Below are 72,089 nucleotides of genomic sequence, written 5' to 3' on the forward strand. Positions count from 1 at the left end.
AGCACCCATGTGCTTTACTTTTTCAGTTTCATTTTTTTTATTTTAGCTGAATAGGAGATACTAACAACGTTTCCCATTCAAATGAAGAGAAAGAGACATGTTCAAAATGCAAGGGAGAGAGAGAGAACAACATAAAATAATATTAGTCTTTATGGAGCAAGTCAAGTGAGGCAGGTCATAATTAATGCTTTTAATACGAATGACTAGATAGCACCCATATGCTTTCCTTCTATACTTTCATTTTTTTAGCTAAACAGGAGATGCTAACAATGTTTTCCATTCAAATGAAGAGAAAGAGACATGCTCAGAATGCAAGGGAGAGAGAGTGACCTAAAATAATATTACTCTTTATGGATCAAGTCAAGTGAGGCAGATCACAATTAATGCTTTTAACACGGATGACTGGATAGCACCCATATGCTTTACTTTTTCACTTTCATTTTTTTTATTTTAGCTGAATAGGAGATACTAACAACGTTTCCCATTCAAATGAAGAGAAAGAAACATGCTCAAAATGCAAGGGAGAGAGAGAGAGAACAACATAAAATAATATTAGTCTTTATGGACCAAGTCAAGTGAGGCAGGTCACAGTTAATGCTTTTAATACGAATGACTAGATAGCACCCATATGCTTTCCTTCTATACTTTCATTTTTTTAGCTAAACAGGAGATGCTAACAATGTTTTCCATGCAAATGAAGAGAAAGAGACGTGCTCAGAATGCAAGGGAGAGAGAGTCACATAAAATAATATTACTCTTTATGGACCAAGTCAAGTGAGGCAGATCACAATTAATGCTTTTCACACGGATGACTGGATAGCACCCATGTGCTTTACTTTTTCACTTTCATTTTTTTTATTTTAGCTGAATAGGAGATACTAACAACGTTTCCCATTCAAATGAAGAGAAAGAGACATGCTCAAAATGCAAGGGAGAGAGGGAGAGAGAGAGAGAGAGAATAACATAAAATAGCATTAGTCTTTATGGACCAAGTCCAAGTGAGGCGGGTCACAATTATTGCTTTTAACACGGATGACTGGATAGCACGGATGTGCTTTACTTTTTCACTTTCATTTTTTTATTTTAGCTAAACAGAAGATGAAAATAATGTTTTTCATTCAAATGATTATACAAAAGAGACAAGCTCAAAATGAGAGGGAGAGAGAGGGAGTGACTGAGAATAACATTAGTCTTTATGGACAATGTCAAGCGAGGCGGCTTACAATTAATTCTTTTAACACGGATGACTGTATAACATCCATGTGCCTTCATTCTTCACTTTCAATTTTTTTTTTGGATAAACAGAAGATTCTAACAACGTTTCTCATTCATATGAAGAGAGAAAGAGACAAGCTTAAAATGAGAGAGAGACAATAGCATTAATCTTTATGAACAAAGATAAGGTGGCCCGGTTCTCAGAGAGAGTTCGTCGTCAATAAAAAAAATGATTGATGAAAAAAAAACCTTGCTTCAAAGCTTAGGTCCAATAGGGCTACTCGGAATTCACATAAAGATAAGCCCACCTGGGTTTCGACTTGTTGGGGGTGGGTCCATTAAGTGGCCTAGTTCTCGGCAAGGGTTCCTCATCATAAAAGAAATAAATGAAAATAAAAATAAAAAAGGACTAATAGTTGTTAAAACTTGGCTAAAAAACTTAAGCTTTTGAGGTAATAACATCACACTTTTCACAGGTTAAAGTTGGTTTGACCTAATAAATAATCGTAATGCACAAATTGGAACCCCAAAGGAAAACCCTGCTTGACTGACCAATAATGGCAAGCTTCTGGTTGGTAAAACTCTTGGCAGGAGCTCTTGGTGCATGTTTCCTTGTGGTAGGACATTGCAGGTTCAAAACCCAGTGATACCTGCTGGGTGTGCCTAACCCCAGCTTGCCTTAAAAAAAACATAAAAACACTCTTGGTGTCCTTTCTATATCCACTTGAGAGGCTCTATACCGGTAGAGCCACTTTAAGGCCCAAGTGAAAAGATCAGGTTTCATATGATTGCACAAATATTTGTGCATTAAGCACTCCATCTTGGGGATAGGGCTGTCAGTTGTGGAGCCCAAGGCCTGATGGAGGATGATCTGTGCGCATAATGCACAAATTTTGTGCTATGTGATTGCACGGGATTCAGACTCTTAAAGTGGTCTCTCTCTATCATAATAGAGGAACGCGACGGTTTACCTACAAATAACACACAAAAAATAACACGGGATTCAGACTCTTAAAGTGGTAAAAAACTCACTCTCACTGATCTCTCTAGCCTACTCGGCTTAGTCAGGCCATGTCAGATATCCAGCAAAAATCATAGCTCAAACCTGACGGAGATGCTAACATTCAAGTTGGTATTCTTTACACCGATACCCGAACATCCATGTTCAAACACGGGTCAATTAGTCGGGACAAACCCAACCGATTAACCCTACAAGGGTTCACAAAAACACAAAAAAAAAAAAAAAATTCCTGTGGTTGACAGAGCATCATAGAAAATGGTTGGATCCAGGTTGGTTCCAAAACCATATTGGCTCAGGCACAAGGAGTGACCAGATTTCACCAGCCTTTTGGATCATGTTATATTGGATCATTTATTTGTTGACATAAGGATTCAAGTTCAAAACACACATGGGTGGTGCCCCTTGCCACAAGGTTGAAGCTGAGTGTACTCTCCGTGAGCAGGGATAACCTCAAGGGTTTTTACCAACTGGAGGCCAGCGGTCGGTGATGAGAGTTTTTGCCTTAGATAATCCAAAAAAAAAAAAAAGATCAAGTTATAAAACCAGCTTGCCTTAAAAAAAAAACTCTTGGTGTCCTTTCTGTATCTACTTGAGAGGCCCTGTACTGGTAGAACCGTTTTAGAGCCCAAGTGAAAAGATCAGGTTCCATATGATTGCACAAATATTTATGCATTAAGCACTCCATTTTGGGGATAGGGCTGTCAGTTGTGGAGCTCAAGGCCTGATGGAGGGGTGATCAGGGTGCTTCCTGTACAAATTTTGTGCCATGTGATTGCACGGGATCTGGACTCTTAGACGGTCTCTCTCTCTCAAATGAGAGAAACACCGACAGTTTACCCCACACACAGAAGTTTTAATACAAAAAAAAAATTCTCTTCTAACCTGTTTACCGCATAAGGAAAAGGTTTACTGACGTAAAAAAAACTCCCCCCCTCTCTCTCTCTCTCTCTCTCTCTCTCTCTTAGGCTCTTAGCTAGGGATGGCAGTGGGGCGGGGCGGGGGACAAGGTCTCCACCCCCGCCCCGCCTCAAGATTTTATCCTCCACCCCTGCCTCCATCCCCGGCGGGGAATGGATTTTATCCTCCATCCCCGCCTTCATCCCCGTTTCATGTCCTCCATCCCCGGTTCAAACGGGGATGAGGTGGAGTGGGGCGGGGATATTGCATGGAAAAGTGGTCGTGGCGGGGACGGGGCTGGGCGGGGAAAAGTGCACGTCCATCCCCGCCTCCACCCCCGGACGGGGATGGATTTTAACCTTCCCCGCCTCCATCCCCGTTTCATACCCTTCATCCCCGGTCCAAACGGGGTGAGGCGGGGCAGCCCCCCGCTTTCCCCCGGTCCACTGCCATCCCTACTCTTAGCTACTAAAGGCACTCTCTTTTTGTTGCCTTTTCTATTTTGTTTGCTTTTATTAAGGTGATTTCTTTCCAAATATATGTTCTTAGTATTATTTTTTTTCAAAATCATTATTTTGATATAACATCATGCTGCATGAATAAAATGACGTTGCAAGAAGTGGCATAGGGATTCAAGAGACTTTTGGAAATTGGAATAAGGGTCCAACTGAATAGAGTTTGGTCGGACATTTGTTCACAATTAATCTGATATTTTATTTGAACTATGTTTCTTCCTACAAGATTTTATTTGAATGTGCATTCAAGGATTATATTTGGTCTAAGTTGGTGTTTTGCATACGCTTTGGCACAAACTTTACCTCACGAGTTTGAAAGAGCCTAGCCATGAGTGGCTTGTCTCTTACCACTACAGGAAAATGATATCTTATTTTATTTTATGCATGATTTATTCACCCCTCCTACGTTCTCAATGACGAAGGCTTGATAAGTAGATAAGGTCTAACGGCCCCACTTGCTTAATTTTTTGATCTCTATCTGTTTTGATAGAGATATATTTAGATTTCTTCAATAAAAAATTTGGCAGAAATCCAACACATTCACAGCCATACTTTTCTGTCTCCGTTGGCCGTGTAATAATTTGAGGCTCACACGGTTTGTGACCAGCAAAGGAAGACAGTGCCAAAGTTGACCATTCATATCAACATTTATCAACAGTAGTAGTAGTAGGTGGCAAGCTTTAATGACCCTGTCTAGCAATGTTTGCACTTTTTACTGGTAATCAATTGATATTAAGGGCTCAACCTACCACCCATGAATCTATAGTAACAAGAGGCAATACTAACCTTTTATTTTTATTTTTTTACATTGAAAATTTATGGATCCTAATTGGAACCCAGATCTGGTATGAAATTTAAAAAACCATATCTGGCTCCATATACTAATTGGACTATTTGGGTTAGACCCAAATTTCAGTTAGGCTTCCTTTATCACCAAAACCTGTCCCCATAGAGTTTAGTATGGGAACGATCTGAAACCCAACCCATTGATATAGCCCTAAACTTTTTTTAGGCAAACAATGAGAGAAAGAGACAGGCTGAAAATGAAAGGGAGAGAGAGAGAGTGACATATAATAAGCGGCTCACAATTAATACTTTTAACACATATGACTGGATAGCATCCATGTGCTTTTCTTCGTCACTTTCATTTTTCCTTTTTTTGATAAAGATTCCTCACTTTATTTCTCAAGTTCAGAAATACTAATGCTATTCTCTGTCATCTCTTGCAGAAGATTTAAAAGAGTTTGAGGCATGTCATCTCCATTCAATACTTCTTCTTCCTCACTTGCGTGTCAAGTCTTCTTGAGCTTCAGAGGTGCAGACACCAGCAATGGGTTCACTAGACACCTATTTTCTTGGTCAACGCTACTCCGCATTGGAAAGCTTTTAAAATTTATGTAAAATTTAAAAATAAAAAAAAATGAAAGGCTTGTCATGATACACTTGTGGTATACTTTGTCCGCATGAAACCTTTTGTAAAACATCCTTTTTTTTGGTATTTTATCACTTCTTAAATTGTTGCAATAAAATTCATGATATTGTGAAAATATCACTAATATTATGCCAAGAAGGTTGGTGGCAATGTGTGTGGCATTAAGTATGAGTTCACAGGCACACATTACTAAGTGGCACGACATACATGTGGAAGCACCCACATCATGACATTTTATTCATTATTGTGATGTTATTTAAAAGTTTTGAATAGTATTTTTTTACTAACAAGAAATATGTTCTTATATATTATGATATCAAAAGACATTTTTATCATTAAAAATAAAAACCTTTGTCACCATGTCCTAATTTTCAAAATATTTAATAATTCATGTCTCTTATCGATATTGAGTCCACATATATATATATATATGTGTGTGTGTGTGTGTTCATCAAATATGACCCCATAGATGTATTTAGCATGATGATCAAAATTATAGGAAATGAGTCTTGAGTCATATTCTTTGACATAAATTATGTTTCTTTTAAGGATGAAAGTTTGACACCTTGTGTTGATAAATATTTTGAGTGTAAGAAAGATGAGACTTATTTGGATTCGCGTAATCTGCTTTAAAATCATAGGGGATGTTGTTGCAAGCTCTGATCATCCTTCGCCTGACAAAAAAGGTAAAGACGGAACATGTTTTTAAAACTTCATAGTTGTATGCAAATCAAAGTGAAATATATGTATAAATACTTAATCAAAAGGATAATATTGATTTGAAATATAAATATATTGATTAGTCGATCTTGATAATACTTACATCTGATAAGCATTTGCATCTATGTTTATGTCTCGTTGAGATCAGATCCACCCTTTGCATTTGGATCATTGTCATATGGCCCTCACAATAACCTCTCTCTCTCTCTCTCTCTCTCTCTCTCTCTCTCTCTCTCTCTATCTATATATATATATATATATATATATATATATATATATATATATATATATATATATATATATATATATATATATATATATATATATATATATGAGTAAAGGGAGGTGCTTAATGAAATATGTTTAATGATACATGCTTAATGGGATTTTCAGTTTTTTTCATTTTTTTTTAAATGTTGACCATACATATGTGATCTATGTACTTGATTTTATAGGGATAAACTCTTGAAGTGTTCTATTTTCATACATGGGTGGGTTTTTTAAGATTCAAAAAATCAATGGTCCAAATCTTTGTAAAATTTAGAGGATCCAAATATCATTTTTTTAATAAAAAACACATGATCCAGATGTGGATTCCTTGTAAAATGACTATACCCAACACATTTATGGGATCAAAACTGCGAAAAAAACATCAAACATATTTCATTAAGCACCTTTACTATATATATATATATATATATATATATATATATATATATATATATATATATATATATATATATATATATATATATATATTAATGAGTCCAATATGTAAACTAGTATGAACTGAGATTTTTATAGGTTTTCTTTATTTTATTCTAAACTTTCAGCATGCGGAAGCAATCTACATGCATTGTTTTATAGAAAAGGACTCTTGATTATCCGATTATGATGTATAAGAAGGATCTTTTAAGGCTTGAAAATCAATGACTCAAAATTTTCATAAATATGCAAACATAAAAAATCATATTTTGTATCCGATTATAATGATCCAATAGTCATTTCCAAGCAAATGGACCATGTCGAATGCATCTGCAGTGTTAGATTCTCACAAACTCAAATCACCAACTTGCCATTAAACTCAATCAAACTAACACATACGATTTCTGGCCTAAATTCTAGATGAATGTGTAGAGATTCAGAGGAGTAAGCACATTGTGGATAACATATTTGATACAGGTTATCGTCACATACATGTCCCTGCCATTGCGATGATGCGAGAGACGGACGATCTCCTCAGCCGAACTGCACCTGTTGATGAGTACAGGCCTTTAAGCAGTGGGTGAGCAGGGACCGATCTCTGTAAGCCTTCAATTTCACACACACCACTGCCCATTAAAGTGGTGTATATATAGGTATCCAAAGGATACCTCTCATGAAGGGTCACCATGCATCATACCAAAAGGTATGATACATGAGAAGAGGTACATACGAAGGGGCACCTTGTTTCCCAACATTCTCCCACTTGATCCGAGTATGTGAAAGTTCATGTGAATAGGTCTTAAGTCCACTTTATTTGTCCAAATTTTGTTGTTATGCTAAACTCTTAAACTTTATGAGCAAACTTGATGCATAACCAACAAAAGAAAGAAAAAGAGAATCATATCTTTACTACTAAAATGTGATAACATAAAAGTCAGTATATATGATTGCAGGATTTCAAACAATCTCATCTTCTTAACATGTTCGGCATATAATCCTGGGGCCAAACGCTTAGTAAGAGGATCAGCTATCATTTCCTTAGTCCCAATGTTATCAATATATAGCAAAAGATTCTCTGTCCTCTCCTTTACAACAAAATACTTTAACTCCATATGCTTACAAGATGTAGTACTTTTGTTGTTATTGGAGAAAGATACAACGACTTCATTATCACAGAATACTTTCAGTGGTCTCCCAATGTATTTAACCACCTGAAGTCCTGAGATGAAGTTTTGCAACCAAATAGCCTGTGAAGTTGTCTCAAATAGAGCTATGAATTCAACCTTCATGGTGTGGGGAGCAGTAGTGGACTGCTTCCCACTCCTCCAAGAAATTGCACCATCGGCTAGCAGAAAAATGTATCTTGCGGTAGACTTTCTACTGTCAGGACAACCTCCGAGATCTACATTTGAATAGCCAATAACCTCAAGGTGGTTCGTCTTTCTGTAAGTTAACATATAATCTTTTGTCCCTTGTAGATAGCGCATGACTTTCTTAGCAGCCTTTCAGTGAGCAAGACCAGGATTCGACTGAAATTTGCCAAGGACCTCAACTGTAAATGATATGTTAGGGTGAGTCCCTGTCTGAGTGTAATGCAAGCTGCCGACCACTGATGCATATGGTATCATGGTCATCTGTCCTTTTTCTTCTTGAGTCTGTGGGTAGTCCTTAAGGCTCAATTTATCCCCTTTTAATATGGGTGTCGTAGTAGAAGCACAATGTTCCATCCCATATCTTTTGAGAATTTTATTAATATAAGCTTTCTAAGAGATACTTAGTATACCTTTAGACCTATCTTGACAGATCTCAATGCCGAGAACATAAGCAACCTCTCCTAGGACTTTCATTTCAAAATGGAAGGATAGAAATTGCTTGGTTTCTGTCAGTATATCCTTATCGTTAGTTACAAGTAAGATATCATCCACATAAAGTACCAGAATTATGAACTTACTCCCACTTGTCTTGAGGTATACACATCGATCAAGGATGTTTTTATTGAATCCAAAGGTCAAGATGACTTTGGTAAACTTCATATACCATGGGCGGGAGGCCTGTTTAAGTCCATATATTGACTTTTTCAACTTGCAAAACAAACAGCCTGACTTATCTTTGTAGAAACCTAAAGGTTGTTTCATGTATACCTCTTCACTTAATTCACCATTTAGAAAAGTTGTTTTTATATCCATTTGGTGTAACTCTATATCAAAATGAGCTACTAGGGCAAAAATAATCCTCATTGACTCTTTACTCGAGAGGAGAAAATGTCTCATTGTAGTCAATGCCCTCTATTTGAGTAAAACCTTTAGCAACCAGCCTTGCCTTATACTTTTCGATATTGCCTTTAGAGTCTATTTTGGCCTTGAAGACCCACTTGCACCCTACGCACTTGACTCCTCTAGGCAATTCGACAAGGTCCCATACTTAGTTTTTGGCCATAGAGTCTAGCTCTTCTTTCATGGCCTCTATCCAAGATGAAGATTGCTCACACTCAACAACTTCCTTAAAAGAAGATGAATCTTCAATATCTATGAAAACATTGGGCTCCTGTAGATACACCACATAATCTTGATGAATAACAGATCTTTTAATTCTTGTAGATCTTCTGACAGGTGAACTAACTTGATCAACCTGTTGATGCTCTTTAGCATGATCCACAAATGGTTCTTCTTGAGTTGGTGCATCACAAACAGAATCAACTTCTGTTTCATCATTCAAATGAATAATGAAAAGAAGTTTTAAATTTTCAGGTAGAGTAACTTTATCCTAAATTTCCTCAAAATAGAGGTTTTGCAATGCATTTATACCAACAAAACCATATTCTAAAAATCTAGCTTTATCTGTTTCTACTATTTGTGGTGTATGAGAGGGGCAATAAAACCTGAAACCTTTTAACCTTTCTGGATAACCAATGAAGAAACCACTGATTGTCCTAAGGTCAAAAGCCTTAATGTGGAGATTATATAATTTTTCTTCTGTAGGATAACCCCATATATGCATGTAACTTGGACATAGTTTCCTCCTTGTCCACAACTCATAAGGTGTTGTTGAGACAGCCTTAGTAGAGACCTTGTTTAAGACATGTACAACTGTTCGCAGAGCTTCACCCCACAGGGTGATGAGAAGGATTGAATAATTCAACATTGCACGTACCATTTCTTTAAGCGTACGATTTTTTTTTTCAGCTACATCATTCTGGTATGCACTTTCCGGCATGGTGTATTGAGAGATTATTTCTTCTTTCCTAAGAAATCATGCTAATGGTCCTTTCCATTGTCCCATCTCAGTGAAATGCTTATAGTACTCACCACCTCGATCTGATCTGACTATTTTTATTATGTCTCCTGTTTGTTTCTCTACTTCTTTCTTGAAGTCTTTGAAAATTTTATAGACTTCAGATTTTTCAAATAATAGGTACAGATACATGTATCAGGAGTAATCGTCAATGAAGGTGACAAAGTACATTTTCCCTGTACGACAAGAAGAGAAGGGTCCACATACATCCGTATGAGCAATTTTTAACTTATGGTTGCTCCTTTTGGCACCTTTCTTGTATGTATTGGTTTGCTTGGCCTTTATGCAATCCAAGCACGGTTCCTTAACTGTGAAATCAATGGATTTAAGAATCCCTTCTTTCACAAGTCGTTGGATCATATCTTAAGAGATATGACTGAGACGATGATGTCAGAGCATATAGGATTGCTCATCTAATAAGCTACGTTTATTGTCAATCAACACATTTTCTGAGGAAAGGGTTTCATAAAATTGGACATTAGTTTCCAGACGATACAATCTATCACATATATTGAACTGAATTCTTATAGTCATTTTTAATTTTTTAAATTTAAAACAATATCCAATGGAATCCAATTTTGACACAAAAACGAGGTTCCTGTTGTATGTAGGTACATAAAATGTATCAAATAAGTTAAAAAAAAATCATTTCCCAAAATCACTCTGCAGGTTCTAATGGCCTTAACATGTGAGCGTATCTTATTTTCTGAGAAGATGCTCCTTTCAAGATCCATTGGATCCCTTTTGTACAGGCAGACCTGCAAGGTATTGGCAATATGGACAGTGGCACCCGAATCAATCCACTATCCATTAGTTGAAATGTTGATCAAATTACCTTTCTTTGCCAACCATTCTTGTGCCTTATGCAGTCTGTCTTTAAATGTTCATTCTTCTTGCCAAAGAAGCACTTGATAGAAGATTCTTCATGGGACTTGGTGCCTGAATCATTGGACAGAGATGCATCTGAGTTCCTCTTTGCCTTTTTCTTAATGGCATTCTTTTTTGGTCCATGCCTTTTGTGACCTTTATGAGAAGATACGTGAGTACTATGTATCTTCTCGCCTTTCAATCTCTCTTCTTCCTCAGCACACTTGGACATCAAGTCATTGAATGCTCATCCATCATTATGAGTGTTGTAGGAGATCTTGAAAGGTCCATATTTACTAGGCAGAGAAGTCATTATTAAGTGGACTAGAAAGGAATCAAATATGCTGACCTTCATGCAATTCAATTGAGTTGCCATATTTCTTATTTCTAGAATGTGTTGTCTGATGTTCCCCCCATCAGTATATTTCATAGATATTAACCTTGTCATCAAGGTGCTAGCCCTTGCTTTATGTGAACTGACAAACTGTGCTTCTATAGCTTTCATAAATTCTTTTATTGTTTTGCATGTGGGTATGGCGCTCCTGATACTCTTAGCCACACGTGACTGTAGAAACAATAAGCTAAGTCTATTTGAGCGCTCCCACTTATCAAAATCAATTTTTTGTTCGTCTGTGCTATTGTCAATTAAAGGTGCAGGATCAGGCTTGTGCAGGGCTAAATCTAGATCCATATAACCTAATGTGAATTGTACATTTTTCTTCCAATCATTAAAATTTGAGCCGTCTAGAAAAGGAATATGACTTGAACCATCAGAAATCATAGAATTGGATACTGTAATGACAAAAGAACATTTATAAATATTTAAGCACATTCAAGATTTGAAAAAGTAAATGCAATAATAAGACCACTTTATCATTTACACTTTTCTAGGCAAGTGCTAAGGGTCATTATGGCCCCACTTTTGTGAGTACCCATAACACGCAAATGCACTTCACCTCCCACTGTTTGATAAAATTGAAAAGACATGCAGTCAGAGACAAGTCGACATGGCACCTTTGGGTGCTACATGTTTTATGTGTTGGGATACATTCTTTTCATTTTATCCTACTAGACTTTGAACATGACATCACTGCCTTTGGGCAGTCCATCATTTCATCAAATCTAACACATTTCTAATATTGACTCATTTCATTATTGGTATAGAATCACTTAATTAAGCATGCATTTGACCACTTTGGTGATTACAAATGCATCTTAATCATAATTCAAATATCATTCTTTATGTCAATATTGTTCATATGATGCACAAAAATACATATTTCTAAAATATTAATGAAAACATCATGCATCATAACATAATGTGTGAAATAAACTAAGTTTTATACATATAAAGTGCTTAAAACTCCTTAATTGATTCTAAACTGAATGAATTAATCACAATGATACTCCAAAAATGGTCCAAGAGAGCCCCAAAAATATTGAACGGACACCAAAACCATTTAAACCAATCATTTTATACATAAAAATATTCAAAAAATGATGAACCGATGAAAATGGCCTCTGAACCGGTCATAAAAGCAGTGAACTGGTCCAAAAAACCTCTGAATCGGTCTGAAAAGGATTTGAATCGGTCCAAAAATAATGAATCAGACCAAAACGGACAAAACCAGTCTCAGAAAATACTAAACCAGCCCTTAAAAGCCCCGAACCGGTTATGTACTGCCCAGAACCAGTTACAGAACTCAAAGAACCGGTCTGAAACAGGTAGAACCGGTCCCATAACTTGCCAGAACCGGATGAATCGGTTTTGGAACCGAAATGTCCAGTTTCAAACAAATTTCTTATGAACTGATTTGTCTGGAACAAGAATCGGATCGGGTCAGGTTGGGTTCAATGATAAACAGTACCCGAGATCCGAAAACCAAATGGATCCGGGTACCGGGTCTAAAAAACAGGCATCACTCAGGTCCCATGATCCGATACCTAATGGATCTGAGTAACAGACCCAAATCCAAAAATTTGAGGAACTAGGATCCGAAAACCAAATGGATCTGGGTCTTAGATTTGGATCTTGAAGCACTCTGTCGACCCGAGGTCCGAAAACTTAATGGATCTGGGTCATTATGCCGGTTCGGTGAGAATGGCAGACCTAGATCTAGAAAACTTAATGGATCCGGGTTGCGGGTTTGGGTTTGGGTGCGGGTCTCGAAACCTGAAGGAGACCCGAACCCCGCCGCGGACCGGGTCATGATTCCCCCGGATCGGGTCTGCAAACACCAGACTCGATCCAAAAACCCAAATAAAACCCGATAGGGTTTTATTCTTTTCATCTTCTTGAAACTTCTGAAGTTTCGAGAGAGAGAGAAAAGGGGAAACGGCGGGCGGCGGGCGAACCACCGGCGACCGACGTCTTTGGTAAAGCGGGGTGGAGCAGAAGGCAGCGCCGTTTCCCAGCGTTGATGCTCGACCCAAAAGGAAAAAGGGTAATGACGGTCCTCTGACGACCGACGTCTCTAGTAGCGAGGAGCAGAACAACGTCGGGAAAAGGTTTTCCCGGCGTCGCTCAGCCACCCTTACCTGTCGATGAAGCCTTGAGCCAGCGACCGCCCTATACCGGCAGACCCTGGCATCAACAAGACATCCCTTGGATGCCGCATGTCGCAGAATGACGAAAGCAACTCACTCCCCAACGATTCGACATCTGACGATCCCGACGATAAAGCCTTTCCCTTCTCTGTTTTTTTTTAAAGCAGTATCCCGGCGATGACCGACAACAAATGTTGTCGACCAGAACAGGAAAAGGGCATAGCCGAGCCGGGTCTCGAACCAAAATGGTTCGATTCTTGATACACATGATTTGACCTGGTTTAGTAAAACCGGGTCTCTGTACGGGTCGGGTCCAACTGGATCTGACTCAGATTCAAAAGGATCCGAGTCAGAAATGGTTTCCAAAATGGACCCAGCCCAAAAGACACGTCGGTTTCTGGTTTTTTTTAACAGAAATACAAAGATTGGAAAAATGAAACTGTATAGGAAAACCTTGCTTTGATACCACAATGTAGAGATTCAGAGGAGTAAAGACATTTGATGCGGGGTATCGTCATATATATATATATATATATATATATATATATATATATATATATATATATATATATATATATATATATATATATATATTAATGAGTCAAATATGTAAACTAGTATGAACCGAGATTTTCATAGGTTTTCTTCGTACTTTCAGCATACGGATGTGATCTACATGCATTGTTTTATAGAAAAGGACTCTTGATTATCCTATTATTATTATGTATAAGAAGGATCTTTTAAGGCTCGTAAAACAATGACTCAAAATTTTCATAAATATATAAACATAAAAAACCATATTTTATATCCGATTATAATGATCCAATAATCATTTCCAAGCAAATGGACCATGCCGAATGCATATGCAGGGTTAGATTCTCACATACTCAAATCACCAACTTGCCATTAAACTCAATCAAACTAACCCATACGATTTCTGGCCTAAATTCTGGATGAATGAAGATATTTTTTGGCTATACATTGACGCGTTTCGATCATTGCAAAAAATCTGTTTCTTTTTCTTTGAAGGCGCATGCTTTGTTTAGTTGCGCTTAGTAAAACAATAAAACACTTTTTCTTAGTGTGCACAACTAGCAAGCAAGGCAAGTTTCTAATGCACAAGCAATCGCAACCAACATGCCACGGCTATGCTTTTTTTTAGCTATTGATTGCGATGCGAAAGCAAGCCACCAACCAAGTCACTAAACTGTAAAGTGATTTTGTCAGTTAACAGAAACATTTTGCCAAATATTTTTTAATTCTATATGCTCAGGCCTGTTCTATTGAGAATTTCACAAACGTAACAATAGAAAAATATAAAAGTCAAATCAAATTTGGCTTCAATATAAAAATTAACTTACAACCCGAGCGACCCATTTACTATATCCAACTTGAGGATTATGGATTAAATTTCTGATTCTTTTGTGTCATATAAATTCAATAAGTTTTCATGTCCCAGGTCATACGCAAATTGAATGACGATACCTTAAACAACTTCTATCTAGATGGAGATCCTCTCTGTCTGATCGATTAAGAGCCTTGGTTCATGCTGGATCAAATCTAGTCTGATACTAGTCAAGATCCAACCAAAAATTGCATCTTCAGTGCAACTTCATAGGGATGCAAAGTATTCACATCTGATCGGATACGGAACAACCAAAAATTGCAAAACTTTCATCCTGAATTTAACACATTTGCATCCCTGTTGCTTTAGTTGTTCATATCTTCCATATGTATTTTCAGTGGATGGATACTAATTTGAATTAGATTTCGGTTTGGATGTGAGAATCTAAATCCAAATCCAACCCATTAGATTATTGGATTTAGAATGTTTTACTGAATAATGATAACTAGTCCATTGGATATCCAAATCAAACCCGATCCAATTGACATCCCCACATGGCTACAACACCAATGTTCTCACCATTCAACATTCAACCGTGGAAAGAACAAAAAAAAATCCTCCAAATTATTGAAAGAAAAACCTTGAAAAAATCACAAGTTTTTTTATTATTTCAAAACAAACAATCAATCCCCCACCATTCTTGCATCATCATACCAATGAAAACAACTAAAAATTTATGTATATAAATCCTATGGTCGGAGAGTGACATGGAGAAGGGTAGCCCTTATTGGGTTTGTTTTGAGTTTTTTGACTAAAGATTCAGACCTGAGTTTGCCTTGACTTAGCCTGATTCAGACCTGGGTCAAAGCAAACCTAGGTTTGAACCAATCTGAGTTAGCTTTGAATTTTTTTTAAGTATATATATATATATATATATATATATATATATATATATATATAACTTTCCCGCTCGTACCCACACCCACACCCGCACCTATGTGACATAGATCACACCCTTCCAATTTAGAACCTTATTTAGTTTGGGCATTCAATCACAATAAAATTCAAGCATCACAAGAGGCAAAAAAAATGAAAACAGAAACACACATTTACTTGAATAAATCAAATTCATATTTTCAGATTCTCACAGACTCAAATCACCAACTTGCCATTAAATTCAATCAAACTAACGCATACGATTTCTGTTCTAAATTCTAGAAGAATGAAGTCATTTTAGGGCCATATGTTGCCGCTTTTCGATCATTGCAGAAAATCAAAACAGAAAAGTTTTGCCCATTTTTTTTTTAATTCTATATGCTCAGTTGTGATCTGTCAAGAATTTCACAAATGTAGAATCAGACCGTACTTTTGTAAATAGGTAATTTTTCCATCAACGAGCAACAGAAAAATATGATTTTTTTTTAAATCACGAACATTTTCATGAAATTGGAGGAGAATTTACCTCTCTAGCTCTCGAATTGGAAGTCTCTCTCTCTCTCTACCGGGTTGGAACAACCAAAAATCGTAAATGTTCTATACACATCCGGTCCATTTGCAACCCTAGTTCAGGGGATCTGAAAATTATGCTGAATCTCAGAACCAAGGACATCTAGCACACTCAGCTCAGTCAGGCCGTGTCAGATATCCAACAAAAATCATAGCCCAAACCCGACTCATATGCTAACATTCAAGTTGGTATTCTTTACACCAATACCCAAACTTCTATGTTCAATACGGGTCAATTAGTCGAGACAAACCCAATTGATTAACCCTACAAGGGTCCGTCCATATGGTCCCGGACTTGTGGATAGGAAAGTCTGCACCTACTCCAAGTTTGAGTCCTCATGAGGGTCGAAAGAGGTGCTCACAAAGTTTTGTGCTCCGATCACAAGTGTGGTTTCTCCATGTGATAATAAACAGGACAAGAGGAAAAAGGATTCAAAGGCTAAAACCCAATTACGTAGGGAGAATACAGGATGTTTTTGGTTGTGCCATGGTTGTTTCGGGATTTAACCGCGAAGGATTAGATCCAGTTTATCCAAATTACAAGAGGTGGGTTGAAATTAGATCTGGTTTTGCATCACAAATGCTGGATCTGACAAGAAATATTTTCATTTTTAACAATCAATCTAGGATTGAGATCCCTCAGTTAAGACAGTGCACCAATACTAAAAGCTTATTTCGAGGGGCTATGGATGGTGAATCGATGAACATTTTAGAGCTCAACCCAACTCATTTAGTGGGTCAATCAAGATAGACAAAGTTTACCTATATATTATAAAGTTTGATTAGCTTATATTTTTATGTGAAAACTTGGTTGCATCGGTTAAGTCTTTTACTCCATTAGGTCTACTCGGAATTCACATAAAGATAAGCCCACCCGTGGCCCGATTCTCAGAGAGAGTTCCTCGTCACTCAAAAAATGATTGTTGAAATAAAAAAAACCATGCTTCAAAGCTTAGGTCCAATAGGGCTACTCGAAATTCACATAAAGATAAGCCCACCCGGGTTTTGACTTGTAGGGGGTGGGTCCATTAAGTGAACTTGTTCTCGACGAGGGTTCAATAGAAGTCGTTGAGAGAGCAGCGATATGCATGCGAAAAGCGCCCCGCCATACGTGTAACGATGTGTTTCTGCGTCCACACGTTTTCAAAGTCTGTATACAAATATCTTACAAATACATATTACAAAACATATAATATCTTACAAAACAATATGTATAGCGATTTGTAAGATATTGAAAATCGATACGGCAGTTCAACATAATAACTTACAACTCGACGATACAAAACCATACTATCTAAAAGGTCGATAAATATATCGCACAATAAATTACAAATCGATAAGGAAGAACTTGAGCATAATAGCAAACAAATCAATATTAACTAACAAAAATGTATCTCACAAAAACGAGAGTCTGTTACTAATACAGCGGTTTGAGATACAATGCATATGATGAGTGAATGTAGGATACCTGATGGGGTAGAGGCCCTTCCTAGCATCTGCAAACAAGCATTCTTGTCAATAGGTCCTAGCGTCTTACAAATATCGATAAGTTTCCAACCTTCGTAAAAACAAGATCTACCTGCAATAACCAAACAATGCCTTAATGGCACATAAGATGACATGCCTTCTTCATCGATCGCATGATGAGATGAAAAACTACTCACGCTGCCTTAATGGCACTGGAAGGAATGTTTGTGAATCTTTGCTTTCTACCATGATGCCTAACGACAACAAAAATGAAGAGAAGACACTGGAATGTTTTGTAACGCAAGGCAGGCACGAGAATGCGACAGTGTGTTGTACAACAGGATAAAAAACAAGGCGAAAAGCTAGACTGGAGACGAAGGCAAAGTTTTGGTTGATAATGGGAGCAACTGTTACAGCAGATGGCGCAGGGGTTTAATGAATAGGGAACGTCTCCACTTTAAATGGTTAACATCAAACTTTCTGGATGGAGGACTTTTTTGTCTTTTTATCAACTCGTCGTTTCACAACTTTTGAATGAAGGATATTTTTGTCATTTTCTCGAACCGTCATTTCAAGGCAAGAAAAGCAAGTAAGGGTGATTAAGTCTTTGCAACAGCACCAAAGTCCGATGCAAAGTTATGTCAACATACACGGGAATACGAGCCCCATGTGCATGAATACGTGGCGCTCATTCGATCCCCCGAACACAGACGTGGGATTCAGTGAATCATCGGGGGCGAACATACACCACCCTCTCATTTTGGGGATAGGGCTGTCAGTTGTGGAGCCCAAGGCCTGATGGAGGGTGCTTAATGCACAAATTTTGTGCCATGTGATTGCACGGGACGGTCTCTCTCTCTCTCTCAAAGGAGAGAAACACCAACAGTTTACCCCCATACACAGAAGTTTTAACACAAAAAAAAAAATCTCTCTTCTAACCTGTTTACCGCACAAGGAAAAGGTTTACTGACGTAAAAAAAAAAAAACACCCTCTCTCTCTCAGGCTCTTAGCTACTAAAGGCACTCTCTTTTTGTTGTCTTTTATATTTTGTTTGCTTTTATTAAAGGTGATTTCTTTCCAAATATATGTTCCTAGTATTATTTTTTTTTCAAAATCATTATTTTGATATAACATCATGCTGCATGAATAAAATGACGTTGCAAGAAGTGGCATAGGGATTCAAGAGACTTTTGGAAATTGGAATAGGGGTCCAACTGAATAGAGTTTGGTCTGACATTTGTTCCAAATTAATCTGATATTTTATTTGAAGTCTGATTCTTCCTACAAGATTTTATTTGAATGTGCATTGAAGGATTATATTTGGTCTAAGTTGGTGTTTTGCATAGGCTTTGGCACAAACTTTATTTCACGAGTTTGAAAGAGCCGAGCCATGAGTGGCTTGTCTCTTACCACAACAAGACAATGAGATCTTATTTTATTCACACCTACTACATTCTCAATTGCTTTTGAACTCGATCTGTTTTGATCGAGATGTATTTAGATTTCTTCAATTAAAAATTTGACTGAAATCCAACCCATTCACAGCCATACATAATTTGAGGCTCACACGGTTTGTGACCAGCAAAGAAAGACAGTGTCAAATGGATCGGCTCTGACAGATAATTGCTACAACATTCAGCACACATTATTATTGTTATTATTAGTAGCAGTAGTCGGTGGCAAGCTTTAATGACCCTCCCTGTCCAGCAATGTTTGCACTTTTTACTGGTAATCAATGATATTAAGGGCTCAACTTACCACCCTGGTTATCCAGGACCACGAGTAAAAAGGAAAAAGGAAATTTTTTATTAAAGTTGTCATTTTTTATGCAGATACATGCTGCTGTCCCATCCATATCAACATTTATCAAGATGGAGACCACACCTATTTCAAGAATTGCCAAGATTAGGGTTGTCAGTAGTAGGTGGCTGTCAAGCAGGTACACCCCCATATGTAGCCATAACACTATCATGAGCATAAAGATCGGCTCAAACGATACCCCTTCAAGATATTTAAACATGGATTTTGCTTGATTAATCAGATGCAAAGGGTGGGGTAATGAGATCCCTTAACAGATCTGGATCTAATTAGCTGGTGATTATGATCAAATCAAGCCTCAACCTACAACAAATTTGTGTGCAGCCCTTACGTAGGCTCAAAATGTTAGATGGAAACCATGTGGTTTACATACCGATCGATGATTATCAATCCACTTGGTCAATATAATATGCGTAGGGCGACTCTTGCTGAAAGCATGGATTCTCACATACTTAAGTGACTCATTTAACTAAGTTCTAAAACTGGCCATGTTGCCAGGGTCATCAACCACTTCTGAGACCCAACCCAATGGAGTTGCTCGGTGAGGACTGTTGCTGATCATGTGGGAAACAAGCTACTTAGCAACTCTAATCAGAACCTTCGACCCATGGGCAACAAAAAACGGTGCATCATCAAATAGCACAAGTATCACTAACATATTGTACTAATATGTTCATGCACAAGTCCCTTCATAATAACCTTCATAATAAGTTCACTACCAACCACCACATGTATCTATAGTCACAAGAGGCAACACTGACATTTTTTACTTTTTTTTACATCTAAAAATTGTGGATCCTAAATTGGAACCCAGATCTGGTATGAAATTTAACAAGCCATATCTGGCTCCATATACTAATTGGACTGTTTGGGTTCCACACAATCCCAATTAGGGTTCCTTTATCACCAAACCTTGACCCGAAAGATTTGAGTGAAACCCAACCCATTGAGAGCCCTATTCATATTATTGTTTGCAAGTTTGCTATTAATGGAGAGAGTTTTTGCTGTAGTAAACTTTTTTGAATAGGTAAGTAGCAGAGGATGGAAAATGGCTTCCTTTTTCTTGTTACTGTAATAAATTTTCTTTTCTACGTAAACAGGAGATGCTTTCCAATTCAAATGCAAAGGCTCAATAAGACAGAGGATCCGAGGCTGGGTGACATTAGCAATGTCACTCAGCCCCCACAAAGGGGCGGGGTGTGGTTGTGAGAGAGAGAGTGCGTGGATTCTTCTCTACCACAAAAAATTAATGGTGTGGATAGCAATCATACCACCCATGCCCTTTCCTTCTTCACTTTCTTTTTTCTTTATTTAAGAAAGATTCCTCACTTTCTTTCCCTTGTGTTGGATGAAAAGCAGGTTCAGACTCTGAAATCATCTCTTTCAAAAGATCTAAAAGAGTTTTAACCATGTCATCTACTTTCAATACTTCTTCTTCTTCTTCATTTGAGTACGACGTCTTCTTGAGCTTCAGAGGCAAGGACACCCGCAAAGGGTTCACTGAACACCTGTTTGAAGCTCTGAAACAGAAAGGGGTCCGTACTTTCATGGATGACAAGGAATTGAAGCATGGGAAAGCGATTGAGGAAAACCTTTCGAGAGCGATCCAACGCTCTGCTGTATGCATAGTTATCTTGTCCGAGCATTACGCCGACTCCAAATGGTGCTTGAAGGAGTTGGCTATGATGTTTCACTACAAAAAGACCACCATCTTTCCCGTCTTTTACCACGTTGATCCTTCAGATGTTCGCGGACAAAAAAGCCCCTATGAAAAAGCATTCCTTGACTATGAAAGGCGTTGTTGTCTGCACCCTGACGAGAAGAAGTATATCGAAGCGGAGAAAGTGAGGGAATGGAAGGAGGCATTGAAGCAAGTTGGTAATCTCACCGGCTTTCATCTTGACAACCAGTACATCTCTCTCTCTCTTTCTCTCTCTCTCTCTCTCTCTCTCTCTCTCTCTCTCTCCACGATAGAGGTTGCTTCTTGTGACTAGGAATGAAATGGATCAGATACGGGATTGATCGGGTTATGCTTGACCCCATACTGGATGCCATTTTCAAGAGTGAATGGGTTCGAAATCATATCCTAATCGGGCCAACTTGGATCTCGTAGTACAGTTATAGATCTATTTCTGATATGAGACCTTGTGGTACTGTATCAGTTGAAGATGGCAAAACCTATTGATTTTCATGTGAAAACGATAAATTAGGTTGGCCTCGACACGACCCCAAACTGAATCTGAAGATATTTGGTTACCCAATCCAACCTCAACCCGTTTGTAGCTAGGTAGCAGCCATTTGTGCTCTGAATATGATCGAGTGCCTTGCAAACTACTGGGTCCAATCAATATACTCCTCGCATCCCTACTTGATTGGAGGAGATGTTTAGCATCCATAAGGCTCTGTTTGGGAGCTGGAGATGAGAGGGGAGATGGTGGTACACCAACCCCTAAAGGTGTTTGGGAGCCCTGTTTTGGCTGATGACAATGGTGTCGAGAGTGGAGAATGAGGGTGGAGATGGGCCATTTTCAACTACATCCCTCACCACCCATTTACTTTTCGGCTCTCATCTCCAACACAGGCTAAAGTAGTAGATCTGCTCTAATAACCTACCTCCAAGAATGAGCCCAATTCAGTTCGTGACCCCCCTTCAGTTTTGTTACATATTTGATGGTGGGAGTTTGGGGTCATATGTTGTGACCCTTTTGCATCCTTGTTTGTTGTTACATACGAAATGGTGGGTATGCTTCGGGACCATTCCCTTTCAAATGGGTTTCTTTACCAGTTTTAATTCTAATTTGCTCCATCGGGAGAAATTGAATTTTTTTTATAAATCTTGCATTTTTTGGCAAAATCTCGGCAATAAAAAAATAAATTAAAAAATATAAAAATTATTTTTTTTAAGAAAATATTAATAAAAATTATTTAAAAATAAAAATACATGATTTTTCTTCACGATAAATAGCCATTTAAAACATAAATATCACTTTTAAATAGTGGTTTTTATGTTGTTTCATAAATCTCACGATATTTTGAAAATCTTGCTAGAAATTGCTGTTTTAAACTTCCAGGCAATTTCTCACGATATTATCGCGAGATTTTCCTAAATCTCGCAATATTTGTCACTATGATCTTGCCTCAAAATTTATAGCTTTTAGTCTTTCCTTATTGAATTGATCATGACAACCTTTGGAAAAAACTGATCCTTTTTTCCAACAATATAGAGAGAGATCTAATTACATCCAGCCAATCAAAGAGATGTGGGATTAATCCACATCCTGGTGAGAATGTGGACCAATAATCCTAGCCGTTGGTTGGATCGATAGGATTGAATGTAGGACGGATCGCATCCTATGTCATATGATGGGATCCGTACTCCTTCGTGAATCCTTTTTTCAACTAAATGCGTTATCAAATACCAACATTCGCCAGTCGCCCGAGTGGGAGTGAGCTTGTTGAAAAGATGATGAGCCTTTCATCTCAGGTTCGACTCCCACTTGATATACAGGTATCTTTAAGACTTTAACTGGTCTGAGGTTTACCTCGCAGAGTGACCTGGTTCTCGGTGGGGGCTCCTCATCATTAAAAAGAAAAACCAAATACCATAGTGATTTCTTACATCTGAAAAATGTTTAAAAGACATTTTCCTATTGCATCTCTTCTCTTGTTGGTGCTGGTTTAACGATTAAAACATGCAGAAAAGAGCCCGAATTGATCCAAATAATCGTCAAGAAGGTTTTGGATGAGCTCAAACCCAATACATTGGATCTCACCAAGCATCCTGTTGGAATCGAGCGTCGGGTAGACAAGACGATTGAATTGTTGGACATCGAAGCTGCAGATGTTAGAATGATAGGCATTTGTGGTATGGGGGGCATCGGGAAAACAACACTAGCCAAAGTCATCTATAATACAATCTCTGATAGGTTCGATGCTATATCCTTTATTTCAAATATCAGGGAAGCAGCAGGACAACCCAGTGGGCTGGTCACGTTGCAAAAACAACTCATTTCTCAGATTGCAAATGACAATAACCCAGCGATATATGATGTGGATCAAGGTGCAAGCATAATAAGGCAGAGATGCCGTTGCAAAAAAGTCCTCATTATTCTTGATGATGTTGATGAAAAAGAACAAATTAGTAAATTGGCTGGTGAACGAGACTGGTTTGAGAAAGGAAGTCGGGTCATAATAACAACGAGAAAGGAACACGTACTAAATGTGCATCATGTGATGGATCATGAGATTTATAGGCCTGAAGCAATGGATGCAAAAGAATCACTTGAGCTATTTAGTTGGCATGCTTTCGGGAGAAGCCAACCTGTCGATCCATTTATGGAGATATCCCGAGAAGTAGTATCAGTAACAGGTGGACTTCCTTTAGCACTGGAAGTATTGGGTTCAGACTTGTTTGACAAGACAGAGGAAGAACAATTGGAAGAAATGTGGGAGCTGGTGATGCGTGTTCCTGACCCTAGGAACGACCAAGAGGTGCAAAAAATATTTCTCAAAATATGGGAAGAAATCGAATCCTTCTTTATTTCAGATCCCGAAGAAGGTGCAGAGGAAAGCAACGAAGAGTTAGAAGATGAAGAATCTGCAGAGGAAAGCAACGAAGAGTTAGAAGATGAAGAATCTGCAGAGGAAAGCAACGAAGGGGAGGAAGGTGAAGAATCTGTAGAGGAAAGCAACGAAGGGGAAGAAGAGGAAGAATCTACAGACCAAAGAAACGAAGGATAAGAAGGTGAAGAGAGTAAAATTGAGGAAAGTCCTGAAGAAGAAGAGAGTAAACCTGAGGAGCGTCCTGAAGAATGCCACGAAGAAGAGGAACAAGTACTGATAAGTGGATACTCTAAAAAGACCCAAGAGTACAGGAAGATCTATCGCCAATTTCCCTCTTCCTACTACTGGACATTGTTCCTCAGGGTTGGGAATCAAGAAAGGTGCATAAAACTGCATCAACAGGATTATCGCACGCCAGAAGGTCTCAGGGGATGGCCAAAGCTGATTTTTCCTAGTGATTTTGTCCTTGAATCAATCAGCTCAGGATCTGATGAGAGGGACAGTGCTCAACCAGCGGCATTGGAAGCTAATGCACACGTTGCTGCCGCTGTTGTGAACGATGTGGGGTCACCATCCAGAAACATTGAGCAAGGAATCAATCAGCAGCTTTCGGAGCCATCAAGCATACACGAGAAGGAAAACAAACATGGAAAATGCAATATAGCATTTCCAATGCCATTAGGAATCTTCTGTGTGTGTCTGCTCATTTTCTGCGTCAAAGGCTTCCGCAGACGCTAATGAGTAGGTGATGAAATCGCTTCTCCATAATCTCATCAATCCCTAGAGTCTACTAATTACCATCTCATAATTCCGAAAAGATTCGCACCTTTTAATGTTGTGCCATGTTTTTGCGCTGTTTATATTTTTCCTTTTGATGTATATTGCTTATTATTGTTGATCGCTACTGATGTTATTTTCGTTACTGATTTTTCATAGGGAAAAAAATAATGGTGATGGCTACAATCAGAATACTGACCCTGGGAAAATAATGGTGCTGGCTACAATCAGAAAACCTTTGAAACGCTTTATTTTTTTTTTTACTTGTAAAATTCTAGGTTGTTTACTTATTTTATGCTTTATCCGGAGTCGGAATGACAATGGTGGAACTGTGAATATGCAATTCCTCAGCTGTATGTTGGGGAGTTTAGAATTGAATGGGTTGGCTAATTCCAATTACAAATCTCTCTCATTTCCATCATTTCTCTTCCTTCCTCCATAGAATGTATTGGGTTTTCACTTTTTATAAATTGGGAGATTGCCAAAAAGAGTAATAGTAGACCCTCAATCCAACTCAAGAGTCGGTCCTCATCATCATACAGTGCTGCCAGCTGTGAAGGAGCAGGCTGGTTGGGCTTGAGCTGTGAGGCCCTAATGATATAGACAGTTCAATTTGCTCACCTGGTGGAAGATGTGAACATGAACTTGTTGATAAGGAGGGACGCAACATGAAAAAACCATAGTTATCAAGAAACGAAATGAACATAAGAAACGATATGTGAAGCAGAAAAAGGAAGAAAGTGTTATGAAGTGATTTTGCAAATACATGAGAAACAAACGCAAAACACGTGGGAAGCACTATGAAGTGCGAGCAAAAACAAATATGTAATGAAGTGAAACATGTACAAAATGATATAAACTCAATCTGCAAGTTTGTCATAAAATTTTTTTATTACATTTAATATGAAATACTTAGGAAGTGAGTGGGAAAGGGCAAAAAGCAAAAGGAAAACGTTAAAAAAACAAAAGGGAATTGATTTGAAAAATAAGGAAAAAATGGGTTTTCCACGAGTCATAGCTATATCTTCACCTCCTTTTCATTGTTTCTCATTTATAAGCTAGAGCTCATCACTTTGATGAGCTGGCTAAAATATTCTTGAGACTCGTGTTTAAAAGAGATTCTGCATGAAGGAATTCTCTGGTCCATGTGTGTGGCTGAATGCCATGACATTATTGTGATGCATTCAGACATCTTGTCTAGTTTCTATCAACTATGGGTTGGCTTTCCTGACCTCCTATCATGAATATTGCGATAGTAAGATTTTTGTCGCATACCCAACGGAAACTGTTTGGGTGTTCTTACCAGACTATCTAATTTCTTCTTGTCTAGTGTTCGTTAGAGGTGTTTCTTGCAGTTTTATTTCCTGCTGACCTAATCTTTTTGTGTTTATTTATGAAATGTGATATTAAAAATCTATGTTCCTACCGTTTAACTGCCTGAGCAATCTAATCCTGTTGCTGAGCCGGCGTATTCTATATAACCAGCATTACTGAGAATAGCGTATACAGGATTATGATGACATACTTGTAATATTTATGGAACTTTTGTTTATTTTTATAATAGCTAAATGTGATGTTTGTATTGTTGATTGCCTTTAAAACATTCTCTTTGAAAATTTAAGAATTAGCTTGACATGGGAACAACACTTGAATTTGGAATTTTTTACATTGAGGATCTGAATCTAATCATCATCCATCGTAATGATGCTAGTTGAACTCATACACCATATGCTCGTGAGGGTTTTGTAACATGGTTTTTTATTTCAGGGCATTAGCGTTCCATTATCTTGTTTTATCTTATTCTTGTCCTTTCAGTATGCAACTTGTGCCCATTTCCATGATGGGGTTGCCTAACAATGATGACTTACTATGTCTTTGAAATATATGTTTCCTAAGCTATATATTACGGTAATTCCTCACCTTTAATAATTTGGAATTTTGCAAGCCATATTGGCTTGGATGGAACAATCTTTATTTGTCCAGTTCATGAATGACTAGCGACACTTAAAATGTGATTCCTACAGGTTTCGGCAAAGTTTGACATCCCAGACCCATGTTCATTCGTGGAAATCAGCCTTGAACTATTTTCATAGACTTAATGTAGGGAAACTGTAGGTGCTTTCCTTTGTCCTCTTTTTGTAATTCTAAGTTTTGCTTTCTAGGCTGCTAATGAATCATATATACTCATGGCATTTCTCATGATGTTTTTTTTGTAGGGTTGTCTTTTCATGCATGCTCGGTCCAAATTTTGGTGGGTAATACCTTCAAACTCTTTTCAATGTTTTGATAATACAAGATTTGCTTTATTGGGTTATTGGTTGTTGTACATGGTTTGCCTTTTAACATCAACTTTTGTCTTTTATTCTTGTCTTCCTGTTGCAGTTACAAGACATACCACTTAAGGTCAGAGATGAAGAACTTGAGTAAGGGATATCTAAGATTTAGCTTGCGGGTCTCGACTGATATTGTATACCTCATTGGTATTTGTGTTGCATTCATTCTTGATGCATTTGGATAGAAACAAGAACCAAGCATAAATACAACAATTCTTTTGGGAAAAAAATGTTTTGTAGATCATGACATCTTGATAAAGGAAATTGTGTAAATAGTGTGCCGGCATATTTTTTGTTATCATGCATAGAATTGTTTTTCGGTAAATTTGTTTGTTCACTTTTATGTTCTTCTATTTCGTTATTTGGACAACTTTCTTGTGCGTTTTGATGTCTTGCCCCCTGTTTGCACACATTGCAGGACCATGGTCTGTCTTCATTGTAATATATCGTCTGTGTAGAATGAGGGGTAAAGACAATTTTAAAGTTGGAAAATCAGAGTACAAGAGCAACATGGAATAAATGAAAAAAAGGAAAATTCCAGCCTCATTTTTTGTGGGAGCTTTATGCTTCAGATTAGGAGTGATTGTTACGAGTCGTTGATCCATTTGACCTTTTATGGGTACAAGTGTATGAGTGTGTCTTCATGCAGTATTTCTGAGGGCCTTATTCTCTATGTTTGCAGTACATGCAACATGAGAGTAATTCATGATGCATGAGAATATAAGCTAATTCAGTTTTCCTAGTTGAACTGGTTATGTTTGACGGAGGCATGTCATGTCATGCAAGGTGCCGTGGACTGAAGTTGCAGGCTTGTTCTCTCTCCACTCCATCTCCGCGATCATCACAAACAAACTTGCTTTCAACATCTTCCTCTTTTGTTTCTTTCTTTGGCTGAGGGGTTCAGCTCTAGATCATGATCCATATCTGAGATCAGTGAATAGATGGATCATCCTCTCGACTCGAAACCAGAAACAATGGGTATGGCATGAGGTTGATCCCCACCATATAGCGTTTTCTCTGACGGGGCATCAACAAATGTGACATGTGACTCGGCTTACAGGTTAAGTTCCCAATAGGGTTGGTTTTCCCTCCATCACTTATATTGCACCTTGTCAATGAGGCAGCCATTGATCCCTTATTTTTTTTTCCTTTTGGCACGTTGCACACCTCCATCACAATCTTTTGGTTTCGACCCAGCCTCTTCAACGAGTCTCTGCACACACTGAAACCATGGCTCTGATACCATTGACAGAGGTTCCAAAGATGTGTGCAAAGTACAAGTGAGAGAGAAGAGTCAGATGCTAAGAATAATGGCTTGCTTCAGGAGGGATTCTCGATGTGATTATGTGTATATCTTGCAGAGGCATGGACTAAAGTAATTTATCCTCTCCTTGTAGTTGTTATCCCACCATAACCAACTTCATTGGATTTCCAAATGTGCTGAGAATCTAATGAAGAGTAGGTCCATCACTATCCTGGTGGTTCGTATCTCAATGACCCACTATTCAAATGGGTCATTGGATTTCATGTGAGACCTATTTGGCTACACTGGATCCATACCAAGATCCAACATCTCTCACTCAATTTTATGGGGTGAACACCCACATTGTATCATAACCAATGTATTATGTGTTGTACTCATAGCATTATGAGGTTTTACATACGCTAGTTGGATTTCTTCTTCATGATATATTTTTATCCTATTATAAATTTTACCATAACTGTTAATGTGTAATAGTTTATTTCAAGTATTTATCATTTACTACATATTAAGTTATGTAGTCCATAGATAAAAAAATAAATATAACATTATAATGTGGGTCACAGATAGTCATGTGATTCTTGTGGCTCTTTCATGAGTATACCTTAAGCTTGCATACTAGTGGAGTACTATGAAATTTATTAATTCATAGATCCATGATTTGTTAACATAGCAAATACTCTCATTTTTAAAATTTTCACTATAGTTATGCTTTCACTTTTCATGTGCATTATCGCATGTTCTTCATCGCTTGATTATTTTAGATCAGTATATTCGGATCCAAATAGTTATAAGTATAACTGACCAACTTGATTTAGCATTTCATGTATAAAATCAAAATATTTTCTCATGCATTTATACAAGCATGCTATAGGGAGCATTATTTATAATGATTATTTATCATCATATACAAATAAACATCCTCACATGCATGTATAAAATTATAATTCAGCTTCAACTTTTTTAATGCATTGCATTTAAACAATATTTGTATTAATCTATGATATCATGAGGTTTTACATATACTAGCTGGCCTTTTTTTATGATATATCACCATTATGAGGATACTCACTTACTAGGTTGATTTTTTATGATGAAGTTAAGCATAAATCTATATATCCAAATCTAATTTAGATATACTATAGATTCATATCCAATAAAAGTTATTTCATTATCGTCTGGATATGTCAAATATGATAAGTCAATTACAAGGCTTTAATTAAACCACAAGTTTGAGCATTTAAGTTCAAATCATATACTGTATCCAAAAGAATATATATATATATCCAAATTTATTGGATTTGTAGGATTCTATATCCAAATTCAACTTGAGATGTTATCTATCAAGTCCAACTCAATTCATATTAGCATGGATATCCATACAAGCTTAAATAAAATCATGAGACACACGGGATTTGAATATAATCAAAATCCATATCCAAAACCATATATTTCAAATACAAATGAATCTATATTATACATCCAGTATTTTATTTATTTGGGTCTAACCATGTCAAACCCGAACCCATACAAAAATATGTCATTATTAGGTTCAAATATTTGGGCTGATGCAATTCAAATTTAACATAAAACTTGGATCAATTCAGGATCCATATCCCATATCAAGGTATAACACTTATTTGGATCCAATCATAAATCTTGAATTAAATCTAGATCCATATTTTATATGGTAATAGACTTATCCGGATCAATTACAAACTTGGATCAAAGTTAAATTTATGTTTCATATTGTAATAGACTTATCTGGATAAATCACAAACTTGGATCAAATTTAGATCCATATTTCATATGATAATAGACTTATTTGAATCAATCACAAACTTGGATCAAATCTAGATCCATATTCCATATGGTAATAGACTTATCTAGATCAATCACAAACTTGGATCAAATTTAAATCTATACAAATTCATCAAATCTCAATAACATTGTCTGGATCCAAAAACTAATTCAATTGGATCTATACTTCAACAATTTGATATATCCAGATTTGTATATGTTTAACCAGATCTAATATGTTTTACTGGATCAAACTAGATCTATGTCACCTTACTAGATCCAAACATTTGATCTAATATTGATCAGATTCAATCATGACCCAAACATTATATTTAATAGATTTTATAAATAAACTTGATGTAAATAAAAAAAATAGATCAATGCAAACTATACTGATAGCGAGTGGTATGTTTTTGTTAATTACTATGTGGATATGCATAGGCATTCGCCATCGTAGTGGATCAAGATTACACGGGGGTCTATTATGCATTTTCAATTAATACCTCGTATGACTAGCCGTACAGATATACAAAGGGGGAGGTTTGTGATTGAAAGAGTACTCTCCAATGGCAAAAACTAAAAAAATGGATGCATCCTAATAACTTCTACATAAGACTCAGACCAACCACCTAAGACTTAGTGGTAGTCCTGACCCTATAACTCTGAATACTGAGGACCGTATGAGATGCCTCGCTCTTACAAAAGAAATATTTGTCTCACAGAGCTTATACCGTCTACCATCTTTAAGGTAGAACATGAGTCTGATAACATATATCATCTTTCAAGTATACCCAGAACCCAAGATAAACTGGTAACACATATTACTTTTGGGTATATCCAGATTCTTAGTGTTAATTTATGTGATCATATGTTAATTGAGTTATGTTCTTGGGGAAAATCAGAGCACCTCTAAGGTCTCTACAATCCAATACATATCCATAGAGATAAGAGAGACATTTTATCTTCTAATATACTATGTCACATTCTTGCCTATCATGCCACATGATCTACAAATCACTATGCTTGTGCGATGACGTGATGGTTACGTGAAACCTCAAGCTTATAATTTTCTATTCACATTTCTTTTGCAGAAACTTCTCCATACCACTCACTATCAGGGCCAACTACATCAAGGCAGCAACAACAACTGCTACCATGCCAAGAACAATAGCCTAAGCTAGTTGGTTTCGATAGGCATCGAGCCACCCAAAACTGAAGCAAAACAACCCCAGTCTATCTGCCCTCCAGTTGTCGTCGACCAGCGGAGGAACTCTACCATCTCCCGGCTAGAGCCCTCCTACTCGTTGACAGCACTTGTGCACAAGAATGACGATGGGAGGGAGAACCACGTTGGTGTAGCCAGGGCAATTCATTATCTTGGCAAGGTACGTCTCTGGTGACCCTTCTTTTTTTGTGTGTGTTGGGCCATCCGCAGAGGGCACAGAGAGGGTTGTTGTCCCCCCCTTGTTGATGGACTTTGTTGACGGTCAGTGATCGGTTAACAACCACTGAGGAGGGGCGAATTCCCTCTGTGGTATTGTTGGCTGCCCCTTTTTCCATTTTTAAATAAATGGAGCCTAGTTGATTCGATTGCCTTGTTGGGATTGTTGCTGGGAAAAAAAGATTCCCTGCAGTTATGTGGTCGATGACTGAATTTCACCTGAATGGTGATGGTCAGAGCGGCGACCTGACGCTCCGCTTTTGGACCAACATATTGCATGGCATCATCTCCCACTCCACCGTATGAGTAGCATTGTCACCAACAATTTTACTCCTGTTCATCAATATTGTTGGAGCCACACTCTTTGTCTCTCTTCTGGATATGTAGATTTGACGGAGGTCACTCGCAAGTTGTGAAGGCACGTCGTGTCGTGCAAGGTATCTTGGACTGAACTTGCAGGCTTATTCTCCTTCCACTCCATCACTGCGATCATCAAAGGCGAGCCAAATAGCAAAAAAAAAAACTTGCTTTGGGCATCTTCCTCTTCTGTTCCTTTCTTTGGCTGAGGGGTGCAACTCTAGATCATGATTCATATCTAGGATCAGTGGAGAGATGGCTCGTCCTCCTGACTCAGAACAATAAACAATGGGTACGACATGAGGTTGATCCCCACCAGACAGTGTTTTCTCTGTCAAGGGCATCAACATGTGCGACAGAAAACTTGGCTTCCAGGTCAAGTTCCCATCGGGGTTGGTTTTCCCTCCACCACCTATATTGCACCTTGTCAATGAGGCATCCATTAATCCCCTATTTTTTTTTCTTTTGGCATGTTGCACACCTTCACCATGAGATTTCAGTTTTGGCTCAGCATCTTCAATGAGTCTTTGCAGACACTGAAACCATGGCTCTCATATCACTAACGAAGGTTCCAAAGATGTGTGTAAAGTGCAAATGAGAGAGAAGAGTCAAATGTTGAGAATAATAGCCTACTTTAAGGGGATCCTTGATGTGATTATCAAGTTCTCTATATATATCTTGCAGAGGCAAGGGCTGGAGTAATTTATCCTCTCCTGGGTAGCCATTATCCTGCCATAACCAACTTCATTGGATTCTCAAACTTGTTGGGAATCCAATGAAGAGTGGGCCCATCACTATCCTGGCAGTTCCTATCGCAATGACCCATTACTCAAGTGGGTCATTAGGTTGCACGTGGGACCCATTTGGCCACATTGAATTCGTACCAAGATCCAACAATGTTATGCTTTTGACAACTCTATATGATTGCTCTCCTTTTCAATCGGTTTGGTTCGTAGCATTGCATTTTTGTTTGTTTTGTTGGTGCAAGATGGGATGATCCGAGTTGTTTCGGTTGCAATGGTTGGAAGCCTGCTAAACAAAAAAAATAATTCCCTTCTATTAGGCATGTGTCGGTTGCAGTTTTCATCACCATCGATGATCATCCATAGCAGCCGACGATGGCTACCCCAGATGACAGGTTCCATATGTCACCGACAATGAGGGGGTCATTGTCACCAGCAGAAACGTCACTGTCAATGGCCGTAAGTTGAAACTGAGGAGTTTTTATGGCAGTGCTAGAGTGGCTTTCAAGTTTTGAAAAATCGAATGCCTTTGTGTTTCTCATAAACCAAAAGTCGTCCGGTATCGGGTGCCCTGGTCTGAGTGAATCAGGTATCCCAACCCGAGTAGCTGACTCAATCCGCAATCGAACCCATAGGGTTTCGAGTGGATTAGGTTGTTGTCGCTCATTAGAGACCTGATCTAGACACAGACCCAAGGATCTGGGTGGATCGGATTTGTGTCATGTCCTGGGGCGGGCCCGAGCCACAAATTGGATCCATTATAGTCTAGGTGGATCAAGTAAAAACCCAATCCCTGGACCAGACCCGGACGATTCCGAGTTTGGGTCTGACTCGGACAGACTGCACCAAGGATCTAACTCTGACCTGTATCCTTTATAGATTGGGTCTGGATTTGGACCAGGTCATGGATTCTGATCTGCCCATATATATATATATATATATATATATATATATATATATATATATATATTATGGATCAGATCTGGATAGGTTATAGATCTGGATCTGACTCGGGTCCTATTTATATCGGATCTAGATCTAGATCAGGTCTGGATCGTAGGACCCTACCTGGGACTCAGTCATGATTGGATCTGAACCCATATCAGATATGGATTGAGGGATCTGATTCAAGATCCATTGAAACTGAATTTGGGTGCGGATTAAATCAGCTCAAGTCTGAAATAAGGTCCATGTACTATTTAAACATTTTGTACTTCTGCGTCCGTAAAGAGACCCACCATCACCCTAAAGTGAACCCCTTTCCCACCTTTTGGCATCAAACAGATGTCCCCAAGTGTGCGAGGCATCAATATCAATGCTTCATACAACTTTAAAATTATTGATTTTATCTAAAAAGAACATGATCTAAGATGCAAGTCCTCTGAAAAAAAAAAGATATGATTTGCATCCAACAAATTATGTTTTAAGGCAACTAAGGTTAAATTGGGTGAGTGAGATGCATTTGGTCTCAATGCAATATGCCACAACTACTTCCGAGGGATTTGAGTTGCAGACAGGAGGGGACAAGGATAGGGTATATCCTGTCCAGTCTTCTGACAGTGCACAATTTTTTTTTTCTTTTTTGAAACAGTGTTCACAATGTCCCATGCTCCTGTTTCAAGGGGGAAGTAGCATGAGAGAGCGAAACACATCCTCTTTAAGAAGCCAGATGCAGTGCCCCACCCGTTTGTGCATCCCACAACAGACATCTCATTGAATCAAACCCTTTAATTAGGGTATGTTGGACTCCTTGTCCAGATTAAGACAGAACATCTTGCCCAGGATGGACAGGACAGGTATCATGTGCAGGACACACTGTCCATGTTCGTCCTGGCTAGGGTTGTTCTTTTTTTTAACTGTTCTATCCTCACTCTTTCAGTAGGGTAGGTACAATAAAAGGTTGTCTCACCCATCTATGCTTTGATCACAGGCATGTGATGCGCATCTACAGTGACCCGCACGGATGCATGGGACGCACAATCAAATGCGCCCTAGGGAACATTATCCAACTTTTGTGGGTGTGTAACCAGACGGGCGATGAACCCCACAGGCTGGTCCGAATGGGTAGTGGAGTCAAACCTTGCTTAACTTGGGACTATAAAGGGATGACCATAGACTTTATATGCTAAAGATCATGTGGAGTTCTTTTCTTTTCTTTGTTTTAGGAAAGATTCTGTGGAGGTTGAAGCACGACATTGTTGTGGCTTTGGGTTAATGTGTGCTCATCATGGATCAGAGGCATAGCTGGGGGGCGGCTAGCCCAGCCCTGACTGCAGCAAATAGTTTGATTTGTCCATATGAAATAGATTTTTATTAATAATTGTAGCCATTTTTTATTTTATCTCAAAAAAAAATTTGGGGGCCGCTGCCCCCGAACCCCCGACTACCACACCAAAATTTTTTTTTTGCTACACCCCTGTTTGCCCCCCCCCCCCCTCAGATGAATAATCTTTTGATTTTACGATTTCTAGATGTTGATATTGTTCTTAAAAATTTCTGCATTTTGTTTGTTTGTTCTGATGCAGAGATTGTGCTTTTAGTTTCTCTTGCTTCTCTAGTTGAATCTTTTAGTCGCATTCTTGTTTTTGTTTTTCCTTTTTTTTTTTTAGAAAGCTTCGCCGAACGAGTAAGCTTCTGATTCTGGTTCTGGAAGTTTCAGACTACTCGGTTCGTTTAATTAGAGAAATCGAGAGTTCCAGTTTCCAATTTTCTAGAATTTTTTGCTAGAGCAATTGTGTTTTTTTATTTTCTTCGTGGTTTGACTTACCTTTATTTTTTTCTAAGAAATTGAATAAATTCTTTCAATTTCGTGAACATATATAACAAGGTTGTTTCTTGTTCTTGAGTCTAAAAATTTCTGCCAGGTTGTCGCCCTAAGTTTTCTTCTTCTTGCTTCTGTAGTAGTATCTGAAAATTCGTAGCACCAATCAATTTTTTAGGGAATACGAGATTTTTGTTTTCTACCATTATTTATCTCAGATTTATAGATTATTGTTAATTCCATTGCGGAGGACATGATTTTGAGACCCTCTTTCTTTTATTCGATATTTTGACATTTCATTATAGATGTAAATGATATATTGGCATTTTTGTATAGATATGAACCGTTTTGGTTAAATATGTTTTATTAGAAATTATTCAAAACTTCGCAATGGAAGTGAGAAATGTTAGACTCTGTCTATGTACAGATGAATTTAATCTATTTGGGGGTAGATCAACTTCATACTCATGTTGGCCAGTATTTATAACTCCATACAACCTTTCACCAAGCTTGTTTATGAAGCGTCAGAATCTTTTCTTGTCTCTATTGATCTCTGGTCCGACCTCACCTAGCCAAAATCTTGATGTATATTTAAGGCCATTGATTGAAGATGACGGTGTTATCATGTACGATGCCCACAAAAAATAAAATTTTAATATAAAGGCCACTGTTCTACGAACAATTAGTGACTTTCCTGCATATGGTATGTTATCTGGTTGAAGCACACATGAAAGGTTGGCATGTCTGTACTGCATGAAGGACATAAAATCATTTAGATTGACACATGGAAGGAAGCCATACTGGTTTGAGTATCATCGTCGATTTCTATCCAGCGACCATCCGTTTCGAAGACAAAAGAATGTGTTTCGAGCTAACACAGATGAAATGGAAGGTCTATCGACAAGATTGTCTAGTATAGAGATTTTAAGAAGATTGCAATACTTTTTAGATGTATTAACAGATGCCTGTAGTTCGACGCCCTTCCTTGGATTTGGGAATGATCACAATTGGACAAAGAAATCTATATTTTGGGAACTACCATATTGACCGACCTTAATGATATGACATAATTTGGATGTGATGCATGTGAAGAAAAATGTGTTTGATAATGTGTTCAATATAGTAATGAATGTTAAAGGTAAAACGAAGGATAATCCGAAGGCCTACATGGATTTAAAAATAATATGTAAAAAACCAGAATTGAAACTCAAAGAGTATAATGGCAAAGTACTGAAACCAAAGTCAAGATACATGCTTCGACCTAATCAAATAAAGCAGGTATGTCAATGGTTGAGACAATTGAGATTTCCAGATGGATACGTCTCTAACATTGCTCGGGCTGTGAAGATAGACAATAGACAGTTATATGGGTTGAAGAGTCATGATTGTCATATCTTTATGCAACGATTAATACCCCTAGCATTCCATGATATGTTAGACAAACCTATATGGAGAGTATTATCTGAGTTGAGTAGATTTTTTAGAACATTATGCGCATCAAAAGTCGTAGTATCTGAGGTAAAGAATCTCGAAGATTCTGTCGTCACTACTATTCTTCAACTAGAGAAGATATTTTCGTCGGCATTTTTCGATATTATGAAACATTTGATCATATATTTGCCATATGAACTAAGGGTTGGTGGTCCTATGCAATATCGATGGATGTACCCATTTGAAAGGTATATTTTTTCTTATATTTTTTTCTTTAATGATAATTATTTCAAATTTGAGATGTATATTTTTTATAGATGCATGTTTGACCTAAAAAAAAAGGTTCGCAATAAAGTAAGAATAGAAGGCTCTATTTGTGAAGCGTACACTTTAGAAGAGATTTTAAATTTCTCATCTATGTACTTTGAAACTCACATTCCAATACGTTACACATGTCCACCTCGTAACGAAGATGGAGAACAATTTACTGTAGCTGACAAACTGTCGATATTTCAACCACTTGGGCATGCATTTGGTAGTTGCCGATCAAGACTCTTGGCAGATCGAGAGCAAGATGCAACACAAATCTATATTCTTTTTAATTGCTCAGCGATCGACCCATACATCGAGTAAGTACATGTAGATATAACATAAATCTAAATCTTTTTATGTTCTAGACATGCATACATGGTTCGGTAATATAAGTATTTGTTAAGTGCAGACGATTTGATCTAGAGTTGTGAAGAGAAGTTTCACATCTCACTGATGCAGAAGTATAAAAAGAACATGAAACTAAGTTTGTGAAGTGGTTGAAAGAGTTAGTTAGGACGATGACATAAATTGTCTACGTGTAAACAACACTAAGTTACTTAATTAGTCATGATCACAATTATTGTTTATATTTGTAGGTTCACCATGGTGATATTAAAGATCAAGGAATATGTGATTTACAAAACGGCCCGACCAAAGTTGTGCAATATTATAACGGGTACATCGTAAATGGTTATTGATTTCATACAAAAGACTATGGTATAAACAAATCAATGATGAATAGTGTTCTCTTATGGTTACGATGTCGTGTATGATATGCATGTCATATCTCCATTGATCGATACTCCATTCATGGAAGAATGTGATCCAAATGATATACCAAGTGGATGGGCAAATAATGAAGAAGAAGAGGAAGAAGAAGAAGAGGAGAAAGAAGAAGAATATGAAAGTCAAACAAGTGATGAGGAGGAATTCTCGAACTAGTGAGCAAAATCTTGTAATACAAACCTCTATTGAATGTATTATAACGTGTTTGAATGTATTGCAATACTATATGTGAATGATTTGAATTATTTGAATGTATTGAAATATATTGCAATGATGTGAATGATTTGAAGGTATTCCAATGTTTGAATGTTATACAAAATCATTTTTTATTATTTGATTATGTATCTTCGATACGTATCGAGTTATGATTTGAATGTATTGTAAGGTGTTTGAATGATTTGAATGTATTGCAATACTTGATGTGAATGATTTCAAATTATTTGAATGTATTGAAACGTATTGCAATGATGTGAATGATTAGAAAGTATTCTAATGTTTGAATGTATTGCATTACATTTTTTATTTTTTGATTATATATCTTCGATACGTATATAGTTATGATTTGAATGTATTGTAACATGTTTGAATGATTTGAATGTATTGCAATACTTGATGTGAATGATTTCAAATTATTTGAATGTATTGCATGACATTTTTAATTTGTTAGAATATGGTTCATGGAGGTTACAGTGGTTGTTTATCCAGTGGTAACCAGTCTCAGCCTTCATCTTCAGGGGCTGCTTTGATAGGTATATCTTTTAATTAATTGTATACTTGATTAGTTTAAATGTGTATTCTATAACACATTTTTCTATAGATGATGTTTCGCCTATACATGACTCACCTACACCAGTTGTTCATACAAGTCACGAGCCAACGCAGGATGCAGGGTCTTCTCAGTCTGACACAAGAAGACTCATTCAAATAGTGTATATCGATAATCGATTGCAAGTATTTCATTTTCACTTATTATTTATCTTATAAATATTGTATGATAGCTAATGTGTACCAATTCATGTGCAGTGCGCGCTTCGAGCCACAAGAAGTAATATGAGATATTAGAAATTCACTACTTCAATATCTACCAAGATCAGTTGCTCAATGAAAAGAGTACCTGAAGGAGGTATTGGACAGATTGTGGCCCTCATTTACAGTATACAATCATTTTTTATAGTTAATGTGTTTCATATTTAATTTTTTATTATAGTCATGTTTACTAACTTTCTGAAAATATTTATAAGTTTCGAATCGCTTCGTGATTACGATAGAGAAACATGATACAAGAAAGGTGTGGCAGAAGGTGGCTACCAATCGATTTGCAGACATGCTACACAATATGAAGATTGCAGCAAGAAAAACATCTGGTGGGATAAATGATCCACTGCAATGAAAGGGCCATGAACCTCCTACTATCAGGTCAGATGTTTGGGATGCAATGTGCGATAAGTGGGCGGGGCATGAATTTCGAAACCGCTCAGTGAAGGCTGCACAAAACCGAGCGAAAATACCTGATGCCTATCTACACACAGGTGGATCTAAAACTTTTGGGAGCCACCTGAAGAAAATTGTAATTCATCAATATATATTGTCATTTTTATAAGTATTGTTGCAAACATGTTAAATAATTCTTTTATCATTTAACTTCGCAGGAAGAAGAAAAAGGAGGCATTGTGCCATACAAGGATGTGTTTGTTGAAACACATAAACGTAAGACCATGGGAGAGTTCGTATCAAAGAAGGCAAGAACGATAATAGTATGTATTTATTGTATTAATAATTTTTGTGATATATAAGTTATTATAAACATTATAATTCATAATTATTATGTCATACTATAATCATTACTTTGTAGAAGTCACATGAGCAACAAATGATAGAGCGGCATAGCGATGACTCCACTCAGCATCCACCTTTTGATCCTGCAGCATGGGTGACCACAACAGGTGAACCAAAAAAGGGTCGTGTGTTCGGGTTTGAGAGTAATATGAATACCTCACCAGTCGTTACTTTCTCCAGTTATGGCTCATAGAGTTCTCCCATTAGCATCAGTTCCAAGCATCCGACTGACCCACCTAATTCTTGGGATGGTGTACGCCAACTCGTTAAGGACACAATGCGTGACTACTTACATGAAGCAATTTTCGACATTGTCCGTAATGAGTTGAGCATTTTTTTTCAGAACAGGAGAACTTCGTCTACAGGTGAATCTCAGGTATGAAAGTTTCATGTTATGTATTGTATGTCGTTAGATTTTATGTCACTTTGATTGCCTTAACTTAGGTGCATTGTATATAATTTATTGCAGTATATTTTGTTTATCAATACTAACCTTTCATTTTTTGTGTAGATTGTTGGCGCTAATCAGCGAGTGGAGCTGAAGGCACAGATCGAGACAATGAAGAAGAAAACGCACATAATCTTGACGATGATTAGATTCATGTGTTGCATTTGGTGTACATTTTTTTTGTTTAAAAAAATTAAATGTTCAATTATAAATAATTATAACTTGCAAATTTTCTTGATGATGATTAATTGTTTTAGTTTCCTTTTATATGTGTTTTGACAGGAAATATAAATTGTACAGGAAATACAAATTGTATTACAAAAAAAAAATTCTCGATATTAGCGACGGATATTAATCCATCACAAAACTAAAATCTTCGTATAGCAACGACGACTTTGCGATGAAACTTGTCGTTTGTTAATTTGTCGCAATTTAGCGATGAAACTGGCAGCACATAGTTTTCATCGCTAATTAGCGACTATAATTTTGCGATGAAAGCCATCCGTCGTTACTCCGTCGCTAAACATGTTAGCGACGGAGTAGGGTCGACGCTAATTCACTAATTTCTTGTAGTGCCACAGGTTCTTTTTGCAAGTCATATCAACATCTACCAGTTTTTGTGTTTAATTTATCGTTATTATTGTTAACCCTAGATTCCAATCATACTGACAAATATATCGAGACTTATAAAAATCTTGCAATGTTTATGTTTTAAACAACTATGTATCATGAAAAAACCATGTATTTTATTTTTAAATAGTTTTATTAATATTTTCTTATAAAATTATTTTTTATTTTTTTAATTTATTTTTTGTTAAGTTTTTGCCATAAAAATGCACGATTTATGAAAAAATTTCAAATTCTAACGAGTGTTTGAAAAACTAGATTTTGCCTTTTTTAACGTTTGTGACTATGATTCCAACACCCCTAACATTGATGACGAGGAATCAAAATCAAGATCAACCTTTTTATTTCTTTACAAAGCAGAATCTACCCGGTTCGTGCCTTCATTGGTCCCACTCATAGTGACAAACATCGAGAAATTGCCTGAAAGTTTAAAACGGCAATTTCTCGTGAGATTTTCAAAATATCATGAGATTTATTAAAAAACATAAATATCGCAATTTAAACTCAATATTTATGTTTTAAACAGCTATTTATCATGATTTAAATGCAATATTAATAAATTTTGTTAATAATTTCTTATAAAAAATCATTTTTATATTTTTTAAATTTATTTTTTATTTTCGAGATTTTGCTGAAAATGCAAGATTTATGATTTATTTATTTTTCTTGCAAGTTTTTGAAAAACAAGAAATTGTCCATAAAAACGTTTGTCACTATGGTCCCACTATATATTGGTAGCCTCCAGGAAAATGGACTGACCCCACAGTGGCGCTTTGTGGGTTTGGATTTGATCAGCATGGATGCATGAGACGCCCAATCAAATGCACCCTAGGGAACATTATCCAACTTTTGTGTGTGCAACTGGATAGGCCATGACCACCACAGGCTGGTCCGAACGGGTAGTGGAGTCAAACCTTTCTTCACTTGAGACTATAAAAGGATGAGCATGGAACTCATATGGGAAAAAGATCATGTGTTCTTTTCTTATTTTTGGAGGGAAGATTTGGTGGAGGTTGAGGCATGACATTGTCGTGGTTTTGGGTTAATGCGTCCTCATCACGGATCATAGTGGATTATGGACCACACAATCTATAGACCAATGAACGGTTGGCCTGTCAGAAAGTGTGGGTCAGGCAGCTGGTCAATGGACCATGCCAGTCAAATAAGTATCAAGCATTTGCGGCAATTGTACTTTCATTCAAATAAGTGTCAAGCATCAACTAAAACAAGAACAAAAACAATTCATGAGAAAACAAACATCATACTGATTCAAGTTTATACGAAAAGACAAATTATTTGCTATTAACTAAGAAATCAAAAGTTTTCAACAGAAAATACACAAATAGGCTATGTACGAACTGGCTACCTAGAAAGCTTCTGGAAGGCCAACTTCAAAGTGGATATGTCATAGACTCATCATCATAGTTAGGGGTGGCAAAATCTGACACGACCCGCCAGCCCGCTTCTTAGCGGGGTTCGGGTTTGGCTTAAACGGGTTCATGTCGTAAATGGGTCGACCCGCCTAACCCGTTTATTAAACGGGTCGGGTTCGTTTTAGGGGTATGCCAACCCGTTTGACTTATTTGATAAACGGGTTAGGCGAGCGGGTCAACCCGTTTACACGAACCTGCAACCCGCAACCCGTGTTCTCGGGTCGACCCATTTATTAAACGGGTCACTGTGTTGTGTAATCATATCGGGTTGATCCGATCCGTTTATTAAACAGGTTAATCGTGTTGGGTTGGGTTACCCGTTTAATAAATGGGTCATGTTCGTGTTTGCCACATCCGACCCGTTTAATAAACATGTCGGGTTTGTGTTGAGGTGTTCTGACCTGCCAACCCGATACGATTGCCACCCCTAATCATAGTAACAAATCACACAAAAGCTCACCATATGGATGACCCATTTCAGGTTATTCGAAGTCTAAATTTTTTTCAATAAAATAAACAAAACAAAAGCTTACTAATAATCATATTCAGTATAATAAGCCAAACAAACTTTGGCTCTTCAGTTTGTATTCTGTAAGAAGAAGCCACACCATTATAGCAATTCATTGTTCACTCGTTATATCTGACAGAATTAACAAAAACCATTCCTTTTTTAAATAATGTGAACAAACATATTTACCAAAATAACAGAAGCGATAATGAAAACAACAACAAAAAAAAAAAGACCCAACTCTCACATACGACAAACTTTGCATGTTTTTTTCCACAGTGAACCTATTAGAGAGTTTCCAACATAAAATACACAAATAGGCTATTTTTGAACAAACTAGACCCATCCAAATAATCCAACATGCATACAAGCAACATCACTCTGAACAAACCCACCAATCACAGTGTTCCAAGACACCACACTCCTCTCAGGCATTGCAACAAACAATTTGTGGGCATTGTCTTTTGAAGCATGCATTGACAATGTCATTTCATGAATAAACACTTCGCTGGGAAATTTCCTTAAATACTTTGTGGGCATTGCCCAAATCACCAGAACTCTAAGAGTCGGTTGAATACGAATGTATCATCAAACAACGAGAGCCTAAGAGAGCCTAAACATTTGGCCAAAAATAACTCTACCCAACATGAATGTGTGTGGAGAGAGAGAGATGAACCTGTTGCAGTAGGGTTGCCTCTTAGTGCTATCACAGGCAAAGCCGCACGTTTGTGTTTTTGGCAAACAAGTGGGGAGTCTGGGGAGTGGGTACTCACCTAGGGTTTCAAGCTTAAGAACGCGTGGGAAAAAAAACTGTGACACAATATCACGATATTATCGCGAGATTTTGTCACAAAACAAAAATCTTGCGATATTTTATAAATCTCGCGATATTTAACCATTTAAAACGTTTACAATAAATATCACATTTTTTCGCAAGATTTTAATAAATATTGCAATATTTGTCACCATGATTTAAAGTCATCTTGATCCAGGTTTCATTAGGATGTTAATTTTCTTAAAACACGGATTCCGAAGGGACACGAGACACGAATGAGCATCTTTCTATGAAAACCAAGACTCGAGGCCAAGTAAATTTTTAAATAATTAATTTATAAAAATGTATTTTATTATTTCTAGTATTTAAAACTTGCTTATTATGGGAAATATATTTTTATGCATAAACAAATTAAACACTAAATTCCAATCATAGTGACAAATATTGCCAGAAATGGTATAAAAGTTAAAAATAGCAATTTTTTACGAGAATTTCAAAATATCATGAGATTTATGAAAAAACATAAATATCGTGATTTAAATGTGATATTTATGTTTTAAACAACTATTTATCATGAAAAATCCATGTATTTTAATTTTAAATAATTTTTATTAATATTCTTATAAAATTATTTTTTTGTTTATTTTTATTGATATTTTTCTGAAAATTGAGACATTTATGGAAAAATTTCAAATTCTCACGAGTTCTTTTAAAAATGAGATTTTGCCATTTTTAACGTTTGTCACTATGATTCCAATAACCTGTAACACTCTAACATTGATGACCAGGAATCAAAATCAAGACCAACCTTTTTATTTCTTTACAACAAGGAGTCTACCCGGTTAGAGACTTCATTGGTCCCACTATATATTGGTAGCCTCCAGGAAAATTGACTGACCACAAAGTGGCGCTCCATACCTGTTGTGGGTTTGGATTTGATCTCATGGAGAATCGAACTCTTGGCATCCATAGCTTTCATACTACAGTTATCGAAAATGCCTCCCTAAATGATGGAGCAGGCTTCGTCGAAAGCGTGCTTTTGAAACAAAAAACCATCACTTTTCCCAAAGGGAGAAAGCGTAGGGGAAACTCACTTTCCATTTGGGGTCAAGCACACTTCTCACTCGCTTCTTAAATAGCTTTTCTGGTACACCTTTTTTTGTTTCCTACATGTTTTCTTTTTGCTTCCTATTGGCTTTCCCCTTATTTTACCCTCCCTTCTGACATGTTTCCCTCTTGTTTCTCAGTCATTTCTCCCTTGTTTTCTTCATGTTTCTTTTTGCGCTTTTCAGTTACTTTCACAATAGCTTCTAAAATGAATTCGAATTTATGTTTCATAATACTTATTGATACTCATTTTTCTGCTTCCGCTTAAAAACGGGGTTCCGCTTGTCTGACAGGAGCAGTTAGTGCATGTCACCTCGTATTGGAATGTTACAAGTTCGAATCTCAATGGCATATGGTTGTATAACTGAAGGTTCTGCCTAACCCCATCTTTCTCTGTCTGAAAAAAAAACTATGCTACATAGATACTGGAACCCATGAAAAAGTTGATAACAGGAACTTAATTATTTCGACACTAAAACTGTCATATTGATATTATATATATTTAGTAATTTTACAATAAACCATCAAGTACAGATTCCAATCTGATTAATTTATACATTAAACTACTGAATTCCCCTTGAAATTATGTGTTCTGGTTTTATTATATGGTTCTTTCGATCATACATCATCGCATCATCCTCATTTCACGGATCTCTTTCAATCCTGTTAAAATCAGTTCCCTAAGTGAATTGGCTTCATAAAAAAACACACACAAAATTTTTTTTGAATCGAATCTAGATGAATCGATGAACTTTTTACCATCAGATGATAGGTGTTATAAAAAAAAAACATTACAAAAAAAAAACCCTAAAATTGAATTGCATTGGCCTTGAATTAGCTCCTTTCTAATCTTTGCAGCTCATTCAATCTGAATGGGCAGATTCAGACCGAAATTTTTTTTTTTTGAAAGGCAAGTTGGGGTTAGGCGGATCCCTACAAGAACAACAGCCGCCCCCATGTGACAGAGGGATTCGATCCTGGGCCTTCAGCTTGACACATGACCACGCTTACCACATGGGATACCACCTCGGTGATTGGGACCCATAAGGCTAAGACCTAACTTTGTTACTTTGCTCTTGTGGGAATCATTGGGTGATTGAAAACTTAAAATCATTATTGTCCAAGATGCGCTTGGATGTAGGCCTCCCAAGACCTGAGCCTAAGACCACTCCATTAAAGGCTCTGTTTGGGAACTGTAGTTGGGAGCGGCGATGGGGGATTCACGAAATGCCAGTGGCGATGGGGTTATAAATGGGCAGATTTCAACAACGTCCTCACAAGGATGTTGCCAACTATCACCAAACAAAGCCGTTGTTGCACGGTAAAAGTGCCATGCCTGTTGGTATGGGTGTCAATGGGTCAGGTTTGACTCAGACTCTACCCGTACCAAACCCCATAGGGTTAGGGTTTTGTGATTAATAAGAATATTTAAATAGAACTTGTGGTCCGATTAACATATATGGAGCCGGGTATGGTTTGTGAACTTTCATACCAGACCCAGGCCCGACCTAAATTCCAACTAAGTTCAGCAATTTTTTTCAATGTAAAGAAGATAAAAAAAATATAAATTTATTGGATATGGTCCGGGTATGGTTCATGTAATCTTTATAAGATTTGGGTATGGTTTCTCTTATGGTGGTATGATTGAACCTGGATACGGGCCTGGTACCAGCATCTCAAATTAAGTTTGAGTCTGAATCCACCTGGGTCTGAACCAAATCCGACCCATTGACACGGGTCTTATATTCTGATGAGTGCTAATGACCAACTGGATACGGTTCTAAACTTCTTCCTTTTGCATGAAATGTCTACTTGAAAGACTAAGCACGTTACTATTACACCAATCAAACACCCTCCTATTAACATATTTTATACGGAATTTTATATGAATACAAACAAAATTTGTTGGTTAAACATTTTAGTCATGAGACCTTTTTTCTGCCTATTCAGTTTGTGGAATTGAAAGCTGATTAATCACAAAATTGAAATTTTGGCCACAAATGCAATTCTCAAGTTATAAATGAAACAAAAGAATGCCAAATTTTTTCACCTATGGGCAAGCGAAAGTTAGGCACATGCACGTATTTTGTATTACATATAACCCACAAAGCAAAAATCTAGTTTTTGTGAAATTGGAAATTCCACGAACCAAACACAGCTCAAGGCCCTCTTGGTCTAAAGCACATGAGGTGCAGACACCAGACATGACTTTGAGTTTGATCAATTCAGATCCGATGTGGATCTGGATCCAAACCCATTTATTGAAAATGGATGAACTGACCCTCATGTGACTTGTTTATATCCTGTACAACAAGTAGAGGTGAAAATTGGTCAAATTCGGGCTGGATCATGGTTGATAAGGGTCAGTGAAAAAGGTCCAGATACGAACTATAATCCTGTTTGGATTGGATGGAGTCAAATCCATTCAAGTTCCAACACAACCTTGGTGAAAAACAAGAAATTTTACGCACACGCACGCACATGGCATATTAATGAAAACGGGTCAGATTCAGGCTGGATATTTATGGATCCAAATCAAAATCCGAATCTAAAATTTAAACATTAGATCCAATGAGGTAAGGTTGAATCCGAATCTGAAATATGTATGTTACGATTGGATCCAGCAAAAATATAACCAAAATAAATATTTACATGTAAGGAAAAAAAAATCAGAACAGATTTTGATTCGAATCGATTTCATATCTGACTTAAAGTGCTAATCTGAATCCAACTCCAATCCAAAAGTAATTAGTTTGAGCATATCCAAATCCGATCCGAAAGCACATTCCTATCTTACTTAAAGGATCCAGACCCATAAAAAACATGTTGGAGTAGGATCAGGTATCTGATTCACTTGCAGCACTAACGTGTTAGCATTTTCACTGGGATATTCTAGTTAGAGATCCAACCACATCTGACCCATTTCCACCCAAAGCTTAGGCGTTCGAACACTGATCATTGTCATATATATTGGATTTTCTTTGCCTACGCCGAAGCAAAGTGACTCCCTAGGGGCGAGGGGCTAGCACATGAAGTTTTATGCTACTAGGACAATAATTAATCCTGCGTATGGGTGTCAATGGGTCAGGTTTGACCGAGACCTGACTTGTACCAAACCCTATAAGGTCAAGGTTTGGTGATAAATAAGAAGGCTAGATTAGAATCCGGGACGGATCCAATGAGTCCGATTAATATATGGATCCAGGTATTGTTTGTGAAATTGCAAACCAGACTCGGCTTGACCTGAGTTTCTGTTATGATCCATAACTTTCAATGTAAGATTCAGGCCTGTAACTGGGTTTATTTTGAGTCTTTTGACATAAGTAACATTCAGGCCTGGGTCTCCCTTGACTCAGCCTGATTCAGACCTGGGTCAAAGCAAACCCAGGTTTGAATCAATCTGAGTCAGCTTTGAGACTTTTGAAAGTATATATATTGTCCCGCACTCAAGTTTTTTTTTAAACACTGCATCACTTTACCCGCAGCTATATGACATAGATCGCACCTTATTTAGTTTCTGCAATCGATCACAATAAATTCAAGCATCACAAGAGGTGGAAAACAAAAACAGAAACACACATTTACTTGAACAAATCAAATTCATATTTTCATATTCTCACAAACTCAAATCACCGACTTGCCATTAAACTTAATCAAACTAGTGTTGGGTTTCCCTCCTTATACACTCAGCTGCACTCCAGGCCCTCCGTTGCAGTCTCTTTCAAGCACGTCGCCTGATCTTGGTGAGGGTGGTTTTGTATTCGCTGGACAACGACTTGTAAAAGTCCTCTCAACTGAATGACGATTCAGCTGTTCAGAGTTTGTGGATCAGCGATTCGTCGGTGATGATTTATGGTTAGTGCTTTAAGATGTGTAAGTCGACTTTGTATTCGCTGTATAGCGATTTGTGGTTATCGCGGGTTAGCGATTTGTGCTGTCAGCCGGACAACGATTTGTGGTATCACCGGATAGTGATTTGGAGTATCGTTGGATAGCGATTTGTGGCTTATGCAGGAAGTCGTTTTATGAGTATCACTGGATAGCGATTTGTGGCTTCAGCTGAAAGTCGGTTCGTGACATCCCTACATGGCGATTTATAGTCATCGCTGAAGAGTGATTTGTGGCATCGCAACATAGTCATTTGCGGGTATTGTTGAAATAGCAATTGCCGCCTTTGGCGCTACGTAAATTATAAAAGATGTTTGGTCTTTTCGTATTTATTGTGGGTCTCATCATCTATTTAAAGGATGGATGAGCGGGAATATGAAGTGACTTTTCAGTGAGAGCTTTACAGAGTGCGAAAAGGCAAAAAGTGTGAGAAACACTTTTAGGGCACCGAAAGAGTGCGGAGTGAACAAGAGCAAGAAGTGTTGCTACACTTCTTTCAGGACAGCTTGGTTAAGCTGGTTCTTTAGATCATTCATTCATTGTTCTTCAATGAGGTATATCCTCTTGTTCGCTTGTTACACTTCGTGTGTTTGTAAGGCTTATGCCTTTTAGTCACTTTGGAATCCTCGTTTGAAAGATAGCAGAAGGTGTTGACCTATCGATCATCGTGGACGTACCTCAGTTGAGATGAAACCACGTAAATCTTTGTGTGCTTTTGTTTTCGCTGTGTGGTTGTTGTTTTGTTATTCTTTCACTATCATCGTTGTGTTGTTTCCATCGATTCACACTTGTGAGGAGACCTGGTACGTCCGTTTTACCCCCATCATCTGGTATCAAAGCTTTGGTTCGTGTATCTGTGTGTAAAGTCATACAGAACAACATATATATATATATATATATATATATATATATATATATATATATATATATATATATATATATATATATATATATATATAGGGTAGGTGCTTAATGAAATATGTTTAATGATACAAGCTTAATGGGATTTTCAGTTTTTTTTCATTTTATTTTTAAATTTTGACGATACAGATGTAATATTTTTTAATATTCAAAAAAATCAATGGTCCAAATCTTTGTAAAATTTAGAGGATCCAAATATCATCTTTTTTATCGAAAATACATGATCCAGGTGTGGATTCCTTGTAAAACGACTATGCTCAACACATTTATCGGGTCAAAACTGTGCAAAAAACAACAAAACAACAGAAAAACTCATCAAACACATATCATTAAACATATTTTATTAAGCACCTTACCTCTTTCTCTCTTTCTCTCTCTCTCTCTCTATATATATATATATTAATGAGTCAAATATGTAAACTAGTATGACCCGAGATTTTCATAGGTTTTCTTTATTTTATTCTAAACTTTCAGCATACAGATGTGATCTACATGCATTGTTTTATAGAAAAGGACTCTTGATTATCCTATTATGATGTATAAGAAGAATCTTTTAAGGCTTGCAAATCAGCTGTTCAAAATTTTTATAAATATGCAAACATAAAAAATCATATTTTTTATCGGATTATAATGATTCAATAGTCACTTCCAAGCAAATGGACCATGCTGAATGCATCTGCATGATTAGATTCTGACAAACTCAAATCACCACTTGTCATTAAACTCAATCAAACTAACACATACGATTTCTGACCTAAATTATAGATGAATGAAGATATTTTTTGGCCATACATTGCCGCGGTTCGATCATTGCAAAAAAATTGTTTCTTTTTTTTGAAGGCGCATGCTTTCTTTCGTTGCGTTTAGTAAAACAATAAAGCGCTTTTTCTTAGTGTGCACAACTAGCAAGCAAGGCAAGTTTTTAGCGCACAAGCACTCGCAACTAACACGTCAATGCTATGCTTTTTTTTAGCTATTGATTGTGATGCGAAAGCAAGCCACCAACCAAGTTATTCTATATGCTCAGGCCTGTTCTATATATTGAGAATTTCACAAACGCAGATTCGGATCATACTTTTGCAAATAGGTAAATTTTTCATCAATGAGCAATAGAAAAATATAAAAAATTTATAAAATCTCAAACATTTTTATGAAATCAAAGGAGAAATTACCTATGTAGCACTGGGATTGGAAGTCTTTCTCTCTCTCACTCAGTACCGGGTCAGTACAACAAAAAATTATAGAAGCTCCATAGGCATCCGGTCCATTTACATCCCTAGTGTAGGGGATCTGACAATTATGCTGGATCTCAGATCCAAGGATCTCTAGCCCACTTGACTTAGTCAGGCCATGTTAGATATCCAGCAAAAATCATAGCTCAACATTCAAGTTGGTATTCTTTACACCGATACCCGAACATCCATGTTCAAACACGGGTCAATTAGTCGAGACAAACCCAACCGATTAACCCTACAAGGGTTCACAAAAACACACAAATAAATAAATAAATTCCTATGTGGTTGACAGAGCATCATAGAAAATGGTTGGATCCAGGTTGGGTCCAAAACCATATTGGCTCAGCACAAGGAGTGACCAGATTTCACCAGCCTTTTGGATCATGTTATATTGGATCATTTATTTGTTGACATAAGGATTCAAGTTCAAAACACACATGGGTGGTGCCCCTTGCCACAAGGTTGAAGCTGAGTGTACTCTCCGTGGGCAGGGATAACCTTTAGGGTTTTACCAACTGGAGGCCAGCGGTCGATGATGAGAGTTTTTGCCTTACATTATCCAAAATAAAAAAAAGATTCCAGTTATAAACCCAGCTTGCCTTAAAAAAAAAAAACTCTTGGTGTCCTTTGTATATCTACTTGAGAGGCCCTGTACTGGTAGAGCCGTTTTAGAGCCCAAGTGAAAAGATCAGGTTCCATGTGATTGCACAAATATTTATGCATTAAGCACTCCATTTTGGAGATAGGGCTCCCAGTGTCAGTTGTGGAGCCCAAGGCCTTAATGCACAAATTTTGTGTCATGTGATTGCACGGGTTCCAGACTCTTAGGCTGTCTCTCTCTCAAAAAGATTTGAAACTTCTTTTTCTTCTTCTTCCTCCGTTGCGTTGTACCCTGTGTGCGTCTCTTGTAAGCTCTCTCTCTCTCTCTCTCTCTCTCTCTCTCTCTCTCTCTCTCTCAAGCCATGCCCCCTCTCTCTCTCGCTCTCTCGGCTGCATCCTCCCCTCTCCCTTCCTGCGCCCTCCTCATTTTGGCGCTAACTGAAGCCTCACTGGGCGCTCACTACAACAAATCAGTGGATTAGCGACGACTTAATTCTGTTGCTAACCGGCTTAGCGACGGATATCTTTTATCGTGAATTTTTTGATGCTAATAAGCGATGACATATATCTGCCGTCAGTTCCGTCGCTACGTTGCGACGGAATAACGAACGGCAACGTCCGTCGTGAAAGTGCACTAGGATCGAGGCAACGAGCACTAGAGGGGGGGTGAATAGTGCTTTTAAAAATTATCTGCAGAATATTGAATGATTTTGCAAATCTCAAAGCAAACACACAAAGAACACAAGATTTTATCCTGGTTCGGTCAAACCCGACCTACATCCAGTCCCCAAGCAAAACCCGCTTGAGATTTTCCACTATCAACCTTGTAAACTACAAGATCACACAGACCATAACCGGTCCCACTTTCAGTAACAATCCCACTGAAAGCAAACAACTCCTTTACACCAAGGAGTCTTTCTTTTTACACAAAAGAAATAACAACTTACAATACAACCTATGAGCCTTCCTTTTGAATGCAAATGAGATGCAATTGGCTTTTGAGGTTGTTGAAATACTCTACTCACAAATTCACTATCTCTCAAAGTGATTTGAGTGAAAAACTGAAGTGAAAATATCATGTGAGTGAGAAAACAAATACTTGAATGGATAGGAGTGAAAAGCAACAAGTAAGTGATTCAAATCGATTGAACTCTTCTTTCTTTTCTTTTTCTTTTGTTAATTTGAGTGTAAAATGCACTCATATTTATAGTTAAAAGATTCCATACGTTGAGAGTATGAAAGGGTGTCAAAACTGTCCATTTTGAACGATCAAAACGTTTGAAAAATGAAAAGACACGCCTTTTTGAAGTTTCAGGAAAACGGCAAAATTAGTCGACTGAAACATCAGTTAGTCGACTAATAGTTAGTTATTAGTAGACTGACAGTTATCGTCGGTCGACTGATCTGTTAATTGAGCCGTTTGAAAATCTGAAATTTTGAAACTTAGTCGACTTGAGAAAAGTTAGTCGACTGATAATATCATCAGTAGACTGAAAAACCTTTTAGTCGACTGCTGCTAAAAACTTCTGAAAAACAAACATTCTGTTCGGTCGACTGATAAAAGCATTAGTCGACTGCTGCTAAAATTTTCCAGAAAACAGACATTCTGTCCAGTCGACTGATAAAACCTTCGGTCGACTAATTTGACAAAAATGAAGTTTTCAAAAATATGGCACGAAAGGATTAGTCGACTGATAAGTCTATTGGTCGACTAATAAACATGAAAATTTAAGAAAAGAGTTTTCTAAAAAGATTTTCAAGAGGGTTTCTTTTAGAAAAGTTTTTCTAAAGACTTTTAAGGTGAAATGCAACCTAAATATGCACTCTAAGTAAGGCTCTTACAAGAATCTAAGACTTTTAATGAATTAAACATTTGCACACTAGTCTTCAAAGATTCTTCACTGAATTCTTCAATTTCTTCATAGCCTTAGCTGAAATGCAATTGATTCCACTTGCTCATCATCAAAACCTTGTACTTGAAGTATCATGTATGGCTTAATTGTCGTAACACGTCGTTACTAAACGGCGACCTCAAATTAATGACGGATTTACATTCGTCACTAACTCATACATCTAGCGACGGATATATCCGTCGCTAATCCCTCGCAAACAAGGAAAAAAATAAAAAAAAATATTTGAAAATTAAATTTCGAGAAAAAATTTCTCGCGCTACAATTTATATTTTCTGTGAATAAAAAACAAAGTACACATAAAATTACATATAGAAGGAAACTAAAACAATTAATCGTTCCACTTTAAAATTCACAAGTTTTAATTATTTACAATTCAACAATTACATTTTTGAAACAAAAAAAAAAGTAGAACAAATTCAATACATTAATCTAATCATCGCCAAGATTTTGTGTGTCTTCTTGTTCATTGCCTTAATCTGTCCCTTCAGCTCCGCTACGCTGATTATCGCCAACAACCTACATAAGAAAAGAAAGGTCAGTATTGATAAACAAAATATATTAAAATAAAAAAAACTCTATATGTGATTTTATCATGCTTATATGTGCTCTAAGGGAGGCAAAAAACTGAATATGTGATTATAGCATGCTCATATGTGTTTTAAGGCAGTCAAAAAAACTCTATATATGATTCTACCATGCTCATATGTGCTCTAAGGCAGGCTAAAAGTTGTATATGTGATTTTATCATGCTCATATGTATTCTAAGGCAGTCAAAAAACTGAATATGTGATTATAACATGCTTATATGTGTTCTAAGGCAGTCAAAAAATTGAATATGTGATTATAGCATGCTTATATGTGTTCTAAGGCCGTCAAAAAACTCTATATGTGATTCTACCATGCTCATATGTGCTCTAAGGCAGGCAAAAAGTTGTATATGTGATTTTATCATGCTCATATGTGTTCTAAGGCAGTCAAAAAACTGAATATGTGATTATAGCATGCTCATATGTGTTCTAAGGCAGTCAAAAAACTGAATATGTGATTATAGCATGCTCATATGTGTTCTAAAGCAGTAAAAAAAACTCTATATGTGATTCTATCATGCTCATATGTGCTCTAAGGCAGGCAAAAAACTTTATATCTGATTCTATCATGCTCATATGTGTTCTATGATAGTCAGAAAAACTCTATATGTGATTCTACAATGCTCATATGTGCTCTAAGGCAGGCAAAAAGCTGTATATATGATTTTATCATGCTCATATGTGTTCTAAGGCAGTCAAAAAACTGAATATGTGATTATAGCATGCTCATATGTGTTCTAAGGCAGTAAAAAAAAAGTATATACATGATTCTATCATGCTCATATGTGCTCTAAGGCAGGCAAAAAACTCTATATGTGATTCTATCATGAATGATATGTGTTCTATGTACACCTAAGTTAAGCCAATCAAAGTTACATGAAATCTAACGACATGCAATATATTGCATGAAACTTTCATACCTGAGAGGCATCTGCAATCGAAGTTTTCCTATTCAGCAAAAAACTGTTGAACTCAGATCGGAGAACGTCGACGATGGTTTCATTGAAGTAGTCACGCATTGTGTCCTTAACGATCTGGCGTACATCATCACCGGAAAAAATAGGATGCTGCTTGGAGCTTATGTCGACGGAAGAAGTCTGTGAGCCGTGACTGGAGGAAGCAATGACAGGTGAGGTGTTCATATTACTCCCAAACCTGAACACACGACCCTTTTTGGGTTCACCTGCTGCAGTCACCCATGCTGCAGGATCAAATGATGGATGCTGAGTAGAGTCATCGCCATATCGCTCTACCATCTGTTGCTCATATGACTCCTACAAAATAATGTTTACAATATGCATTAATAATTAAGAATTATAATGTTTATGATAACCTGTATATTGCAATGATTATTAACAGAATAAATACATACCATTGTCGTTCTTGCCTTCTCTAATACGAAGTCTCTCGTGGTCTTCCGTTTATGTGTTTCAACAAACGCATCCTTATATGGTACAATGCCTCCTTTTTCTGCTTCATGCAAAGTTAAATGATAAAAGATTTAGTTAACAGGTTTGCAACAATACTTATAAAATTGATATTATATATTGATGAGTTACCATTTTTTTCAGGTGGCTCCCAAAAGTCTTAGATCCACCTTTGTGTAGATGGGCTTCAAGCATTTTCGCTCGATTTTGTGCAGCCTTTGCAAAGCGATTTCGAAATGCATCCCCCGCCCACTTGTCGCACATTCCCTCCCAAGAATCTCTCCTGATAGTAGTAGGGTCATGGCCCTTCCACTGTAGTGGATCATCTATTCTGCCAGATGCTTTTTTTGCTGCAGTCTTCATATTGTGCAGCATGTCTGCAAATCGATTGACAACCACCTTCTGCCACACCTTCCTTGCATCATGTTTCTCCACCGTAGTCGCAAAGCAATTCGAAGCCTATATATATTTTCAAAAAGTTAGTAGACATGACTATAAAAAAAATTTAAATATAAAACACATTAACTATGACAAACAACTGTATATCATGAATGAGGACCATAATCTGTCTATCACCTCTTTTGGATACTCTTTTCATTGAGCGACCGGTCTTGGTAGATGTTGAAGAAGTGAATTCTTAATCTCGCGTACTACTTCTTGTGGCTCAAACCTCGTGTTGCACATGAATTGGTACATAGTAAATATCAATATAAAATATTTATAAGATATGCAATAAGTGAAAATGAAATACTTACGGTCGATTATTGATATACACTATTCGAATGAGTCTTCTTGTGTCAGATTCAGAAGACCCCGCATCCTGTGTTGGCTCCTGACTTGTGTGATCAACTGGTGTAGGTGGGTCATATATAGGTGAAGCATCAATCTTTTTATACCACATACCTAGAGTGTTGACCATAACTTTCGTACAATAGAAATTTTGTGGCAATTTCTCATCTTTGGGCAACATACTCTTCACAATCATTCACAAACGGTCAAAACATGATTGACTCAAATTATACTCGGACTTCAAATTCATTAGTTGAAGAACTGCAGACAAGATAGTGTGACTCTCGCAACCGTTCCAAAGTGGCTCATCAACATCTCTAAGTAAATCATAAAATCTACTAGCTGCATCGTTTGGTGATTCTTCATCTACTGTAGTTCTTACATCACTAGGACTCATAGCAGAACTCAGTTCTGTTCCTGCGGCATCAAATATCAAATTTCTATATGGATTATCGTGCACCACACTCACCCGTGCATCAAAATTGTTTCTAAATTCTTCTCCATGAAACATCCAATTCTGATAATCACTCACAAAACCCTTCTTGTATAGGTGATGTCTAACGCCATGAGGTTCTACAAATCGATTATTCTTACAAATCTTGCAGGGACACCTAATCCGACCTGTGGGATCCACTGTACTGACACTTGCCGTTGTAAATTCAATAAAACTTTTAACACCATACATATATTCATGCGGTAACTCATTGTCCACAATCCTACGGTACATCCATTCACGGTTTGCAGTCATTTTGTCGTATGATGTTATGAATAGTATCCTAACCAGTTAAAAGAGAACCATCAGAATGCTATGATGAAGAAAATATCAAATTTATCATGCAATATATGATGTCATACAATCACAAGAATTAAGATGCATGCATTGATAACTTAATATTTTCATGTGCAAACTATTAATAACACGATACATTCATTTAAAGCATGCTTTCATTATACAATTTCACATGGAAGCCATAATCAAATTGAAAGTAACTACATGCAAGCATGGATACAATCACATCAAACATTGCAATACATCGAAATTATTCATTTCAAACTAATGTCAAACATGTACCTGCAACAAACACACTTCAATATCCCGCTAACTACTACCATGCCTAGCATGAAATTCGTACTCCAAAAATAAGAACACTTCCATTCTCATACATTAAAATCATGCTCAGCATGATCTCCGAACTCCAACAAAGCAGTCCTAGATATCAACAACTAAGTGAGTGTGTGAACAATAAAGTGTTACATTCAATAAATTAAATAACATGTGATGTGCTTGCATCACTTACTCACCATGAGTATTTACCCGATTTGCATTATTTTTGTCACTTACTTACCACGAGTGGCGAGACACAAGCGAGTTCCGTTGAGAAATCTGCAAAAAACACTGTATTAAAATAAAGTCACCACCTGCCGAAAAAAAAAAACCCGAGGCAAATGAAAAAATCTTGTATATGCCTTTTATCTAAAAAATGTGGCCCTTCCAGAAGCCAAGCTTTGGTGCACGTATTAGCTCTAGCTTTACTAGAGTTATCCGAGTAGCAGGAACCATCAAACAAACTATAACTGATTTAATGAGTCATTCGTAGTTTCACAGAACGATGCAGTTTCACAGAACGCAGGGGAAGACCCCACTGCCGGAAACGCAGAGGGGGCAACCCCCTGCCTGCTGGAAACGCAGAGGGGGCAACCCCCTGCCTACCAAAAATGCAGGGGGGGCGACCCCCTGCGCCCTGCTGCCGGAAACGCAGGGGGGGCAACCCCCTGCCTGCCGAAAACGCAGGGGGGCGACCCCCTTCGCCCTGCTGCCGGAAACACAGGGGGGCGCCCCCTGCGCCCTGCTGCCAAAAATGCAGGGGGGGTGGGCCACTGCGCTCTGCTGCCGAAAACGCAGGGGGGTCGACCCCCTGCCGACGGAAACGTTTACCTACGAGTCGTCAGGCGGCGGTGGGAGGCTAACGGGGAGCGGTGGACGGTGGGTGCCGGAGAGAGGCCGCGACTGCCGGCGAGAGGAAGAGGGCGGCGGGAGGGAGCAATGAAAGAGGCAGCAAAACAGGAAAAGAGAAAGAGGGCTGGGATTAGGGATTTACGTGATATTTAGTGACAGCTTAGCGACGGAATTATTCCGTTGCTACGCCGTTGTAAATCAAAATATGAAAATAGCGATGGAGTCTATTCTGTCGCCACATCCGTCGCTAAATAGCGACGAAATCTATTTCGTCGCCAAATACGTCGCTAAATGGTGTGACTATTACGACAAAACCTTCCACCACAAAATTCGTTGCTAATTAGAGACGATGTTTGAGACGGAATCAGTTCCGTCGCTATTTTCGTAAATACTATTGATTTTAGCGACGGATTTGTTTCTCTAGTTAATCCGTCGCTAGTTAGCGATAGAATAATTCTGTCGCTAACTTTCGTCGCTAATTCCATATTTTCTTGTAGTGGCTAAACCTCACTCAGCGTCCCTCTCTGCTCATGGTTTCTTCTGGAATCGAGTTCTCAGAAGGTGCTCATCCACTGATCGATCCTCTCTCTGATTTAGGGCCATCGTATCTTGTGGCTCTATATGATAAAAAAAGGCCCATCGTCCATTGATAGATCCTCTCTGCTCGTGGGTACTCTCTCTCTCTCTCTCTCTCTCTCCCTAACTTGCCCCCCCCCCCCCCCCGTCCCCCCTTTCCCTTTCTCTGCAACTGCAACCCTGTGGTCTCTCTCTTTCTGCCTCTCTGATCCGCACCCCCTTCCTCTTTTTGTCTCACACTCTTTCCCTCTATCTACAACCCTCTCTCTCTCTCTCTCTGAACCCTTATTCTCCTCCTTTCAACTTCAACCCTTCCATCTTCCTTCACCCACGAGCGAATCCAATCATCGTGTCCTCCTCCGCAATGTTGTCCTTGTCTGAAGCTACCATCGCCTGACCTCGACCTCCTCTACAACGTCGTTCCTCGCTGAAGCCACATCGATCGATCTCTCGATGCCCCTCGCCGCACAGGAGCCACCATCATCCCACCTACATTGCAGTGATGCCCCCTCGCTACATCGGAACCACCATCGCCCGACCTCCTCTGCAGTGACATCCTTCTCCGCTCATGAGCCACTGTAGCCAGACCTCATCTGCAAAACGCCCCTTACTGTGCCAGAGCCACCATCGCTCGACATCTTCTGCAGCTATGCCCCACTGTCATCCGACCTTAGGGTCTTCCAGTGCAGCAACGTCCCTCACAACATCGGAGCCACCATTGCCAGACCTCGTCTGCAGCTATGCCCCACCATCACCCAACTTAGTTTCACTCTCTGCAGCGTCGTCCCTCACCGCATTAGAGTCACCATCGCCCAACCTCCTCAACAATGTCTCCCTCGCTGCACTGGAGCCACCATCTCCAGAATTTCTGGCATCCAGTCCCCGATGAAGGAGTCGTGTATGATTCATTCCTAGGTGGACCTTCAACTGCAACTATCCACAACCCCTTCGGCAGCCAGGTGCTCTCTCTCCCCTTTATTCCTCATGAGTCGCTCGTCGTGTGTTTTCTGGGGTCTTGCTTTCGATCGCTCCTTGAGAGCAAATCAGCGAGCCCTCCGTATCATTCAGGATGCTCTTAATGATTGGGGCGCAACATTCGCCCTCCGACGGTGGAGTTTTGATGTTGACCTATTGTTCAGACTCAAACTTTGATTATTTTTCAATCTCTCTGAGGTCATTGGTTCATGCCTGGATGCAGACTCTCTTCATATCTCGGACGTCAGAAAATTTATCTGTGTCGTTAGGAGGGAGCCTCTCGAAGCCTGTTCTATCATGACGCTACTTGACCCGCCTTTCTTTTTTTAGTAACTTTCGCATTGGGTCACTGATCGGGGCTGGCAGCAGGTCTTGTCTCCCTAACAATGCTCTTTTTGCGCCCTTCGCACAAGATCGCAGTTGCATCTCGCTAGACCGAGAGATTGGTGGTGCACATCATGTTTCTCTCTGAATTTTCAAAAATGCTTTGATTGTCATAGGTGTGGTTCCTCTTTCCTTGCTCGTCGTCATCCTTTTTGGAAGCCAAGGCGAATAAATGTTCTTCATCATCAATCAACCGGGAATCCTCTTGACTCCCGTAATTCTTCTGTATTGGGAAACCACATTGCAAGTTAGAGTTTTAAGCGACCTTCGCGACGTACTTCTTTTTTGCCATGGGTGCAGATTGAAGATCTTCAGGAGCCAAAGATTTTCTTTCATGCCATCAAGATTGGGACTATTTGGGTACCAGTCCAGCTATCACATGCTCTGCCTAGGCAGTTCACCGAAAAATCCTTTTCGCCTTCGGTTCTGGTTATATCATCACCATCTCCGGCGTACATTGCCAAACCCAATACGTCTGTTCAAGTACTCATATCTCTCTTTGAACAGTGATCAAACATGCTACTGGGGGGGCCCGAGATATCTGTCGCAGCTAATTTTGATTATTATCCTACTGGTGATAAGTCCACTCATGCTCATGCCCACCATGGTTTCTCTGTCAGTGACTCTGTGCTTTGCACGACTAGCGTTCCTTCTCGAGGTGGATTAGCGGCTCGGTTAGACAGTCATGCAAAAGGGGGGAAAAGGTCAATTTTGCCTTCATCTTTTATTATTTTTCCAATCATGTCTTTTGATTATATGGCGGTTCACATTATGGTGTTTAATGCTCGCTCCATTGAGGCTCACAGATGCATGATTATTGGCCAATCAGTCCTTTTCTCGTCGGTCGACATTGAGGTCACTACTAATGCAGTTGTTGTCATTGATTCTATGTGCAGTTCTTGAGGGGGTGTGGCTCTCCCTTCCACTCTACCCCTTCCTCGCCAGTGCCCTCCTCTGTCGCCTTTGAGTGTTGAGGTTAAAGAGGCATCTCAGATGCTTGATATCTCTCTCTCCTCTTCGTAGCTGCATCATATAACTGTCGATATAATATCTACCATTTCAGTAGTCTCTACTATCCTAGGTGGCTCCCTAGGTCCTTCAGTTGATGTTGTTTCCGGTTCGAGTGGTGATTTTTCCAGTTCAAGGGCTACTGAGCGTACGGGGGTTGTTCGACACCGACATGTTAGCAGTGGTAGTAGAAGTAGGATGAGCAACTCACTCAATGTTATGACTCTCAATGGCATGTCTCCACGAAGGTCGACGAGGCCACACACTCCCCGAATTTTTTCTGATTGTGTATCATGAAGTTTCGTTGTTGGAATATCAGGAGCTTGAATTGCCCTAACAAGCATATGTTTCTGGCTAATTGGGTTAGACAGAAGAAGCCAGACCTGATTGCTATTTGTGAAACTAAGATGGATGACATTTCTCGTTCTGTTGCCTCTGGTATATGGAAGGGTGATGACTATTTTTTTAAGCCTGCAGTCAGTCATGTCGGTGGTATCCTTATCTTGGGAAAGCAGTCTTTAAATATTTCTCAGCTGGACATGGGTCTTTTTTTATTGTCTGTTGCCTTCACTTTGCAAGACAGTGGCAGGAGAGTTGTGGTCACTGTTGTGTATGACCCTAATCACGCCGTCATGAGGCCTACTTTCTGTAACGACTTAAATAGGATCGTTGTCTCAAATGGAGAGTACCATTTTCTTCTGGGGGACTTTAATTGCCTTTTGTCTATTCAGGACTCTAATAACCTCGTTCTTCCCAATCCATCTATGTGAGGTTTTCAAGATTTTGTCCATCTACGTCACATTTATCCTGTTTTTTTTATCGGGGAGTGTTTCTCTTGGTCGAATAGGTGGATTCGCCCATGCTGTAGAGTCCTTGACAGGGTTTTTGTTACAACAAATCTACTGGATCTCATTCTCGATGTCAAGTGTGTCTTGCTAGCTCCTTCTATCTCGGATCATGGTCAATTAATCACTCTTTGAGGGGGTGATTTTAAATCCGCTAGGAGTTTTGTGTTTGAACAATGGTGGCTCCAAGAGCCAGACTTTCACACGATTATTTCAGACTCCTAAAACAAGCCCTCCAATGAGCAGTGGGCAGCTATCCGGTGTCATAAGAAGCTATCTCATCTCGCTAAGGATATCAAAGCTTGGCTCCATAATCGAGATGTGGTTAAATTTCAGTAAATAGGTTCTTGGGAGCAAGAGATTCCAGCGTTGTATCAAACTATGTCTTCTCCAGAGTCTCTATCTAATTTGCACCTGCGGAGTTTGCAGGCCAGATCTATTGAGCTATCAACGCTTTTGAAGAACTGGAGGGTCAAGGAGAAAATTAAATAGAAGCAGCGGGCAAGGGTGAAATGACTTGCAGCTGGAGATGGTACCACTAAATTTTTTTACTCATATGCTTCTCATCATCATAGGAGGAACGTTATCCCATCAATCACCATTGGGAGTGTTTCGTACTTTAATCAACACATTATTTCAGCTGTCACTCAGTATTTTAAAGATTTATATTCTGTTTCACTTACTGCGAAGGGTATCATTGGTCATGTTTCTGTTAGTTCAATTCATCAAGATCAAGCCAGAATTATGCAAATAAATTTCTTTGAAGATGAGATTTTTAGGGCCATCAAAGGTTTGTCGGGGTGAAAAGCTCCAGGTTCTGATGGATTTTATGTGGATTTCTTCAGAATTTTTTGGTCTTGTGTGAAGCCTGATATTATTAACATGTTTGATGAGTTTTATCGCAACTCCAGATTGCCTATTCAAACCCACTTGGCAATTATTTCTGTAATTTCGAAAGATGATGATGCCATTGATATCTCTAGGTTTCGCCCGATTTTTGTTATGAGTGCCCTTTATTGGATGATTGCAAAGGTGTTGGCTAATCGGTTTAAGGTCGTGGCTAACCAAATATTTTTGAACTCTCAGTTCACTTTTATTCATAATAAGAGGATTTATCATTCATTCATCTTGGCCTCTGAAGTCATTCACTCCTTACATCTTAGTGGTCAACCTTATTTTTCCCTTAAATTAGATTTTCATAAAGCCTTTGATTTTGTGCATTGGCCCTTCTTATTTCAAATGTTATCCAATTTTGGCATTGGTCGCCATTTTTTTGGGTGGGTGAGGTAATTGGTCTCTAATGCTTAGGCCATGATTAAGATTAACGGCATTAGAGGTGGCCAAATCAAGTTGGGGCATGGATTAAGGCAAGGCTGCCCTCTATTGCCACTGTTGTTTAATGTCATTGATGAGGGTCTTGTGGTGTTGCTTAAGCGTGATACGGAGAAGTGCCTGATAGATCTTCTAGATGTTCCAGACTTCTCAAACTATATTCTTATTTATGCTGATGATATGATTATTTTTGGGAGAGCAAACGTGCAACAGATGCTTAGATTCAAGCTTATTCTCTAATTCTTTCTTTCTCTTTCTGGGCTTTCCCTAAATGATAGCAAATGCTGTCTTATCATGTCAAATGTTGAGTCTTCTATGCTTGCAGTGGGTCAACGGATTTTTAATTGCGCAATCTCTGAGCTGCCGATGACGTATTTGAGCTTGCCGTTACAAGTGAAGTGCCTCTCTTTCGCTTCTTGGGCTCTAACTATTCAAAAAGTAAAAAACAAGTTTTTTTCGTGGTATCTTATCCCTCCATCGCTGGCTGTTTGACTTTAATCAAACATGTTCTTTCTTCTATCCCTGAATTCTTTATGTCAATGTTCGTGATGTCTGTGGGTGTGGAGAAGCAGATTTGTCGTTTAATGACGGATTTTCTTTGGTCTGGGTGTCAACTTAAGAGTAAGCGTCGTTTGGTTGGTTGGCGAATAGTGGTGTTACTTAGGCGTATGGCTGGCTTAGGGGTTTTTGCTCCAAGACAGAGGAGTATTGCTCTTGTGGTCAAGCAATGTTGGTTGGCCCATCAACCAGGTTCTCCAAGTACTCGTTTGCTTTAAGCTAAATATGGTGCTCCTGATTTATCTCCTTTTCGTCATGGAACCCGAGGGTTGGCAATCTCGCACTTGCGAAGCATGTGGCTGAGAGCATTATCGTTCTTCAAAGATCAAATTAGGGATGCGAAAAATTATGATCAATGGTTGCAATGGGTGATTGCGCCAAATGGTGTGTTCCACACTCACAAAGTGTATATATCATTGTTCCCCCCCGGGGGGCATATTGGTTCCCTGAGTGTGTGTTATGGGGGAAGGGCCCTTCTCCAAGATCTCGAGTATTGGCTTGGTTAATTTTGCATGATAGGGTTCTGACTCATAGTTATTTAAAGAAGTTGGGCTTTCAGTTTCCAAGCTGGTGTGTGCTTTGTCAAGCTGCTGAAGAAACTACTTCTCATTTATTTTGGTCATGCCCAATCTTTGTGGCCCTATTTAATAAGACGTGGAGATCTCCAGATATAATTGTCAAAGAGGAGTCTTTTACGCTTGATCTGCTCTTGAGCCCTATTGGAATTAGACAATGCAAGCGATGGAGACTGATCTGAAAGACGTGGTTGCTTACTACATGGTGGTTTATTTAGATGGCTCGCAATGATGCTACTTTTTGTCAAATTCCGGTCATCCTTAATAATCTAGTCCATAAAATCCTAGTTGATGTATATGCAATTATACGTCTGCATCTTAGAGACATTGCATTCCCTCTGAACAACATTCACTCATCGGTGGTTTCTTCTAATCCAACGGATCCTGGTTGAGCTTGGCTTTGTTGTCTGCTAACTGTTTGTAGTTCCTTTTCTTTAGATTTTTATTTTTCTATGTTTTGTTTTGTTTTCTATATTGTTTGGTTCATGGGTTCAAGATTTTTTTAATCTTCATGAGTGGTAATGTTGATCTTCTTTCGGCTCTCTCTCTCAAAAGAGAGAAACACCAACAGTTTACCCACACACAGAAGTTTTAACAAAAAAAAAATCTATCTTCTAACTTGTTTACTGCAAAAGGAAAAGGTTTACTGACGTAAAAAAAAACTCCCTCTCACTCTTACATACTAAAGGCACTCTCTTTTTGTTGCCTTTTCTATTTTGCTTGCTTTTATTAAGGTGATTTCTTTCCAAATATATGTTCTAATCATTTTTTTTTTCAAAATCATTATTTTGATATAACATCATGCATGAATAAAATGGCATTGCAAGAACTGGCATAGGGATTCAAGAGACTTTTGGAAATTGGAATAGGGGTCCAATTGAATAGAGTTTGCTCTGACATTTGTTCCAAATTAATCTGATATTTTATTTGAACTCTCATTCTTCCTACAAGATTTTATTTGAATGTGCATTCAAGGATTATATTTGATCTAAGTTGGTGTTTTGCATAGGCTTTAGCACAAACTTTATTTCACGAATTTGAAAGAGCCTTTTAAGAGCCGAGCCATGAGTGGCTCGTCTCTTACCACTACCGGATATATATCTTATTTTGCAACACAGGGTTCAGACCCACGGTAATTTAAAGAAGTTGGGTTTTCAGTTTCCAAGTTGGTGTGTGCTTTGTGAAGTTGCTGAAGAAACAATGTTTCATTTATTTTGGTCATGCCCAATCTTTGTGAAACTTTTTAATATATAGGACATGAAGACATCCATAAGTGATTGTTAAGGAGGAGCCTTTTGCGCTAATCCTGGGCCCAATACATATTAGATGAAGTAAAAGGTGGAGGATGATCTGAAGGATGTGGTTGCTTACAACATGGTGGTTTGTATGGATGGTACGCAACAATGCAATTTTCTGTCAAATTTCGGTTGTCCTTAATAAACTAGTGCATAAAATCTTGATTGATGTATATGTGATTCTGCGTATTCATCTTAGCGATCTCTCCTTCCCACCGATAGATGTTCACCCATCTATGGTGCCTTTTTGTCCAACGGATCCTAATTGAGCTTGGATATGATGTCAAATTCAGTCTGTTTGTAGTTATTTACTAACTTTCCTATTTCCTATTTTTGTTTTCATACTTGTTCAGTTCATGGGTTCAACATTTTGTTGATCTTAGTGAGTGGTAATATTGAATATCTTTCGTCTCTCTCTCTCTCCTAGCTACTAAAGGTACTCTTCTGTTGCTTTTTCTATTTTCTTTTCTTTTATGAAGGTGATTTTTCAATAATATTATGTTCTTAGTATTTCCTTTTTTTTCAAAATCATTATTTTGATATAGCAGCTGGCTTAAACCCACAACATCGACTTTGTTCTTTGTATTTGCACTGGAGAATAAAGAATGAAATTGTAGCTGCTACTTTTCCAAATGCATAAACCAGTCTCCAAACTGAGCCTTTAACGATGCGTCCAACACATGTATATAGTTCAGGGAGAGGGTGGTGTATGTTCGCCCCCGATGATTCACTGAATCCCACGTCTGTGTTCGGGGGATCGAATGAGCGCCACATATTCATGCACATGGGGCTCGTATTCCCGTGTATGTTGACATAACTTTGCATCAGACTCTGGTGCTATTGCAAAGACTTAATCACCCTTACTTGCTTTTCTTGCCCTGAAATGACGGCTCGAGGAAATGACAAAAATATCCTCTATTCAAAAGTTGTGAAACGATGGGTCGAGAAAAGGACAAAAAAGTCCTCCATCCAGAAAGTTTGATGTTAACCATTTAAAGTGGAGACGTTCCCTATTCATTAAACTCCTGCGCCATCTGCTGTAACAGTTGCTCCCATTATCAACCCAAACTTTGCCTTTGTCTCCAGTCAAGCTTTCCGCCTTGTTTTTTATCCTGTTGTACAACACACTGTCGCCTTCTCGTGCTTGCCTTGTGTTACAAAACATTCCAGTGTCTTCTCTTCATTTTTGCTGTCGTTAGGCATCATGGAAGAAAGCAATGATGCACAAACATTCCAACCAGTGCCATTAAGGCAGTGTGAGTAGCTTTTCATCTCATCATGCTATCGATGAAAAAAGCATGTCGTCTTGTGTGCCATTAAGGCATTGTTTGGTTATTGCAGGTAGATCATGTTCTTACGAAGGTTGGAAACTTATCGATATTTGTAAGACGCTGGGACCTATTGACAAGAATGCTTGTTTGCAGATGCTAGGAAGGGCCTCTACCCCATCAGGTATCCTACATTCACTCATCATATGCATTGTATCTCAAACCGCTGTATTAGTAACAGACTTCCGTTTTTGTGAGATACATTTTTGTTAGTTAATATCGATTTGTTTGCTATTATGCTCAAGTTCTTCCTTATCGATTTGTAATTTATTGTGCGATATATTTATCGACCTTTTTGATAGTATGGTTTTGTATCGTCGAGTTGAAAGTTATTATGCTGAACTGCCGTATCGATTTTCAATATCTTACAAATCGCTATACACATCGTTTTGTAAGATATTATATGTTTTGTAATATGTATTTGTAAGATATTTGTACACAGACTTTGAAAACGTGTGGATGCAGAAACACATCGTTACACGCATGGCGGGGCGATTTTCGCATGCATATCGCTGCTCTCTCAGCGACTTCTATTGAACTCGCTTTAGAGCCTCGTGGATATTATGAGAGCGTTATCGTCAACACACATGTACGACATGTGTATTTTATTGGCATGGTAAGCGACAAGTCGATGCTCAGTATAAGCAAACATCAAACCGCACTTGCTTTGATACTTTCATTCATTAAATCATTGCTTTGACTTACTTAACCCTAGTGGTATCCGTTGTTATATGCATCCTGATTAAATCGTAGTAAACCTATGCCGCTTGCTAACGCAAATTGATATATTGCTTACAAAACATTCCACTGTCTGCTTTTATTTGTCGTTGTTGTTAAGCATTATGGAAGAAAGCAATGATGCACAAACATTCCAACCAGTGCCATTAAGGCAGCATGAGTAGCTTTTCATCTCATCATGCTATCGATGAAGAAGGCATGTCGTCTTGTGTGCCATTAAGGCATTGTTTGGTTATTTCAGGTAGATCTTGTTCTTACGAAGGTTGAAAACTTATCGATATTTGTAAGACGCTGGAACCTGTTGACAAGAATGCTTGTTTGCAGATGCTAAGAAGGGCCTCTACCTCGTCAGGTATCCCACATTCACTTATTATATGCATTGTATCTCAAACCGCTGTATTAGTAATAGACTCTCGTTTTGTTAGTTAATATCGATTTGTTTGCTATTTTGCTGCAAACACAAATTGATATATTGCTTAAAACATTGTCGAGCTTATCATCAGGTTGTAATAAAGACGATGTAGCTCAATCAATCGAAAGATCTGGAGAATTGAATATCTATACTTATGACGCAACTGAAGAATTGAACATCTGCACTAACGATGCACATGAAAAGAAGGGTGTAGGCATTAGACCCACTCTTGACTTGAATGTTCCAGTGGAAGAAATGCAATTCAATGATGAGGTAGACTACCATGACAGTGCACATAATAAAAGTGTAGGCACCGGGAATGTACACAGAAGTACACTTGACTTGAATGTTCCAGGAGAAGAAATGCAATTCAATAATGAGGTAGATTTTGATGTCAGTACACTTAATAAAACCGTAGGAACTGGGAATGTACATGGAATTACACTTGACTATGTTCCTGTAGAAGGAATGCAATTTAATAACGAGGAAGATGCATATAAATTTTACAATGATTATGCCTTAAAAGTTGGCTTCAGTGTGAGAAGGTTTTCTTGGTCAAAAAATGCACAGGGTGTCTTGGTTAGAAAGACATATGTCTGTTCCAAGCAAGGTTGAAAGAAATCAATGGAAAATCCAACAATGAGCATGCCAGAATCAAGATGTGGATGTCAAGCGAGATTGGTTTTGAGAAGACATCCGAATGGGAAATTTGTCGTGTGTACTTTAATCAGTGATCGTAATCATGATTTATCTGCATCATTTATGACTCTGATGCTAAGGTCACATCGTAAAGTAACTGTAGCGCATGCTGCAATGGCTGAAATAGCCGATAGCGCCGGCATTGCACCAAGGAAGACATACAATTTGTTTACCCACATAGATGGTGGTTGCGAAAATGTGCCATTCACACCTTTGGATTTAAGAAACCACTTGAGAAGGAAGAGGACAGATAACATGAAGAACGGAAAAACATGTTGTTTGGTTCGTTACTTACAGAATAAATCAAGCAATGAACATGGTTTCTTTAGTGCAATGCAAGTGGACGAAGATGGATATGCTGTGAATATGTTTTGGGCAGATTCAAAGTCTAGAGTAGATTATGAATGCTTCAATGATGTGCTTGTGTTTGATACTACAGTAAAGATTAATACTGAACAGTGGCCATTTGCGCAGTTTATGGGAGTGAACCATCACGCACAGAGTTGTATATTAGGCGGTGCTTTTGTGTATGACCAGACCAAGGAAAGCTTTGAGTGGTTGTTCAGAGTATTTACACAAGCAATGAATGAGAAGCATCCTGAAACTGTACTTACAGATGGTGATCACGCAATTGCGGCTGCAGTGCTTCATGTGTGGCCAGATGCACATCATCGCCTGTGTTTGTGGCATATCTTTCAAAATGCAGCAAAGAACATAGGACACATATTTAATCAGAATACAGGGTTTGACAAAAAGTTTACAAGGTGTGTACTTTATAGCGTAGACAAGGTCACCTTTAAGTCAGATTGGGACAAAATGATTAAGACATACGACCTTACTGACTGTCTATTGTTACAAAATTTATATGCAGAAAAAGAGAAGTGGGCATTGGCATATGGAAGACAATACTTTTGTGCAGGTATGATAAGCACACAAAGAGCCGAATCTATGCATGCCACCCTGAAGAAAACCCTGTATTCATGTTTAACAATGTTTCATTTCATGGAACAATATGAATTATTTGTAGACGGTCTAAGACAGAATGAGCTTGAACAAGACATGAAATGCTTCAATACATAACCTCTAACTTTTGGCATGAAAATATTGATGCGACCTGCAGCTCTGTATACACTAACTGTATTTGAATGGATCAAGAAAGAGGTGTTTCATGTCATGAATTGCAAAATAGAAGGACTCGTGCAAACTGAGAATATGCACAAATACCATATTTTTTGTCAGGATGAAAAGCATCGGGAAAGGCAAAAAGCATATGTCACGTACAATGTTGACAACGGAAGGGTAGAATGTTCGTGCAAAATGTATGAATTCAAAGGTATTCTATGCTGTCATATTAAAGGCACTCAATCAAGAGAAGATACAAGAAATACCTGAGTCTTACGTAATGCGAAGATGGACTAGACGCACAAAGATTGAAATGCTCGTTATGGACAATGCGAGTAAATCTGGTGTAGACGAGAAGTGCCACATAGCCTCCCGTTACCAACAATTGTGTAGGTCATTCATGCATGTTGCTGATTTGGCATCGAGAACTGAAGAAGGCTATGCATGTATTAGAAAAGCTGCAACTGAGTTACTTGAAAACGTGGAGTTAATTCACATTAAGTCCATTGCAGCGAATGAATACCAGCCGAAGATAATGGGATCGAACAGCGTAGGTCAAAATCATGTTTCGCTTGACACTCCCGAGAAGTTACGCCGAAGCGTAAACATTATCTTCAGCAAGTCAGTAATGAACGTTGTTGATTATGATGGACATATTCATGAAGTGAAGGGTATAAAAAGAAAACCTGCCTCTGATCGCAGTCGTTGAAGGGCAAAGGGTGCAGTAGAACTGGTTGGCAAGAACAGGACTAAGAAACAACCAACCTGTAATAAAAAACAACAAAGCCCTTCGAATGAACAGGTATGTAAAACATTATATTGCTTCCCATTGCGTGAAGCTTGTCAAATAGCTAACTCGTGCAATGTCCATCATGCAGCAATACCCTGCAGAAGTACCACCAAACGTTCAAACCTACATTCCTCCCGACCAGATTTCCTGCAACGATTGCTACAGTTTTATAAGTCTTTTGGCATGTAATCAATGTTGCGAGGAAGTATGCATTTCTTGTGAAACTTAATTCAGTGTCTAATATTTTTTCTTTCATGACAGGCTCTGATGCATTCGACAGATAGGTATGGGACACAGGAATCTCGTGTGGGCTATTAATTTAGTTGTCATGCCTCTTTGCATGCCTCGATCTCCACAATGCCGGATTTGTTGAGAGTTTATAGTCATTTGTCACTGACGACTTGCGGTCCGTGGTTAGATTTGCTTAAATCGATAGATAGCGTTTTTTTGCTTCTGCAGGAAGTCGATTGATGACATCACTGTATGGCGATTTGTGGTTATCGTTGATTAGCGATATGCGGCATCGCAGCGTAGTGATTTGAGTGTATTGTTCGATTGTCAATCAAAGCGGGATGACAAAGGTTGTTCAAGTAAGCTTTTTTCGGGCAATGAGCAAGGTTGGACTTCATTTTATGATCTAAGTATGTTATCACCTGCGCGGTTGAAAGCCTACTTAGATCATAAAATGAAGCGCAACCTTGCTCAATGCCCCAAAAAAGCTTACTTGAACAACCTTTGTCATCCCGCTTAGATTGACAGTCGAACAATACCCTCAAATCACTATGCTGCGATGCCACAGATCGCTATTCAACGATAACCACAAATCGCCATACAGTGATGTCATCAATCAACTTCCTGCAGAAGAAAAAAATCACTAACAGTCGCTACTTACGCAGCTCCAAGCGATAATCACTAATCGAAGCTTACACTTCTTCGGCGCCATGCCTGGACGAAGAGAGATCAACCATGGAACAAAGAAGGAATTCCGGTTGGCAAAGCTATGACCTAGCGTCGATTCAACTTCTTCTCCAGCAAATCTTTCGTGTTCCCGACACCTCCAATTGCCTTTTAAAATCATTATTGTTATCTTGTGAAAAGTTGTATCCATATATTATAAATAAAAGGCTACTCAATGTGTCTTTTCTCTTCCTCACTTCATTTCTTAAGAGGTGAGTAAACCTCTTCATCTGGTACCGGGGGAACTTTGTTCGCTTTAACAGTGGAAGTGCAAGTGTGAGTGGTACTCCACAATTTCTCAAAATCGCTATGTAGTTCAACCCGTGGGATCTTTCCGATCCATGGGGTTTTTATCAACAAACGTTTATTATCGCGTTATACTAGTATCATTTAACACCGCAAATCGGTGTTGACTAACACCATTTACAAAGGCTGAGTATTGCTGCACAAATCGCTTTCCCGCGATAACCACAACTCGTTATGCTGCGAATATGAAGTCGAATTATGCAGTTCCAACGGATAACCATAAATG

General features: G+C 38.2%; 1 protein-coding gene across 4 annotated transcripts; it reads left to right on the forward strand.

Annotated features, from left to right (window-relative positions):
• The first annotated feature begins 20,467 nt into the window (after positions 1–20,467).
• On the forward strand, positions 20,468–40,434 carry LOC149844555 (disease resistance protein RPV1-like). Of its 4 annotated transcripts, XR_016429648.1 has the most exons (7): positions 20,468–21,256; positions 23,046–24,655; positions 26,712–26,802; positions 26,904–26,938; positions 27,070–27,090; positions 31,173–31,466; positions 40,260–40,434. XR_016429648.1 is itself a non-coding variant. In XM_089994777.1 (2 exons), exons 1-2 carry the CDS (start codon positions 20,757–20,759, stop codon positions 24,085–24,087), a joined length of 1,542 nt encoding a protein of 513 aa, XP_089850903.1. In that variant the 5' UTR covers positions 20,468–20,756; the 3' UTR covers positions 24,088–24,786. The 4 variants fall into 4 exon arrangements, 1 of the variants encoding a protein (XP_089850903.1); XR_016429644.1 differs by lacking the exons at positions 26,712–26,802; positions 26,904–26,938; positions 27,070–27,090; positions 31,173–31,466; positions 40,260–40,434 and adding an exon at positions 24,847–25,419; XR_016429649.1 differs by lacking the exons at positions 26,712–26,802; positions 26,904–26,938; positions 27,070–27,090; positions 31,173–31,466; positions 40,260–40,434 and adding an exon at positions 24,847–25,419 and having other exon boundaries at positions 23,046–24,651.
• Positions 40,435–72,089: the final 31,655 nt, after the last annotated feature.

This window comes from Nuphar pumila, chromosome 2 (assembly GCF_984573655.1).
Source record: "Nuphar pumila chromosome 2, dmNupPumi1.hap1.1, whole genome shotgun sequence".
Lineage (NCBI taxonomy): Eukaryota > Viridiplantae > Streptophyta > Magnoliopsida > Nymphaeales > Nymphaeaceae > Nuphar > Nuphar pumila.

What these genes read in the sequence shown, in the direction of transcription:
- LOC149844555 (XM_089994777.1), top strand. Translation starts at nt 20,757, where the DNA reads ATGTCATCTACTTTCAATACTTCTTCTTCTTCTTCATTTGAGTACGAC. An exon ending in GGCTTTCATCTTGACAACCA is followed by an intron (nt 21,257 to 23,045) that starts GTACATCTCTCT and finishes TAAAACATGCAG; the next exon opens with AAAAGAGCCCGAATTGATCC.